We start from the raw sequence: 72,089 nt of genomic DNA on the forward strand, positions 1-72,089 counted from the left end.
TGGACACTTGAAAAAAGAGTTTGCCTATTTCAGATAGCGATGAGGCAAATTGTTTTCTTTCAGCAGGTCATGACTCTTTGGCACTCTCTTCATCAAAGAGCAGTTGAAGCAGAGGTGAAGAGATGCTTAATGATCCAAGGGGTGAAAGGTTACTATGGATAGATGTGAAGGCAGAGTTGAGGTTGTCATCAGCCATGATTTACTTAATTGGCAAAACAGGTTTGGGGGGTTGAGTGGCCTACTCCTAATTCTTATCCCTCGGTTTTCAAACCCACCGGGTTCTCTCTGTCCCACACTGCCCCTAAACTCACCGGGGTCTCTCTTGCACTGTCCCTAAGCCCACAGGGGTCTCTCTCACACACACACTGTCCCTAAACCCAGGACGGGTCTCTGTCTCCAAACTGTTCCTAAAAACATAGGCTCTCATGCTGTCTCTGGGCCCATGGAGTCTCTTTCTCCCACTTTGTCCATAAATTCACAGGGCCTCTGTCTCCTGCACCAATTTTAAACCCACAGGGCTTCTGCCTGAATTGCTGTCCCCAGACCTCAGAGCTCTCAAAAGCTGTAGAGACAGAAGCCCTGCAGTGTTTGGGCAATGCAAGAGACACAGCAGTCATGATGTGGTCCATAAATGCAAGGACTATTTCAATCACTTCAGAACTTTACATTAAAACATTGTGCAACAAACTCCACCTAGTGTTCAACACTGAAATACACCCAGCACAAGTCGTCTAATCAGATTTCTCTCACTCCAACAAAGCTTCAGTCTATAAATATAATAATGTGTAATTAACAACAAAAAATCAGATGTAGATTTAATCAAGAAACCTTCTTGTTGTGGCTTCCTGTGAGGGTGTCACAATCCTTCCTGGGCCAGCTCTTGCTGGCTATTGCCCATGGTTCTGATAGGAGCTGTCAGCTGTCACCATATTTAAACTGCATTAAGACCTGGATTTCTACACATGCTGTCAAATGCAGTCTGGTGGCAGAGCCCTGTCTGGCTGGGATTCCTCGGGATCGCACTTGGATGTCACCTCTTGGATTGTGCGCCGCCAGGTCTTTTGATTTCATTAGGGATTCTTGGGCGTAGGATTAATGGAAGGTAAATTACATTATTTCATTTTATTTTAATGACTTTGATTAGTGGTAGATGTTTTAGGTGTTTTTCGTTAAACTTATTTTTACAAGTTAAAAATTGTTATTTGCCTCTAATTATTTACTTTCAGTTTTAATTGTTTTTAAATGTCCTTCAATGGTAGAGACATTTAAAAACAAATTAAAAATCAATTATGGTCTTTACAGCTGGCAGACCTCCACCTCCGTCAGGAACAGGTTCTCCTCACTGCATCACCAAAGGCCCAGTCACTGCTGGGAACATAACATCGTATTCCAGGAGGTTGAAGGCCAGGAAAGTTGCTGCCAATTCCTGGCATGGGGTGCAGGGCCTGCAAGATCCGGCCCATTGTGTTCATGTTTCAAGCCTCTCTGAAGCTCTTTTAAGCATTTGATCGAAGCTAACACATAATTGCAATACTGAGGGATTGCTGTACTATTGGACTCCCTGTTTTTCAGATGAGATGTTATGCAGAAGCCCAATTACTACTTTAGATGAATGTAAAGATAGCAAGCCATTATCCGAAGAGCCTGAAAGTAGTCCGGATGTCTGGGCTATGAGTTTTTCATCAATTGATACTGCCTAACTCATTGCCTTTCTCTTTGCCCTTTGTGGGAACTGACTACAGTGCAGTATGAAATACAACAATCTGGCCTGGATTGCCAAGGTAATACTCCATATTATAACTCCCCTACTTCTAGTATTGCATTGCATGACACTATTTAACCTCAAACAATACGGACAAGAGGTGGGGCATGCAGGTAGAATTTTGCCAAACTCATTGGTGGGGGTGGGGAATAGCGTTCAAGTTTATCTATCAAACCAATCAGGTAACATGAAACAAAGAAAAGAGAAAAAACAAAACAAATTTGAATTTTTGTAAACTTTAATAACCAGGAATTTGGCCATGAGAGTTGCTTGAACACTTAACGATGCAGAACTGTACACATTTGCTGATATTTGAGGGTTGAGTTGTGCCAGTCACAATATCAGTCAAGAAGTCGTGTCTGTGCCACTAATGCCCACCAGAAATAGTCAGACTGTAATGTCCGTCATCATGCAATCAGATGATTTGATAGCTTCAGTGCCAAATTGAAGCTCAAAGCTTGTGTAACATCCTCTTTTAACCTTGCATAGCTGGAGGTACATTTAGCAGTGTGAAGGATGCTCAGCAGCACTGTTTAAAGATATAATCAACTACTTACATGCTACTTGTTGATTTCTATTGGCTGTTGTTAAGATGCTACAAGTGATTGGTGTTTTCTAAAGTTCTTTGAAGTTGTAAAAGTCTGCAGGACATGTTATGTTAAGTGTTGAGTGACTCTGTTTCGACCTTAGGGCTTTTGCACAAAACAGGCATTGCACCATGATAGGTGAATAAGCAGAGGACACCAAGGTGCCAGAACAAAGAGCACAGAGGAAAGAATTCATGGCAAGAAACTATATCTATCAAAATTTTCAGGACCCAGTTCTCCTACGTGAACTTCAGTGAGGAATAGTATGTGAGCTGTATATAAACAGTAACATTTTAATACAATTATATACCATTGCATCAACCAAAACTGTGATGTCAAAACAGGACAAGGAACATATTGCCAGAAGTTGTGAAGGTGATGATACACATAAACCTTTAGGCATGGGGATCTTCTTTAGAATGAAGCATCTCATGGTTTAGAACATAGAACATAGAACATTACAGCACAGTAAAGGCCCTTCGGCCCACAATGTTGTGCCAACATTTTATCCTGCTCTAAGATCTATGTAACCCTTCCCTACCATATAGCTCCCAATTTCTCTAACTGGCAGCCTCTATGCTGGCAGCCATTGAATAAATGCTGTTCTTCATTTAAAAACAGTTGACTGCAGTTCATTCTCTCGTGTTGGAGAGCAACAAACAGAGCAAGCATATAGTTTTGCACAGGAACTTCTTGCAGAAGGCAGTAAATCTCTGTAATTCTGTACTCCAGATGGTTGTGGAGGACAGATCATTGTAAACAGGAGGTAGGTAAGTTTTTGAAAGACTGGGGAACTAAAGGCTGTGGAGAACTGGCACAGAAGAGGAGATGAGGCCTGGGGTAGATTAACCATGATCAACTTTTATCGATGCACCATTGAAAGCATCCTATGTGGATGCATCATGGCTTGGTATGGCAACTGCTCTGCCCAGGAATGCAAGAAACTGCAGAGGATTGTGGACACAGGCCAGCGCATCACGGACATCAGCCTCCTCTCCTTGGACTCTTGCTGCCTTGGTGAAGCAGCCAGCATAATCAAAGACCCCACCCACCCAGGTCGTTCTCTCTTCTCTCCTCTTCCATCAGGCAGAAGATACAGGTGCCTGAGGGCATGTACCACCAGACTTAAGGACAGCTTCTACCCCACTGTGATAAGACCATTGAACAGTTCCCTTATATAATGAGATGGACTATGACCTATGACCTCATGTTCTACCTTGTTGTGACCTTGCACCTTATTGCACTGCACTTTCTCTGTAGCTGTGACACTATACTCTGTACTGTTGTTGTTTTTACCTGTACTAACGCAATGTAACTGCACTGTGTAATGAATTGACCTGTACAATCAGTATGCAAGACAAGTTTTTCACTGTACCTCGGTACAAGTGACAATAATAAACCAATACCAATACCAATTGACTGGTGGAGTGAGCTTGAGGGGCCAAGTAGCCTACTGATGCTCTTATTTTCTTATGTTGTTATGTTTTATGATGATTGCAGTGATCTCCATGTTGCAGGATATTATTAATTGTCTGCACGTCCCTTTGCTGGAACTGGGATTCTAAGATAAATCGAAATCAAAGGTTTTCTGCCCTCTTAACGTGCAGCTGTTGTGTGTGACAAAACGCAGAGCATCGTGTAAGTCAGTGCCAGGACAGCAGTTGCATTAATGTGACCACAACAAACGTGAGTGTACCTCTGGGTACCAAGATTTATTCACTAACGACACGACTCACGATTGCAGTTCACAGCCCATGTACGCATAGGTAACATGTATAGAGTGAGCAGTGTGTGCCATGTATAAGAGTGAAATGCCTGATCATTTGTGTACTGAAACAATGATTCAATGATTCCAGTGTATAATGTCCTCCCAAAGAGCCCACCAGCACTTAGCACAACAGATCTTAATGTTTGCGAAGGTCTGCTGCATGCAGCAGTAATTTGTCATCATTAGGACTACCTCAAGTCAAGTTTATTTCACCAACCGCACGAGAAAGTGAGTGATAGGAGAAAAGGCTGGATCGTCTATTAAAACCAAACAACAACTATAACTGCAAACCCCAGTTTCCCATTCACTAACAGCCCCACATCTTTCTTCCTTGCATCATGCACCATCATTACCTGCTCTTGGCCACAATGCAAAAATAAACAATAATGTAAAATAACCAGAAATGTATACTTCAAATTTACCAAACTGCAGAGAGAAATCAACTGATCACCCTTTCACATCCCCTTAATGGCTGTCTCTCAGACATCTTTATGTTTCTTTATTCATAGGATGCATGCACAGCAGACACAGTTAGCATTTGTTACCCATGATTGTCTTTGATCTGGGCAGCTTGGTCAGCCTTTTCTAAGGGCAGATGAGAGCCAACCTCATTACTGTGTATTTCAAGTCACAGACAAGCCAGAAGGGGCAAGGATGATTCACCCAAAGGGTATCAGTAAGTTAGATAGAGTTTTACATCAATCCAATGATTGGTCACTGTAGCAGTTTATTTAATTGACTTTAAACTTCTTCACCATGAAGGGACTTCAGCACAGTCTCAGGATCATTGCAACCTATCTCCAGATTATTTATTCAGTAACATAACCACTCCACTACTGTGCCCATGCCTCGATGGCCTGGCATGGGACTGCAACGTCTCAGCATGAACAGCAGCTGTCTGGGATGGCTGGCTGACAGGCAATGGTGAGAGCACGGTCAGAGTAGTTGTGTTGCATTAACAAGAGCTGTCACCTTGAGAGAAGACAATAGATTTGTGCTCCACTGAACCATTGCAATCATGTTAATCTGTTGGGGAAAGGTTGCTGGACCACTGACAAACTACAATCTCATGTACCTCGAGTCAGAAGGAGAGGAGTCTCTGCTGTTGTTCAAACATTGGTACTAATGGCAGAGGCTATTGCCGAAATTACTGTAGGTAGAGGGAACTCAGTATTTTGTTACTTACCCAAATGAACGGTTTGCAGAGAGAACTGGTCGACAGTGGAAATGTAGTCATTCTGAGAACCCTTTATAGTTAACTAGTTACAGCCGCTAAACACCTAATCACTTATGGATTCGTACAGCACTAAAGGAAGCCATTGAGTCCAGCTGGCCTTTGAGAAAAGCTTTCCTATCCATTCCACTCCTGCTTTATTGTAGAAAACATTGCCTTTTCAATTCCCTTTTTTAAAATTGCTTACGTATACTTCCTCTTAATGGAGAGAATTAATGATCAGACCCTCTGGTCCTTTTGTTCCTCGTCCTCAATCTGTGTCCACTGATGATTGACCCACCTGCCAGTAGAAAGAGTTTCTCCTGATTTAATTGCTTATGCCATTATTTCCTTTACATTGGAAAACAAAACAAAACATAACAGCAAACGTAATGCAGGCATGTGTCAGCCTTCCATGTAACATAGCACGGTGGGACAATACGAGTACAGTGGAGGTGAAGCATGGAAGATTCTGCTGCCACACTGTAGTTCAGAATCACAGCATAAGGCCCAGGTCAGTAGCATGCTTGGAAGAGGAATTCGGCTGGACAGCATGTGTGTTTGTACACAACAGCCGAGTTTCTGCAGGGTTAGGTTGATTGCTCCATGGCAAAAAAAAACCTGGCTCAATAATGCTACAAGATTATGAGTAGCAGGTAGAAATCGATCATTAGTCCCCTGTGCTGAACAGGCAGTGCAGTAGGAGCTATTACTATTTTTCCACAAGTCTGAATACCAGAAATGGAGTTTGCATCACAGATGTTGCTGAATTTCATGTTTAGCACTTACAGCCAAAGTCAAGTTTCCTGCTCTAGATGTTTCATGTATATGAGAAATGGATGATAGTTAAGCTTGAGATTTTATCTGTCAATGTCATTAATGTTGATTTCATTTCATTCCATTCTTGCATCTAGGGAAAAATATATTTCTTTCTGTCACTAATAATTAGAATCCATAAATAAATCAATCATTAGGCAAAACATTTAAAATGGAGCAGACACCCCAATAAAGTTGAATTTGTATTTTTCATTATTGTTTCTGAGAGATTCAATGTCCTCATTTAATGGTTACAATATTTTAAAACAAGAAAGATTAATATTTTTGATTTGTGCATACCTACTCCTTGTATTTGGCCAGGTTGATTATGTGACACTTTTAATGGTATACTGCCATTTATAAATTATCTGGCCTGATACATGCTAAAACTATTATCTGTCTAAATTATTAAAAAAAATATTTCTGGTAAATCTAATTACAAGTGGATGTTGGTAATCCTCATTCTATCCTACACTAAATGGGAAAGTAAAAGCTGCAGCCTCACTGCCCCATATTGTTAACTATATGAATAAACATGCTTTGGATTCAGTGACTGGATCACATCAACTACACTAAGTATTCAATATCAACTTTGTCACAAATAATGCTAATGCCAAAATAATTTTCTTTCAGCAATTCTACACTGAAATAATTGACAACAGATTGGAAATTCAATTCTAATGCTCCCACGTGACATTTCAACAGATGCTTAGTTTGACAGTAGACTAGCTGCCCTATGAGCAGGCCAGAGCCTTGACTTTCTCATCTGCTAAATCTTCCTATTCCTCCACCTGTGAATCTCAATCGATGCTGACTTTGCTTATGACACAATGAAGATTGTAAAGCCTGCTGCAGCATATGAACAGATGGAGGCCATAGAGTTCTTTCAGCCTGCTCCACTATTCATCAAGCTCATGACTGATCTTCTACAACTCCATTTTCCTGCTCTATCAAACTCTGTTTTGAACTAACTCAATGGCAGAGCTTCCCTGATCCTCTGGGTAGAGATTATATTTAAATTTCTCCTCATCTCAGTCGTAAACAGCCAACCCTTTATTCTGAAACTATGACCCCCTTGTTCTGGGCTCCTCAGTCAAGGGAACAATCCTCCTTGAATCCAACTCGTCAAGCCTTGTAAGAAAGAAATTGTAAGTTCCTGTAGGATTTCCTCTCATTCTTCAAAATTCTGGAGAATACAGGCCTAGCTCATACAACCTCTGTTCATACGGCAAACTCACCATCCTTTGAACCAGCCCCTCTGTTGGCTGTCGATGACTTGTGTACAAGCACACCCAGGTCCCTTTTGAATATCAACACTATCTGATCTCTCACCATTTAAAAAAATAGTCTGCTTCTCCACTTTGTGTGCCATAGTGAATCACCTTACGTTTTTTGACATCATATTCCATTTTTCATGCTCTTATCCACACACGTGGTTTGTCTATATCTCCATGAAGGGTTTTTTACGTTCTCCTTCATATTCACAATCCCATCTAGTATCATCAGCAAACTTGGAAAGTTGACATTTAGCCCTCTCAGCCATATTGTTGATACATATAGTGAATAGCTGGGGCCCATGTACTGATCCATGAGGTACCCTACTTGTCAAAGCCAGACAATTTAAGAATGACAGCAGCTTGCTGAAGTACTGGAGAATACCTGGGTCTTTTGGAACTACATGTGAATCCCTAGCTTCAGGTAAAGAGCAGAGATAAAAGCACAGGGACATTGCATTCAAGTATTTGAATGGAGCCCTCCTTGAACCTGCTTTGGAAAATTTCTGAGTAATTAGTTCAAAAATTAATGCATTATTAAGGCTGTTTCTTAGACCTTTGGACATTGTTAGTGTCAGGAGAAGCACACATTTTTTAGCTGGCTGATGAACTAATGTTTTTTTGGTCAATTAAATGTCAAGGTCAATCTGTCACAATGGCGTTTATAATCAGTATATTCAAATCTGCATTGCATTGAACATTCTGTTCACTGTGTGGTACTTTGGGAAAAGATTGCTGAGAAATAATGTTCCTTGTGCTCTTCTGATAATAACTAGAGCATGAGTTTTGGCAGCTAGAAATGTTAGATCAGTTTTTGATGAAATTAACAATTAAGGGGCAATATTGTTTAACTTTGCATTCCCTGTAGATAACATGGCAAAATGTTTCCAGATGCAAACTGCACACCTTGCGAGTGGAGACTTTGTGAAAGATCCCCGCTGTGCAAAATCCAGGCTCATGCTGCACAAGCTAAAACGTTGATCAAATTTATTTACAGTTAAAAGGTTGATGCAAAATTTTGTAAAGGTACAAGGGAATGAATGGTTTTAATTGATTTTTAGCAGCAAGAGTGTTACAGTATCCCCTAGGTTTGGAAGAGAAAGGTGGACTAAGTTTCCCTTTAATTGCATTTCTAGCTGCTGCATATTACAAATAAAACAGAACATGAGGAGCCAAATAACCTCTTTCCATGTCAGAATTTTTCAATGATTATTTGATTCTAAGATGAGGGCTTCTCCCATTGGATTTCTTGTGGACAGATGGTATTCTTTGGGCAGAAGTCCAAAAAACAAACTGAACATACTTAAAAATGTAAGCTGGACCGACTATCATCAGGCATTTCATTAGGCACTAATGTTTTACATGCAGAAAGCCCTGTCATATCAGGATAAGTTTTTAAAAAATTCAATAAAGATTGCAATTCCCTAAGTTGAAATGGGGGATGATTTTTCAGACTTGTTACAGAAGCGACAGAACTAGTGTAAAATGTGGACTTTCCCCAACAGAATATCCTGAAGCTGTTCCTAATAATTCTACGTTGAATGCTTCCACCATATGTTGGGCCAGGGAATCATAGCCCATTAAAGGTGGTGTCAGGAAAGTGCATGGGGTACTGTTCTTAAAAGACCAGAACTGAATGCAGAGACCTAGTCCCCAGAAATTCCCTTCAGGACTACTGAGCAAACATAGAGGAACTCCTGAACAGAGTATTTTATTTTAAATGGAGCAGAAATTGATATCATTGAGGTTCAACATTTGTAATTTAGAAATAGCCATTTTCTAATCCATAAGATTATGACTGGAAGGACTCAACAAATATAGCACATTGTTGCCTACTTGAATGAATGTAAGCCAAATTCTTCATAAAAAGTATTGAGATTTTATAACAGATCTTTAAAATTATGTTCTCTAATGAATTAATTAATCTATTTTAATATTTGCTCAACAGAAAATAAACATAGCATGGTCATAAAATAGAACCATTTTCATTTTCTTTGTCTTGGCTCACTTTAAAACTTCACATCCTTGTTTCCAAATCCACCTACAATCTCAGCCCTCCCTTTCCCTAATTTTTTTCCAAACTAATGCTCCTCCAAGTTATCTACATTCCTCTGTGCCATCCCCTTGTTTCCCTGATTTTCATCGCTCCACCATGAGCAGCTTAGTCATCAGGTGCCAAGATCCTCGGTTCCAAAATTCCATTCCCAAACCTCTGCACTTTTCTCCTTTAAGGTGCTCCTTAAACCTACCTCTTTGACCAAGGTTTTGGTTAATTGGCCTAAATTCTCCTGAGCTGTCTCATTGTCAGTGTTTTGTTTGATAACATTTTTGTGAAAAACCTAGGGATTTTTTGTTGCTACATTGAAGATGTTATACAAATGTTAACTGTTGTTGTTATGGTGCAGGTTGCTCATCTACCAGAGACATTTTCCCAACTTTAATACAATTGGGCTTCAATAGGAAGGAAATTAAGCCAATTCTCTAATGGGCAAAGGTTATCCACTGGCAGGTTCCTCCCCAGCAGTGAGGTGAAAATTTACCCATTATACCTAACTGTGTAACATGCTCTCATGGATATGTAACAGGTGTGCTTTTGTAATATTGTAAATCTATAATAAATAATATTCTAAATATTATACTGATTAATTGGTCCCAAGTCTGACTGACCAATCAGAACCTAACATTTCTCTAAACTAGCCATGTGATATCACAGAGCAATCAGATTCTCCCAATAAAATATAAGGCAGCTGTTAATTTATTTTTGGCTTTTCTTTTCCCTCAGTTTAAATAATGTCTTCCCACCTTTCACCAGAGATCTGACCTTCTCTGCCTAAGAAATACATAAATGGTGAACTTCTGATTTCAATACCTGATGTGAGTTCTCAATCTTCTGTTTGTAGATTTAACACCTTCCAGTTTAGCTGATCTAAGTGGCAAGTACTTTATCATAAACTGCCTTCCATCTTTCACACCCTGGGCAGCACACAGCCTTTGGCCCAGGCTCACTTATCGATGCCTCACTGTCTGTTGAGCACTATTATCATATAATGTCCAGAGAGTATGAGGTTCATATGGGAGTTCCTGCTTCAAATATGAATCAGTTTGTTGGTTGGATATATAAATGCATGTATGCATAAATTTTTGAAGATGGCAGGACAAGCTAACAGAGTTGTTAGTGAGCTGAATAGAAACCTAACTTCATGGAGGCACGGAGTATAATAGCAGGGAGGTTAAGTTGAACCTTTCCAACACACCAGTAAGGCCACAATTGAAGTATAGTTTCCAATCTGGGCACCACATTTCAGGAAGGATGTGAGGGTGCTACAGAGAGTACAGAAGAGTGGATCCAGGGTTGATGCATTGGAGCTGAAATATTAGATTGCAGTAGCTGGAGTTTATCTCTTTGGAACAAAGAAGTTTGAAAGGAAATTCTGGTTTAGAAAGGGCAAGTAACAGGAAACTGATGGTTGAAGGATGCACAGATAAAGTTATTGGCAGAAGACATGTCGGGGGGAAGAGACATGAGGAAGAACATGGTTATGTTCAGGAGCTTGCTGCATGTGAGAATGGTTGAAATCGAATCAAAAGGTAATTGGGGAGGCCCTCAAGGAAAAATGGTTTTCAGGGCTTCAGGGAAATGATGTGACTGACAAGATTACCCTGTGAGGTGATGGTGTGGATTCAGTAGGCCTCCTTCTATGCTGTAACAATTCCATAGATTCCTGAACACTCGTGTAGGAATGAGTATCAACATTGGATTGTGACCTCTGTACTTTCCCAATGACCAAACCTGTCTAGGCAGGAAAGCAAAACAAAATTAATGCAAGTCTGATTGTACAAGTTTTTGTGAGTTGAACATGTTTGTAAAACCCTCCAGCCACCTCCTCATCACGGATTTCGGGGTATTAAAATTATGTTAAATTACGAGCCCCAACTCAACATGGGCCCCATGTTCCCATTGACAATTACACTTAGTTATTGGTGAAGGAGCACCTACCAACAAAAAGAAGAAAGACTGAGGTCAGATTAGTGATATAATGCTTTTTCTTCCAATTACTCTTGCCTTTCTGCTATTATTGCTCGTGTGGGTTAGCAAGTCAAAATTCATAAGAAATTACGTGTAGAAAAGCCGGAAAATAAAAAGGAAGAAAGAAAAAGAGAAAGAAGCATGTGGAAAGAACTCAAAGACGTTCAGAAGGAAGTTTTGTGGGTGACATGGAAGGCAACGTGGGACAGCGCAGGAGAAAGAATAGGAAGGAATTTTCAGGTCTACTGAGTTAAAGCAATGAGAAAACATCAGGGTAGTTCCAATTTTAGGCAGGAATGTAATCCCTGTAACAATGGCCTCACTACCTGTTTAATTTTTACATTTATCCGTAATAGTTTAAATTAATTTGAGTATTTGAAAGCCTGAATGGAAAACATGAGCATAGACTGAAGTGGAAAGAGTTGCTGGAAAAGAAAAAAAAGCAAATCATGCTGTTAAAAACTCCATTTAAATTATTGATAACTATTGCAATATTTTGTAAATACCACAATTGTGCATTGATCTAATTTGGCAGTATTATCGTGGAACTCAAAATACTACAAAATTAGCAATGTACTCATGTCACTCAATTAATAAGCAATGATTGCTTAGAGATGTAAACTTAATTATTTCAAACCATCTTGACACCTTCAATGCTCTTTGGATGTGATGGTGTTTTTCTTGAATCAGAGCTTAATTCCTTTTACTATTATTATACAATCTCTATTTCAAAACCACTGGTGGTATTCGTTTGAGACTCATGAGTCAAAAATAAGTGGTGCAATGTCTTTTATTCACGCAGTTTACTAGGAACAGCTCTCACTGCATTAATAAGAAAGATCCAATTCATGTGTCAGAAGCATAAAATAACAATTAATATTTCTCTGCTCTCATATCATTATCGTAGTTTCTTATTCTGTATCAGATTGGTGAAGTAGAAAATAGAAATCTATTCCCAGTTCATGAATAAATAAGCATTTATTTAGAACTGGGCAAATAATGAACTGATTGCCATTTCTTTATTCACAGATCACAAATGCTTCCTTGAAAAGCAAGCATTACTGTTTGATTCTGGTGATTGCATTCCTTCAAGATGCGTCTAATCAATTAATCAGCATTAAATTACATGGCTTGGACAGTAAAAACCTTTTCCCGTATAATTCAATAGTGCTGAGTTGTGTGGGTCATGAGAAGGTTTGGCAAGGAGAAGCATCCCAATCACAGATCATGGGTTTAAAGTCCTGTCAGGAGCATTTCCCATTTTCCTAGGGAAGAAATAAGAGAATTGCAACAGTAAAGACCAGGAAGATGAGATGATACGTGCTGTTGATCATTATTTACACCATTTAAAGTAAATGCCACATTCACAAGTTATAATTATCCAGTTGTGGAGACTGCTAATAACTCTCCCATAATTTCATGAATCTCGACAATTAAATTCAGCTCTGCTTCTTGTCACCCAGGAGAATTAGGTCATCCTGCTCCTATATTGGCCTTTTGGAGCAAAATATGTACAAGAATTGTCGGCCATGGAGCACAATAAACTTAGCACAAGCATTTGGGTGAAATGTTGTTTGGAAATAAAACCTATGCTATTCAGTTAAATTGACAGAAGTTCTGTACTTTAATTGAAATGGCAAAAGGAGTTTTATTTCTGCATGTTAATTAATAATAGCTTTGAACTTTCGTGTCTTTTCCTTTCTATTATGTTCAGTGCTTACAGTTTATAGCAACTAGATTATTCCTCAGTTAATCACATCATCTCTCTAGACTAGAATTCCAAGATCACATTGAGATACCCGTGATGTAAAACTCGAGAGCTGAATAATGTGAAGAATACTAAAGTGCTGTTACATGCTGATAAAGCTCAGTGTTTAATGTTTGTAGCAACATTTAAATAAATTGAAAATGCAGCATAAACGGAAATATTTATCTTCACAAACTGCCAATTTCACACATGTAACTTTGTCACTCGTGAGCTTGTTTATCAGCTTAACCGTGCTACACATTAAATAATTCATGTCTTTAAGATTCTAACCAGAGTCCCAAGGGTCATTATGAAAGAGTGATTAGAAACATGGGGAAATGGAACATTAAGGGTCAGAAATTCCTTCTCATTGTGTAACATCTTCATGTCCTATACAAGTGAATTTTATACGAAATCCTATCTCTAAATGATCTTCTTTAAGTCGACACAATGTCAGTGGCATAGCACACATTCATAGATAAGCTGCTTATCTGTTAACTTTCACTAGTCTGACCAATGCCCTTGAGTCAGTTGACTTACAGATTGATGTTGATCATTATTTACACCATTTACACTGCACAAAATTATAATTATCTAGTTGTAGAGACTGCTAACAACACTCACATATGTCATCAATCTCCACAACCAAATTCGGGTAATCTTCATTACTTCTTCTGCATTACCAAAGATCCAAGCTTCTCAGATCTGTCCCACCATACACTTCCACTAACACCCAATGCCTCCTCACCCACTCTGCACCTTGATCATCATCTCATCTGCACAGACAACCACCACTCTCTTCCCAACCTCCCATCAACTCTTCAACTTACTCTCCCCACCATTCATCTCTCTGCCCTCCCCCCACCCCCAAACCCCAATCTTCAACACTGATTTTCAGCACCCCAACCCCTCAAACATTGAATCTGCTGCCCAACACTCCCTGTGAACTCCACCCTTTGCAATGGTGGGAGACCACAGAGGAAAAGTCATTGGATGGGATTGTAATTGTAAGACCAATTCAAATGTCATGTGTGGTAGAATATCAGAGTCTTGGGGTAACACAGGCCTTTTCCCTGTGTGAAAACACATACCAAAGAATTTCTATTCTCAATTATTTACACAATATCCTAAATTGAATTTGATCACTGGAAAATAAAAAAAACATAGTTGCATTAAAGAACATATTTTATAATTGCTTATAAGTAAAATTACTGATCAGAAGTAATGAATCAAGGCAGCAAATACCCACAAACAATGGATAAATTATTACCACCCAGGAGCCCTAATGCCCTGGCTACACAGAGTTCAATCTGTAAGTCAACTCACATGCAGACTATGGTCTGACTGGTGAAAGTTAGTAGATATGCTGCTTTCCTAGTGTGTGTCTTGCCACTGACATTGTGCCAACTTGTACAGTTGCACTGCAGGTCACAGCAGTGCATCGGTTTCAAGCTGCCTTCTGAGGTGGTCTTGCTAGAGCCAGCACAACCCATTGCCAGTGCAGTTTGGTTGCTCCGTACTGGGATTTTCCCATCAAGTTTTCTTTGTGTTCAGGGTAAATTTAGTACTGCAATCCTATTATAACAACAGCATCAATTAGTCCAGTTGTGTTTGAGTGGAAGTCTGGTGTAGGTCACTCAGGCTGAAGGAAGGATATTAAGGGTAGTGTGAGCTGAAACCATTGAAAGATTCCAGACACCAAAATTAAGCATAGAAACAGCAAAACAATTATTCACAGGCTTCAGTGTGATACTTGCTCTTAATTTTTTTATCCTGTTCAAAAATGACTTAATTTGATTTTGTCAATCACTGAAATAGATTAATTTCTTTGTTATGAGAACGTAGCACAATGGTTCTGTCACTGGGCTGGTAATCCTAAGACATAAGTCTAAATACCACCATGCCAGGTGAGGAATTTAAATTCAGTTAATTCAATAAATGTGGATTTAAAAGCTTCTTTCAATAGTGGTGGTCATAAAATTACCAGTTTATAGTGAAATGACTGTCTAGTTCAGAAATACTTATTAGAGAAGGAAATCTTCTGCTCTAACTATTTTGGTCCATACAGTATGTGATGCCTGATCTGTAACTGTTATTAACTGTTCTTTCAGGTGGCTTAGCAAACTATTCAGTTCAAGGGTAATTTGGATTATGTTAGATGGTCATCTTATCAACAATAGCAACATCATGTAAATATGTAAAAAGTAATTACAGCAAAAGGTTCTCATCCACAACACTTCCTTTTGCTGATACACAAGAGAGATTGCAGATGCTGGAATCTGGAGCAACACACACAAAATGTTGGAGGAACTCAGCAGGTCAGGCAGCATCTGTGGAGGAAATGAACAGTCAACATTTCAGCCCGAGACCCTTCATCAGGACTGGAAAGGAAGAGGGCAGCAGCCAGAATAAAAGGGGGGGAGGGGGAGGAGCACAAACTGGCAGGTGAGAGGCGAGTTCAGGTGAGAGGGGGAGGGTAGGTGGGTGGGGGAGAGGGAGTGAAGGGGAATGATGTAAGAAGCTGGGAGGTGATGGGTAGAAGAGGCAAAGGGCTGAAGAAGAAGGAATCTGATAGGAGAGGACAATAGACCATGGAGTAAAGGGAAGGAGGTGGGGAGGGGGAAAGAGAAGGGGTGGAGGGGCCACAGGAATGAGGGAAAACAAAGGGGAATAAAGGAAAACAGGGGAGTGGTTACCTAAAGTTAGAGAAATCAATGTTGAAGTCAGGTTGGAGACCACCAAAACAGTGTTCTACCTCCAACCTACATTTGGCCTCTTCTACTTTTTGACTTTTTTTTACTAATTTGCCTGGAGTAATTGGCAAAAAGTTTGCCTCATCCAAAGGCTGTAAAATGATGTACATTGCCTACTTTGTGTTGTTCTGCTGGCGCTTCTATGTGTGAGGCACACAAAACCGCAGAGCACTACTGGAAAACAAATCCTTACATGGAGCCTTCCTGCTGAAATTGTATCAGGTATATCTCATTGAGAAACAGTGTGGTGTTCCCACAGAAAAGCATATTTTGATGGTGTCACCTAGCCCTAATTACAGAGATAATCAACCACTTGCAAATTTATTGGAGAGCTAGGTGCAGATCAGCTCTGTTGTTTCCATTAGCCAAAAGAGTGGTGCTGCAAGTGCTCTCAGAAGTCTGGATGAACCCCCCAGCATCACTGTAAAAGTAACTGAGAATGTAAGGGTTAATGTTGTTCAGCTTGCTATGGCTTAAGCACGGCTGACTATAGTGGAGATGCATGATGTACCCAGGTGTCTTGTGTAAATCAAAGTAGTTAGGAGTACTGCTCTCTTTGTAAGTCTTTTTTGATAAGCAGTTATCCTTGGAGCCTGGAGCTGTCTGTGACTTCAGATTGTAACATGATGGACTGCTGCCAGGTTACAAAGTGCTTAAAGATAAGGAAATAGCAGATAATGAAGGAAGGGATAAATCAATTTAATTAAGAAAAAATAATTAGGTAACATAGTTTGGTATGTGAAACTTAGCACGTAGCCTTCTTTGTTTTAAGTATAAAAGAGGGACCCTAGCATTTGAATCTTTGAGTGAGGATTAGTATAGAGCTAGGGTTACATTGTTAACTCTTCCTTTGTATTCCCCCACTCCTGCTAGCGAAAGCTAATAAAGCATTTATCGTAAGTTCTTTAGTTCTGCTGTTGTCTGATTTATTACAGAAGCGCAGGTCGACAATAATGTCACTTTCGCCTTGGTACATGTTTGCCATGGGGGCTTCAGCGGTAATGGGATTGGTGGGCATCAAGGCAGGAGGAGATAACCTCGAGGTAAGGCAGAATTCTCAGAGCACCCTTATTGAGGTGGGAAAGGGAGGCTCTTCCTTCGATGATATACTTCCCCCAGAGTCTTTAGGAATCTGCTTTCCTTCTCCAGCTCTCCGAAGAACAGCACATTTGGAGGCGCACGCTTTCCAGGTCAGTAATGACAGAGGTCTGTGACCTTCTTCAGACAGAGCTCCAGCCATGCCTGAACTAATCTGTCCAGTGAAGTGGAAGGTCATGATCATCCTGAGCTTAAACCTGGGATCATTTAAGTCAGTGCTACTAATTTATCCCATACACCCAAAGATACTGCCCACTGCAATATTAAGGATCTTCATTTTCTTCATGAATTGAGACCAGCAGTCATCACTAGCACCAGACTGAACAGTATTGCAGGACTCCTCACTTTTACTCCCACCCCCATAAACCCAAAACAGTCCCTGAAGCTGCAGCTCCTCTGAGACCACATGAAATCCTTGATGGTCAATGCTATGTATCTGGGGAGCTCATGTGACTCCTTCATCCTCAGACCATCAGCTGTGTCTGTTGTAACAGACAGACAATTGGGTTCTGGGGTGCAGTGATAAATCCTTGGCTCTTGATTATGTTGCAGAACTAAATTATGGTTATACCTGTAATTGTACCTCTGCAAAACAAGATTCTTCGAGATTCATTTCTGATGCTTAGACATATCAAGGAGCATCCTGCACCGTGCTCCAGAGAGTCTTGTGCTTAAAGGCCATTATGACAGTAAAACCCTTGCCTACTTAACAGTAACAGGAGTAGCAGTAGAGAAAGGAGGAGGCTATATCTGAGGTGAGATGTTCGTAAGGATCCAGATCCACTTGCTCTGCCACCAGATTGTGCCACCATGTGGCCTTGAAATTTATGAGACAGGAGTAGAATTAGGCAATTCGGCCCATCGAGTCTGCTCCACCATCCAATGGCTGATTTCTTTTTCTCAACCCCATTCTCCTGCCTTCCCCCTGTAACCCTTAAAGCCCCCCACCCTTTACCAATCAAGAACCTATCAATCTCTGCCTTAAGTACACCCAATGACTTGGCCTCCACAGCCCTCCGTGGCAACGAATTCCACAGATTCACCACCCTCTGCCTGAAGAAATTCCTCCTCACCTCAGTTCTAAAGGGATGTCACTTTATTTCTGAGGTTGAGCCCTCAGAACCTAGACTGTCCTACTAATGGAAGCATCCACTCCATCCAGGCTTTTCAGTATTCAGTAGAAATTATATCAGAATAAGCAATGCAAAGAAGCAATATAAGAAGTTCCCATGGTAACACAGCAAAATCTGCTAATGACTGTCTACTTTAGCTTCACTTGAAACTCGGGTCCACGATCGATGGCCAAATGACACTTGTTCAGCAGCATGTGGAATTCTGTGAGATGATGGTGGCATCATGTTCTAATCTCACCCGTGCTGAGGTGGATCTCCAGAACGTAAGAGAAGACCAAGGACATATGGGTCAGGAAGTTGTGGGCGTGCTATGTTGGCGCCGGAAACATGATGACACTTGCGGGCTGCCCCCAGAACGCTCTACACAAAAGATGTATTTCACTGTGTGTTTCGATGTACGTGCGACTAATGAAGATATATAAAAAAAAATCTAAAAAGTCTTGATCACTTCAGTGGTGCTGAGAAAAGCTGAGCATGAGTCTGCATGGGTGCTGCCCTGATCAGAAACGCTCCTGCCGCACTTTTGTTGCTGTGAGTACTGCCTCTGCACAATGAACAACAGCCTACCTCCTTCGGCAAGGACCATCATTGTAATGCACCTTTGACTTCATTGACTGGACCTTGTGGAAAGAAAGGAAGTCAATCTGAGGGACAGTCTTCACTTGTTCCATGAAGAATGGGAGCAACAGAGGTCACCTGGGTATTGAATGTTGAATGAAAAACATGAACTCTAAATCATGCAGGCTCTTCATTTGGAAAACACATTTATCTATCTGCTGGTATTAACAGAAGGCCCAGAGCAGCTGTGGTTGGGATTTCCTTCCCCACAAGCACTCTAGTGGCTCTGGAAGTGGACTCCTCAGCAAGCCTGTGGGAAATTGGCCATTATCACCTCCCCGCAATGGTGACAGCCCAGTACTGCCAAAGAATAAAGATTCACTTCATTCCCCATTCCAATGCTGGCTTCTCCTTAACTCAGTGATGCAGATTGGTGCTGATGGCACCCCAAGTTGCAAAAGCAGAAGCAAATATGTCTTGTACATGAAATGAAAACATACACAATGCAAATGAATCACGGAAAAGCCCTCAATGGTATCATTAACGACTCACCCCAGTGCTTTCCTTTTGTCCCTGTCTAACAGGTGCCTTTGCCTGGCTCACTATTCTGTGCAGTGATGATAACCCCCCTCCCCCCCCCCCCCCCCCCCCCAGTGCAGCTGAGCTGATGGAGGAGGCAGCAAGTGGTGACAGAGGGCAGTTGAGGGCAGCTCTGAGCCTGGGTGTGACTTAAAACAGCACCATCCCACTGTGGCTGTCTGGGCTGGCTACAGGGGGGGACACTGAAAGGGCGTGGCTGGAGTGCTGATGATGAGAACATGAATCCTCTTGTCCTGAAAGGAGGCAGGTTGCTGCTCTGTGATCCCTCCAACAGACCTGGGTACCTGATAGCCTGGGAGGAGTGATCAGACCACTGGCGTCACAAGCTGGAGGACACTGTCAGCATTGGAATCCAGACCCAAGGTGGCAGCGATGTGCCCCTGGCTGACAGCAGGGTGAGCATGGAGGACATTGCTCTGGGATAATTCCTTGGTGACACACATGGAGGGGTTTTCTTATGTTCACGTGCACAAGGAATTATGTAAGAGAGTGAGGCAAACCCTGTCCCATCAGCATAGTGCAGAAGGCCCAGAGGCTTTCCTCACCAAATAAGTGCATTTCATTGTTGTGGCAGGGGTGTAAGTGTGCAATGCAGTCACTGCTGCATACCCAACAGTGGGCACATCACTTGGTTGGGGAACTGTAATATACTTACAGTGTGAATGTAATTGATCCTTCAATCTCAACTCTATCACATCATCCATAACAGTCATGCCTCCCCTCCACGGACTCTGCCTATACCTCTCGCAGCCTCAGTAAAGCAGCCAGCATAATCAAAGCCCCCACCCACCCCAGACACTCTTCTCCCCTCTCCCATCGGGCAGAAGATAAAAAAGCCTGAAAGCATGTACCACCAGGCTCAATGACAGCTTCTATTCTGCTGTTATAAGACTATTGAACGCTTCCCTAGTACTATAAGATGGACTCTTGACCTCACAATCTATCCCATTATGACTTTGCACCTTATTGTCTACCTGCACTGCCCTTTCTCTGTAGCTGTTACACTTTATTCTGCATTCTGTATTTTACCTTGTACTACCTCAATGCACTGTGTAATGAATTGATCTGTATGAACGGTAAGCAAGGCAAGTTTTTCACTGTACCAAGGTACATGTGACAATAATAAACCAATTCCAATGCATATGAATTTATATAGCCATTACTGCTGTTGGTAAGAGAAAGCAGGAGGTGTAATAATAGAAATCATGGGAGATATATGGGAGGATGTGGGAATAATGAAGATGATGTTCGGAAATCAAACAGTGAAAAACTAGTAGCACAACCAATGATCCAATGGAGCTGAAGTTGGGAAAAGGCTGAGTAATGCCAGGAGTGCAGAATACCCAACTAGCCCATTGTTTCAACCTCAACTCCCTGTCACCAGCCACCTGAAATGCACACCCACTCCTATTTTGAATGTGGCCTTCTGACCTGTTTCAAGATCACACCAATTCACTCATGTTTCTATTGACGTTACTCAGTATGTTGAGCAGTCAATACAACGTGATACATTTAGTATTTTAGATCTTGGCTCAACCTTAATCAGTTTTAGCTTAATGCCTGCTACATCCTCTAGATGGTGTCAAAACACTGCAATGACATTTCCAGAATGCACCTGGGAATAATCCAGATTCTTGCAGTTTGATCAGTTACTGGTCAATCACACAATATACTGCACAAAAAGAACTACTAATTAGCCAATCCAATTGTCATGATAACACAAAATGCTGAAGGTACTCAGTAGGTCAGGCAGCATACATGGATTAAAGAAGCTTGTCAATTTTTGAAATTATTTTAGTTTAATAGCTTTGAAGTGTTTTTGTGTTTATAATGAACTTCATTTAAATTGATTAATGATTTTTATTTTTTAATCAGCTACAGCAATTTTAATGGATTTTAAATGTCTCTGAAAGTCAGAGACTTCTAAAGAAACTTAGTTTCTTTGACAGCTTTGATACAAGACAAAGTTCCATCCCCAGCCCTTCAGTTTGGATCCTTTTAGAGAACCGTCAGGGTGTTCCAGGACAGAGCCTTGCTGCAATGCCTTGAACCTGCTCACCACTAAGAGCTCACCATGCCTCCCCATTTCCCAGCACACAGAGGCCCAGTGTGATTCCATTGATTCCACCCACATATCTGTACCAGATTAGTATGAAGAGAATATGGGGCGGGGGGGGGGGGGAGGGGTGGTGTGGGGTGATGAAGTGCAGGGAAGGGGAGAGGTGGGCAAGTCTGGGCATAGAGTCCGGACAGAAGACTGAATTCTGCACAACTTGGCCCATCCATTTGGGTCCTAACACCTGTTGAAGTAGAGCTGAGTCTTTCACCCAGTGCATAGACCATGATTTCTGCTTATAGATCTCCTTTGCCCTAAAAGACCTAATTGTATGTGCATGGTGTATAATTCTGTAAAATAATGATTCAAAATTAAGAAGGGTTTTGATATGTTGATGATATGGAAACTAAAATAAGGGCTTCTATCTACTCTTCCTCAGCAACCTTTGAAGGGTTGAGGATGTGTGAAAGTTGGTGCTTAACACTGTATACACGTAATTAAACCAAGTCCTTTTTATCCACAAACTAGATTGCCAAAAGCAGACCAAGAGGGGAACTGTGTTTGTAAGTAATGGGTAAAACAGGAGGGGAGATGGGATCCATACTTCCAAATATAGCTCCAGAATAAAGGTTAATGAATGAATTAGTAACATACAGGTTGTCTGTTACTACTCATGATTTTATTCCTCTAAATTGCAGCAAGCTTAATAAACTGCGGCTGCATTAACATGGCAGGAATTTTACAATTTGTTTGAAGAACATAACGAAACACACTGCCAAAGACCTAGTGATCTATGTGGTGTGGACTGCCCCTTTTCTAATGTCAGTTCAAGGCAATGCCTGGTGTCCTTGTCTTCAAACAAATCTGGTAGCCAATCAGATCAAAGAATTATCAAGGGCAGCAAATTAGGAAAGAGAATGCACAATTTGAATTAACTTTTTAAACACTTTGAGAAGCACTAAATATGTGTTTCAACAGACACACCTAAATAGTGCTGGAGTAAGTTACAAACAGCATGGTCTGTTGCCTTGGCTTGCATCACTGATGTCAGCTTTGGAATTTCCACATTAAATTTCAAAGTTGTCGTCAGTTTTATCATATAATGATGGCAATTGCTGAAATGTCTTATAATTTAAGAAGCATGATCACACTTGCCTTATGCACAATGAAGCTGAAATTTGGAGGCCATAAATAAAGTTTTAAAAAGAAGTTTAAAAAAGACGTTGCCACCTTCTCTTCCTCCAGTATGTTCAGTGCCACCAATTGGGGTGAATTTCTTGGCATATGAATATTTCTGATGCTCAAAAAGTACAAAAATATTCCAATACAATTAAAAAATAATTAAACTTTTAAAACATTAGAAAAACTACTAAAATGTAAAACCATTTAAATTCCAACAATTTTTTAAAAATCTTTAAACGAAAAGGAATACCTTAATCCCTTGCAGCTGTTCTTTTCTATAGAAATCAATGGAGAAGAACTTAGTGATCAACCATAGTTTTGTTGAATGTACTCCCCAGTGTAGGCACTAGAGTATTGTTGCAACACCATGCTCTCCATGAGGAGTCCGATGTTTGAGTGCAGTTGGGAAAACATCAGTGAACAGCTGCCAGCAAAGACTGGACTTCCACAATGATGCACCCACATGTGGAGATCCCGGAATTGCTGGCACTCGTGGGGACCACTGGCAGTTCCAAGCAAAACTGATGGAATTTCTCTGCAGATCCTGCAGGACAGTTTCACCATTGTCACCACCAGAAAAGCTGAGGCTATCATTCTGGCCTTTTACCTCTGCCAATAGTTCAATGTGTATTTGAAGCTTAACCTCCAACAAGTGGACTTGTGTGGCTAGCATCACACTGGGTGTTATCAGTTATTACAATTTGCAATGTGTTGGCACTTAAACCTGTTAAGCAGATGCTATATATTTCTATCAGTGCACTATAGGTATTGGAGCTCTGGGCCAAGTATTTGTGTCAGCTTCTTAAAAATTCACACTATTTGCCCTTTCTGCCCGAGTCTAATTTTATTTCATCCTGCAACACTTTCTATATGGCTTCCTCCTGAATCTCACTTTAAAATCCATTCCAAGGGACCTGGAATCCATTAAAGGTTAAAGCTGGCTGTAGAGTAGCAAAATTTGATGATGTTTGCTGAATAATATTTTTAGAAGTTGTGAAAAAGTGCTGGCGATTCGGGAAGAGATTCTGGCTTTCAGTCAAGTTTTAAGGTACAAATCAATTAAACGTTGCTTCTTTGTCCATGCAAGGCACTCTGGTTGATCCCAGTCCATTCTAACATGTCTTTAAATGTAAAAGAAAAACTTAAAGCACAAAGTACATGGGAGAATGGCTCAAATTTTGTGAATATCCATGCTCATAAGTCAACAACGCACCAATCCTGAGTGCATCTATTAGCAAGAACCGGCTGAATAAAGCCTGCTGCAATGTCATTGAAGAGCATCAATGTTTTGCAGAGCCTTCTGAACATAATTCCCACAGAAATGCTTAGACAGCTTGTTAAATCACATTCATAGACTGATTGGGCTACCCAAGCTGTCAAATAGTATAAAAGGTCCAAAATTCCTAAAACTATTAAAAATTAAATTTACTCCTTAAATTATTTTAAGTCTTTCAAAATGTTTTACATTTAATAGAATTGAAGCATTAAAGCATTGGAAAACACAAAAGCAATTAAACAAATATAAATTAATTCAATTAAGTCAAATAATTGTAAATTACTCAAACCTAACTCTCTCCCTTGCAGCCATTCCTCTCCATTGAAATGAATAGGGTGGTCGACCCTGCGCCAGTTAGCAAATTTCCCAGTGTACTTGCTAGAAACTGGAAAAAAAAGTTGGAACATCATTTCCAGACTTTATTATGAAGACAACACCAGAGTGCAGTCGGATTGGTATGGCAAGCGTCGGTAAGAAAGTTCAGGACTTTCACATTCAAAAACACTTGAGAGTCGTAACTTTCCTGAGATTGTGTCAGGAAACATTACGTGCAGAAATGTTGACATTTCTCAGTAAAGTACAGCCCATTAAATAAGGGGACCAAATTATTCAACTCTTCATAATCTTGTGTTATATATTATTGGTCTTTTAACACCCATATTTAGCTTACACATTGCTCACTACCTTGACAAAATATGAAGCAAAATACTTGCTTAATAGCCAGGTAATCTTTTTTGTGATTGTTTATTCCAGCATCTCTAATCTCCATCACAAACTCTATTTCTTGATAGTTAACTCTAATCCTCTTGTTTGCAATTGCCTGAAACTAAACCAGACTGTGAGCAACATATAACTTGCACTGTTGAGCTTTGGACTATGTTTCCATGACATGACTAAGAATGCCTATTTTTACCCTGTGCTCTGCTAAGTTGCTGCTGCAACCTTTGTGTGTGCCTTTGTTGGCTCCAGACTTTACTATTCCAAAGAGATTCAGGCCAGTTTCCTGTATACCATGAACTTGACATCATCTAAAAGTGTTACTCATGTGCAAATTCGCCCATTTGCCCATTAGTGACAAACGAGGTCCTTAGTGACTAAATCTTGCTCCCCATTAAGCAATGGCTTGATTTTGAAATTTTCACTCTTGTTTTCAAATCCCAATGTGGTCTTGCCCTCACTGAATCTGCAATCTCCTCCAGTTGTTTCACCTCCGAAATACTTGCTCTCTTCAAATTCTGGCTTCTGGATCAAACCCAAATTTAATCACTCGACCATCGATAGCCCTGTTTTCAGCTGCTACGCCCTGAGCTCTAGAACTCCCTTCCTAAAGCCCTCTGCCACTTCATTTCTCTTTTCTCCTTTAATGCACCCACTAAAGCCTTCCACTTCCACCAAGGTTTTGCTCATTTGACATCATTTGATGTATGACCCAACCACAATCTTTGTTTGGTAACATTCCTGGGAAGTGCTGTGGGACAAATTGCTACGGCAGACTTTCCACATTGTTATCATTGGAATTTATCAAGCTCATTAAAGAATGAAATCATAATGCATTTTTATCTGTTTATCTGATCGCAACAGTTAAAAAGTTATATTTTATGTAACATCTTGGTCTACCATACAACAATGCTTTAATAATTTGGTCACTCTCTAGTTTTCATAAGTAAAACAATAAATCACATAGAGCACATTGGAGCAGGGCTGTTTCTTTTGGTTTAACACTCAAAACTGTCAAAAAAAACAATTATTTTGGTCAATTAAACATGTAAATGCTGCAATACTCCCAGCACCATAAGTATCATGCTTCACAAAAGCAGAACTTGGCTCCACCCACTAACTTACGAATAGTTGTTTTGCTCATATTAATATTTTATTTTCCAATCATCCACACTAAGCAATAGGAGGCAGAGATTTTTCTTTGGCCTAGAAAGTTTCCAGAAAACAGGAAGTTAATCAAAATTTGAAAAGTTTATTCCTTATACTTTGTCTTATAATAAAAATATACATTATCTCCAAAAACTATTTGGGTCCTGGATTTCCATCATGTCGCAGCCTGATGTTGAAAGAACTCATTTTGCTAGTCAACAAATTGCTGGGCAATTTCCACTAGTTTCCACCTCTCCTTAGGGAGAACCATCCACTTAGCTCTATATTTGACGGATTATTTTATTTGCTGCATCTTTGTGCTTATGGATTTCTCCTGACCACCCAGTTAGAGTAAGGTCCATAGGACAAGAAACACCACAGGTCATGTTCCCCTCCCACAGCTGCGACATCGTCATAATTGCAGAGGTCACCCTGTTAAAAGGTGTATAGAGGGTTTTCACCAGGATTCCAGAGAAGGAAAAATGATGCTGTGGGGCTGCCCACATGGAATCTCCTGTTGCTGGGTCAGTTGAGATTGGTGAAAATGAGGAATATTTAACATCAAAAGTGCTGCATTTAAGTAGCAACTATTTCATCTTTGAATGACTTTCTTCTGGCAATGTTTTGTTGGGTACTGAGTTTAGACAGCTTGAATTTAATTCTAATTATCTAATGGAATGTGAGACAACTGGAGATTTTGATCTCCCACCAACAAGCCAATGCAGTATTTCCTTATGCATTTAGTACATTATGATAAAGGCGAAGAGAGGATGGAGAAAAGTGAGGCAACAGTTAAGCAGAAAGCACTCCTCAGATTCAACCCCCTTCCTCACCCCATCTTGAATATACAGGGAATAAAGATCAGAAGACCCTAATGAGATCTGCATTTAGATAGAATGCACTTCATTAATCTACGAGCTCCAGGAAACCAAAGACTGCATGTTGAGAAGTGTCTGTCCTCTAACCAGAGCTGCTGTTGGTGTTCCAATGGAGAAGAGATCAGTACTAGGTCCCAGCCACTACCTAGGTGAGGCAGAAAGTTTCAGATCCCAACAAGGCTAATGCACATTTCATTAAGGCAGTTTCCCGATGTTGCAAGAAGCCAGAGCTACAGACTCACGAGCCTGCTGACTTGTATCCCCTGATATCTTGTTGAACAAACCAAGCCACTCAAATGCTTTCGATAAAAGCATTCCTTTGCTGAAATCCTATTCCCAGATTTTTGCCTTTGAAGTTGGAAAAGAAGCAGGGAATCTGCCTGCTACAATATAGATCACTCCTAACTCTTACCTATTTTCTGGAGAGAGCTCAGAATCCCCCCCCCCCCCCACCCCCGTGTTGACAGGGGAATACAAAAGTTTATCAATCAATGTGCACCCAGTTTTATTACTTAACATTTGTGTTCTTTTCAACCTCTGATGCACTGTGAACAAATTCAATAGAAATCTGCTAATGTACTGAAAATCTGTGCATAATGCACACTATCTGAAACATTTTTCATGCCACAGTTTTTCCATCATGAATTTCTATTGCACTTTAGCGTTCTTGAGTATTGTACTAGCCTCTGATCTTTTCCCTTCCCCAGATGAATCCATAAACTAAATGGCATAATGGCTCTAAGAGTTCGATCATGCTTATTCCTGATTTTCTGAGTGCATCATACAATCAGCTCCATCTTGGCCCTCCTGTTTCTTTCAGAAGTCAATTGCTAAATGTTCTGTTCAGATACATTTTACATCCCTGTCAATGTCTGCAAACATCTTTGTTCTTTGAAGGTGTTGACTGTTCCCTATCGAGCAGTATTCTATTGGACAATATTTACTTTCTAGCTCTCTTTCCAGGTACACTGTTTAACTGTCCCATTTGGTTTGTTATTGGAAATGCCCTATTGAGGTTCATTTTCCCTTCCCTCAGCTGTTTCCAAATAACACCATTGCTTGTTTAATAGAATCAATGTGTGTTACATTCTTTTTGTCTCCTCTCTTGTCGGGTCATGTGCCTTAATAACCATTTCTATGATGAGACTTTTTGTTTCCTCCTTATTTTTAATGTTCTGTTCTTGAGAAACTCAAATCCCTGCAACAGGGGTGCACAGAAGCCCTGTGTGATCAGCAGTAGGAGCGCACCACCTCGTCAACTGCCTGCCCACTCATCTACCCCGTAAACCACCTCCTGCCCCATCTGTCGAAAATTCTGTAGTTCCTGCATTGGCTTCAATAGCCACTCCAAAACTGGAGAGCAAGCAAGCTGCCATCATTGCTGAGGAAAGAAAAGGAAGAAGGTTCTATTACAGTGTATTTTTTTAGGCTCCAGTTCTTTGGGTGCATAATCTCTCTCTTAAAATGGTTGTTCTCTCTATATATTTTGAATACCTGTCTTATTTTCTTGTGAATTACCTTGCCTTTTTTTTTACTAGCTTCCTATTATGCAATGTTCCTTTATTTTTCTCTGTCTATTCTGTTTCTTCTCTCTGTTCACCAACACAAACTCCAGGAATCCCATTGCATCCCAACTCCACACAATTCCAACTTATCCAATAACCTCTTGCTTATTTCACACCTTCACCTGCTCAGTGGTCCTCCCTTCCTCTTCACTACTAAATCCCAGCTCCTAACTTTCTGCCTCACCCATTATAAGCGCTATAACAATACTGCACTTCCTTATCAAATAGAGTAGGGAACACTTCCACCTTCATTGTTTGGGTGGAGAACTGTTCTATTGCAGCCAGGTTATGATTTCCATAGTTATGAAAAAATACTTGAGTTCCAAATGGACAAAGAGTCTACTTTATCAATTTACCACCTCAGAAATGACGATAAAAACTGTTGTTCCACAATGAACCACTCACCCACTTCCTTGAACTGTCATAATCAATACCACAGGCACTTATCTTGTAATAATGAAGAATGAGAAACGTTTGTCTATATGGATGTATTTCCATTATAATTGTTTACATATACATTTTCCAATGTGACACACTGACATCTAGAGATGGCCATTCAACATACATTTTGTCATCAGCATCCAAAAGGTTAAATAAGTTCTCCAAAGCTACTTGCATATATTTGTGTAAAACTACACTTACCATCATTGTGCAATGATAAATTTCTGCTTGTTGAAGGCAATGAAAGGTTTAAAAATATCCTGCAATGCAAGATATGAAATAACAACCTGCCATCTGCTATTGGCAGACTAATCTCTGCCAGTCACAGGTAGAATTTAAAAGCTGGCCAAATTTTTTTTAAATGTCCAAACAGTCAGATGTATCACAGTCCCAGAAATAAACCAGCAATTTAAATAATGTTTTAAAAATCATTTTGGCATCTCTAGCTGGAATTTTAGTTAGCATAGATAGCAGGACCATTAGAATTTCACAGTGTAAGTGCTGAATGCAAATATGAGTTGCAATCATCACAGAGGTCAATTTGATTATGCAGATTTAACATTCAAAAGGAATTGATAAATTTACAGTTTAAAGGAATGCTAAATGTATATTACAAAATGTATGAGTTTATGTCCTACTAAACAAATTTCATTTAATATCCTTAATATAAAAATGAAATTATCAGCTCTATGTAAGGTGCTAATTGTGAAGATGAATTCCCACAATGTGTTGGTATATATGGATTCATGATTCTGTGAGCAAGAAAAAATGAAAATAAGTACCATCATGGTCTGTGGAACAGAAAGATGCACACTGTGCATGTTTGCACTAGGTTATAGAAGAAGATTCTAATGGCCCCTCTAAACACATTCTTCAGTTATATGAGGTAGTGCAGGCAATGGACCAGTTATAGATTGAGAAAACTTCAACCAGAACTGGCAGATCAAAGTGTCGGATAGACTGGAGTTGAAGAACCATCTGTGTGGTGAAATGAACATACCTATCAACCACCACCTAAATGTCAGGAGAATTTTAATGGCCAGATTCAAATTGAGGTGATAATACATTGTAATCAACCTTACTCCTAATAGGTTTGTATAATGGCACCCACTTACGCATTTGAAATCTCAATGTTCTGCTTGGAGTTACAGGGAGAAATCGAACTGCACACGATACAAGCTGCTTTGAAACTTATGCTATTGTCTGTCATTGTTAACTTGTTGATTTGCTTTTTTTTCCTCTTAATTTTTTTAAAATTAGCTAAACATGGGTTCATGGGAGAATGTTGAACCTCCTTTTATAAGCTAAGATGATAGACACCTAAATCTATAGTGAGGGGCTAAGACTAATTCATTTGTAAGTACACATTTTAAGTTATTTAAAAAGAGTGTGCACAGGACAAAAACATTCATAGCTTGAAGCCTAAACATGTATTACAGCAAATTACTTGCAACTTTCCAGATTTGTGGAAATAGTAATATTCACTCAAAATCTCCTTTATCATATATTTGAGCCATGTGTAATGTAAAACTTTCTTTCCATCTAGACCTTGTTTTCATTAGTTTCTTGAGGAGATTAATAGCCCCAAAAACTTCACTAACTTAACAAAAAGTTCATTAATTCTCTTCAATCTATGATATTCCCATCAGTATGTCTTAGGAATAAGAGAACGTCTTTTCACTTGTGGTCATTCCACTGAAGTGCTGACATTCATGGTGCTGTGACAGATGTAGAAATCGGACAATTGCACAGAGGACAATATAACAAGGAATCAAACTCCGTTGTTTGCTTGGTTCTTTCTCTCTGCTTGGCTAACTAGCTTTCACAATTGCTGCAAAGGTCAAAGCCACAGCATGACAGGTTGCAGTAGATGGACCATAGAATATGTCCCTGTCTTAAGATGGTCCTTAAATTGTTGGTAGATATTAAAACTGCATTATAATGGCATTGCTGATGATTTGTACTATACCACTGCATGCAGGGTAGTTTGCTCAGGTAGGAGTCAATATATAGGCAGGCATTGAGAGCACAAACTGCAACTTGTTACATCAGCTGCTGCTTAAATCATGAAGCACAACATCTGTTAAGGGATCCAGTATAACATGAGGTGCCAGATAAAAAGCACAGTGTGATAGAGGATGCGAGTAAGAGGACAGTAGGAAAGGGGCATGAATGAAAATGCTGCAGTTTCATCTGAAAGAGCCGTCAATCTGTTAGTCATATTCAATGATAATTAACTGTCCTTTCATTTGATTGAAAAACTGAATGGCAAACAGGATTTTTCAAAACACAAATCAAGAATGAAATAAACAACAAAAGTGTATGAATGGAGGAAAGGGATTGAACACCAGAGACATTACATGGGAGCATATTTAGTGGTAGTTTCAAGTGTTTATAACTAAAAGATTTTTAACATAATTTTGAACTTTCAAAGTAGAATGATGACGGTGACTTCATCCATTTTCTGATATTATAATTTTCCAACAGTCTTTCTAATTGGAGTTACAGATGGGGCCCTACCTAAGCTGTGAGATGAACCTTAAAAATTGCAGTTCAGTTGTGTACAAAATTATAAAAAGTAATTATTTTTATTGAGTTAATTTCAGTGGCACATCAGTATTATATTCTTTTCTGAGGCTAACAGCTTAAATTATATTTGTAAAGAGTTATACTTTTCAAATGCTTAAGTGGGTGCCATCACACAAACCTATTAGGAGAAAAGGTGATTACAATATATGATCACCTCAGTTTGAATCTGGCCATTAAAACTTTCCTGACATTTAGGTGGTGGTTGATAGGTATGTTCATTTCACCACACAGCTGGTTCTTCAACTCCAGTCTATCCAACACTTTGACCTGCCAGTTCTGGTTGAAGTTTTCTCAATCTATAACTGGTCCACTGCCTGCACTACCTCATACAACTGAAGATTTTGAAAATTTGCCTTCAAATCACATCTGTATCATGTTTTACCTTCGTAGTTATTGTCTTTTACTCCTGCCTTCAGGGTGGAGGATGAGTTGTTCTGTGGGTTTTGAGGTGGCTGATGAGGCCAGTATGGGAATTACAAACTCACCCACAGGTGAAGCAGCTGTCTGATGGGTGGGCAGGGGGATAGTTTGGAAGACAGTCCACTCTTTGTTGATGCATATTATAGAATCATAGAGAGTGAATCCTACAATAATCTTGCATTCTCATCAACTCCCCCTAAATTCTACCACTCACCTATATTAGGGACAATTTTCAGTGGCCAATTAACTCTTTGATATGGAAGGAAACTGGTGTACCGGGAGGAAACCTGTACCATCAAAGGGACAATGTGTAAACAGACAGACCCAAGTTCAGGATTGAACTCAGGTCTCTGATGCTGTGTGGCAGCAGCTGTGCCACTGTGCTACCCTTTGCGTGCTTCTGATGCATGTCTTCTTTGTGCAACTGATGCATGAACTCAAGGTTCTCAACACCATGCCACGTCCTTCTCTTCTACTTTGAGCAGTCATGGGCCATGATTCCCAAATGTCCTCGGGGACGTTTCATTTTTTCAAGGAGGCTTGTACCTTTTGTCGAGCTGGTAATCTTTTCCCATGAAAGGAAGAAAGGGAACAGTTTTTGGAATCTGGTGTCAGGCATGCGAATAATGTGGCCTGCCCTAAGGAGCAAAGTGAGTAGAATTAGGGCTGGGGTATTGGCCTAAGAGGGGACACTAACATTGCTTCACTTATCCTTCCAGTGAACCTGGAGGATTTTGAGGAGAAAGCGTTGCTTGTACCTTTCCAGTGTCTGAGGTCCCTGCTGTCTGTAATCTAAGTCTCAGAAGCATTTAGGAGGGCAGGGATCACTGATGCCTGATAGTCCATGAGCTTTGTACCAAGTTTGAGATTTTATTCTTCTAACACCTTTTTTCCTCAATTTTGACAGCGGTGGTAAATTTCATCATTGATGTCTGCATGCATGGAGAGCTGGCTCTCGAGAAAAGGGAAGTGGTCTTCATTTTCCAGCATTTCACAGTGAACATTTATTGTCATTGGGCAGTGGTTGGCAGGGGACATTTATCTTGCGAGTGATCAATGTAGGCTTATTTTGTCATGCCCTTCAGTGAACAAGATAGTAATGGCTTAGAGCTTGCCCTCCAAGCGCCTGCAAATGCAAATGTCACCCGTATACTTCACCTCAATTACTGAAGTTCAGGTGACCTTGGTTCTGGGCGTGGGTTGAACAATTTCCTGATGCATTCACTTCTATTGAAGGTTTGTTGGAGATGAGGTGCAGAATGTGGTAAAAAAAATTATAATAAGTGTCGATGCCCCAACACTTTTATTCAACACACTTCCTTTAGTGCAATGTTATGCATTATGCTAAGGCATGGTTCTGTTGAAATCAGCAATATAACAATTCAGACACTGTCTTTTAGAGCTTTGGTGAGACCACCTCAAAGAACCATGTGGTTTTTCTTTGTCTTCTTACATAAGGAAGGATTTATCTTTAAAGGAGGTTCATGATTGATTCCTGGCATTTTTTTAATGGGGAGATTTTCTGACACCAAAACCCTCATCCGTGAATTTGCTGCCTCCAAGCGTGATGGTCACAAAGGACTCCTGGCCAATACCCTACATTTTACTCTCCAGAAACCAGACCAGCCAACACAACAAGAAGTGCTGGAAGCACTGAGCAAGTCAGGCAGCATCTGTGGAGAGAGGACCAAAGTTAACATTTCAGATCGATGACCTTTGATCAGGATCTCCAACAGTTTCAATTTTGATTTCAAATTTACAGCATCTACACTACTTTATTCTTGGATCATCTAAAGCTCTCGTGCTATGTCCTAATGCCATGCCATGTGCCAGGTCCTACAGCAACTTCCAGCTACCCCTCAAGCCCTCTGGTTAATGAAAGGCAATGCAGGTCAGCAATCAATGTCTCAGTTTTAGAAGTCCTGTCTTTTTTTTTCAAACCTCTCCATGGTCTGAGCCCTCCCTGCCTACATAACCCAGCCCCATAGACCTCGGAAATATCAGCAATCAAATTCTGCCCTTTTGAACAGCAAATGCTACAGCTGCCAAAGGCCCTAAGATCTGGAATTCCCTCTCTTTCCTCTCCACCTCTTCACTTAGTTTTCCTCCTTTAAGACTCTCTATAAACCCTACTTCTTTGACATGTGCTGTAATATCTCCATATGAAGCTTGGCGTAAATTTCTATTTGATAATGGTCCACTGACAAACCCTAAGACAGCACGATACTAAGTAGGTGTATGTTGCTGTTGAGAGTTTTACATTACTTGTATCCTTTTTTGCATTTAGAGAATTTAGAGATGATCTCAATGAAATTTGTCACATTATTTAGATGACTTGATGGTTTAGATGCTGAAATGTCGAGGGAGGCTGTTTACTCTGACTGAAGTGTCTAGAACTAGTTGGGGGTGAACCCTCACGGGCTGAGATGAAGAGAAATTTCTTCACTCAGAAGGTTGTGAATATTTGGGATTCTCTATCCTAGGGGGTTGAGAAGACATTGACAGATGTTTGGGAATAAAGGAATCAAGGCAGGAAAGTGGCAAAGACCCAAAAAAATCAGCCTATATTTAATTGAATGATCAACAGGTTCAAGGGGTCACTCTTATTTTGGTCTTGGTGGTAGAGGTATAAAATAATGTGAGTTATCAAAACTAAATCTAGTTTTATGTTTCCTTAATGTATCATTTCAAGTTGAAAGAGATATTAGACTAGAGAGAGTGAATTATCTGTTGGAAGTTTTTTGATAGGCTGATTGAGTGATAAATATCACAATTTATATAACATGAAGTTATATTGTTCCTCCAAAGAGAAATATTTTGGTTCTCTATTTAAAGTTGCATATTATAGTTCAATGATATTCTTGCTCAAACCAATATTGCCTCAATAAATATAATATGCATTAATTGCTCAAAATTTCAGCTTTGCAAAATTTAGTTAACCCCTGGCGGAGAGCTGTCAAATTTCACTCGGCTGGAAATTATAAAGAGATTAAGTCTTTAGTGACACGATTCAAAGTTTTCAAATTAAGCTTTAGCAAATCTGAAAGTCAAATTAAATGCTGGTCAGGCGAGGCTGCATCTGCGGACATCGAGTTGACATTTCCGACTAAAGGTCCTTCATTAGGACGTTACCTCTGTTTCTTTTTCCAAAGATCATTCCTGACCTGCTAAGTGTTCCAGAATTTCCTGCTTTTTATTTCAGATTTGCAGCATCTACAGTTTTTGTTTTCAATTCTGAAAGATGAATGCGCTGAAGGACCAAAGCACTTCGTTCCATGTATATTCAAAGCACTTGTTCCTGGGCAACTAATTCTTGATGCGTGGAAGCAGACGGATACACCTGCTCTCTCTAAACTACATTGTAAATGTAAAATGTTCTCAGGAAACCAATGAGCGATGTGAGGACTTTTATAATATGGACCCATATTAGTTATAGTCCAGAACCAAGGTGATGTGAGATTATTTGCCCCATGGCTTCAGCCGTGTTTGGAACGAAGATTAAAAGTTAGCACTCACGATGTAGGTCCTGGTCTGTGGCATATTAGCATCTGTTTTTTATTGTCATAAAAGTAAGGTAATTGAAAGCACCGGCTTGAGTAAGATTAATTTCCGTGCACATAAATGTACGAAGGAAGAATGAAAACTGATGAAAGCATTCAGTGGCCAGGCAGCATCTGTGGTGAGATAAACCAGCAGTTTCTCCATGCAGCAATTTGCCACCTGACGTGCCGAGTGTTTCCGGTATTGTGTGTGTGTGTTTTTTTCACAGATTCCAAACAGGCACAGCATTTTACTTTTGTTCACAGTGAACGAAGTTTATTTGGGAATGAAACGGAACAGTCGTACGCACAGAGCAAGATCGCTCGGTCAGCAAGGCTGTCTCAAGAATGTCGGTTGAATGATAATTACTGGCCAAGAAACCAATAGAGCCGTGAGACCTTTTTCTTTACATCCAGCGCCCTGATTTAACAGCTCATCCAAAACAACACTGCAGCATTCCCTGCAATGATGCACTGAAGTGCCAGTCTGGATTACATGTTCAGATCTCGAGTGGGCTGTGTGAATGTTGGCTACCCGCCGATTTATTCAAAATAAGTGGTTGGAATAGTTAAAGTACCAGGAAAACAATCTCAGGCACCACTTTATGAATTCATATCTAAATATAGTACAACATAACTTACAATAGATAAAATATTCAACTCATTACATTTATCTTTGTAAAATTTCTATGTTATTTTTCTATCTTGACTCAATCTGCCCAATTAATTTCCTCGGAAAGTTTCCCAGTCTGATTGCCCCATTAAATCTTCCATCCGATATTTGCATCTCACTGGCAAGGGAGCAATTATGCCACTCGCTGCATTTGGTAAAAAATCTATTTGTCTTGGCCTGATAATCCCCATTTCCATTCCCAACCAAATATCAGCCAGTTACCTTTTAAAAGGTGTTAATTAAACGATCAGTAGTTGTTCTATTTCGGAGCCTTCTCCATAACCCCGTCGATCTCTAACCTTGTTTAAAAGATGTGGTAATTTTCCATTTGCAAATCACTCCAGCACTTAAGGTCCGAAAATAAATAACTTTCTTTTTATATTCTCTCGGCACTTGAAGGAATTGAGTGGCGAAACAGAGTTTTAAAATATTGAAAGATTAAACATGCATTGTTGAATGAGGTTGCTGGTAATATCAGGGCTACACATTAAATGAAGCGAATACCATGTAACATTTTGACATTTCAGGACAGGACGCTGCAGGTGAAAAGCGGAGGTATTTGAAATATGTAGCTGATGACAACGGAGAATGGTAATTGCAGTTTTGGTTGTGATTTTGACATGACAATATTTCAGTGACTATGAGAGTGACCTTGCATGTTTTAGTTTTGTTATTCTAAGTACGGCGCTTGTTCCAGGTTGGTTGCATTTATGGCGTTAAAATACATCAAAATTGTTCTGCCAAGATCATATATTGTCCCGTAGTGTTAATGGTTCGTGTGCCCACTCGTACAAAGCGTGGATTGATTAATGTTGAGATTGGATTCTTAAGTTTAACAACAGGGGCTATACGTTCAGTGGGTTTTGGTATCAACACTAAACTTCGTAAATATTAAGAAATCGCGATTGATCTGTCACGAGTTGAGTTCATAGAGCAACACATGATTGCATGTGAATTGCGCAGGAACACTTGTAAATGTTGTTTCTGGGAAGAGTGGCTGTTTAAACACTGACCATTGAAACCAATCTTCTGGCTCACACTACAGATTCCAACTTCGAGTTAGACTGTTGGCGACAGATTGCGGGAAATCGGTGGCAGAGGAGCATCGGCAAGCAAGTTTCGGCTACGTATGGAGCCGTGTTCTCTTCCACCAGTCTCGAATGTTTCCTGAAAACGGCGGGGAGGCTGCACGGCGAGAGAGGTAAACTTTCGACAAGGCTCCCACTACAACCAGCTGACGAGCAGGGACAAACTTGTGTCAAGTGTAAAACCCAGCTACGGCCATTGCAACTCCGTGCATGTCACACCGCTACCAGATGGGACAGGGTTCTGTTGCTAAGTTTAGTAGAGCTGACCCGTACACGGCTTCTGTGTTTAGACTTTTGCACGGGGCCCCATCTTACAAAGATTGCTTCAGTGTCACTGGGGCGTGTATGCGTGTGTGTGTTGGGAGTGGGATCTATCCCTATTTTTAAAATTTATATATTAAAATAGTTCAATGGACAACGGGGGTGAGGTGAACATATATTGAACAATTTATATTGAGGTTAAACCAAACATTATAATGTGCTTTACTGTCGGATGATTATTTTTAATATCACGGATACATGGTGGAATTTCTGGCGTTTACTCTGACTTGATAACCGCACACACAAAAAAAAAGTGAATTGCAAACTTGACAGTGGATTCAAGGCCGCCTTTCGGAACAAGTTCTGCGTCAGGTTGGAGTTGTCCTGCTGTTGATTCATCTCCACTCGGCTCGAACTTTCTGGCCCATTCTGCTCAGTAATGCCTCAAATAGCCGCGGAAGTGCGGAGTGCAATTACATTTGTAATTGCAGTTGGAAGTGGCCCAGGTTCCCGCTGAAAACCGGAAACCTACCTGGGAGGTGCTGTGGCCCAGAGTGTCAACACTGTCGCTCAGGCAGATTCCGTCAAGACTGACGAGTTTTATCTCTTTGTGTGACAGGTGCTCATCGGGGAACGAACTGAAGGACTAAACACGCAAGCAGATTTTCAAAAAAGGTTTTTTTTGTCGATATAAAAATTGTACAAAGAACCATGAATACAAATATAATTCTGGTAAAGGTGCAATGGGGAAATTGAAATTAAGATGAACAGATTGCAATTGAAGTATTACAAGTAAGATTTTAAGTAATTGGATAATAATTGTACATATAATGAGAAGTCAGAGTATTCCCCTCAGTTTGTGGACATTGTAAAGAACGGAGACACTGTCAGGGTCGGGGATATCACCAAAAGAATGGGTAGAATAGATTTTTTTAACTTTCTGTAAGAAAAATGAAATTATATTCTGTCCGCCCTTTATATTTAATATAAAATCGCCAAGCAGCACGCATTCTCAATGTGTTGTGCTCACTGTCCCTTTTCTCTAACGCCGACGTTATAAACTCGATGCCTGAGATTTTCTGCAATTTTATCTCTGACGAAGTTGGTCGCATTTCTTGCAGTGAGTTGAGCAAAGACACGATCTGCCACTTGGTGACACTAAAGTGGCGCGGAACAAAGGCTTCCGCCTTTACAAAGATCACAAGATCCAAGCGTTGTGATAAGGATCGACTCAAGCCGCAAAACAGATCGAAAATTATCCCGTTTGAAAATACGAACTTATCTGATATTTGTACCCTATTTTAATCACTTCTTGTGCTCTTGGTCTCCCGAAAACGTGATCGACGGTGTTTTAATCTCACCCCGAATGTGCAAAGCATCCATGTCCTCCCTCTCAGTGAGAAATGTTTCACATTCCAGAACAGCAAACTGCAAACCTCATCCTATGTTGTTGCTGGGTGCCGGCTCTTTCCCGCAAACGAATGACGTGCGGCAGAGTCCCAAATTTCACACGAACACGAAACAACCAGCGCTTACGGTGTAACATTTTGAACTGTTTAGCTGCATGTTTTTTGATTTAGATTTTAAAATGTTATGTATGTAAGACTATATCTGAAAACTATCCTTAAAAACTGCATTACGTGGATACTTCTTGGGGTTTCTAGTCTTGGAACATTTTGCCCAATGTACTTATTTCGGGAGTTGTAAAGTACATGGAAAGATAAAGTTCATTGCTCAATTATCAACTACCTCTGACAGATCTGTTGTCTAAATAAAACACATTACAATTTTAAAAAGTAAGGCCTGCTGGCAGATTTCGGGTGTTCATTGTTGCTATCATATAGGGCACAAATATTGTTCATGATGATGACCGTGGTAAATGCGGCGTCTTCTCGACTGTTGAGTTCATTCGCCATCCTTTGCAAGAAGCAAAGACCTTTCAGTAGTAACATTGTTGTGGAGAACGCGAGCAGATTATTATCACACTGGGAAAGGCTTTGGTGTCTTTGCAACCCCATCACAAATAAGGCCTGCCAGAACCGGGCAGGTTAGATGAGTGTTGCCCACTTCCTGACTGGTAAAATATCGCAAATTGAAATCCCACCTGGATGGGAGCAGGACTCCGAGTCACCTCCACTCCAACCACTGCTGTCCAACCCAAAGACAAACTAAATATTCCCGAAATGGATAGTTTACCACGGGGCGGAGGCGGGGGGTGGAATCTTGCAGATATAAACATGCATGATAACATGGCTCATTTATCCAACAAACCAATTGGTTATCAATGGGAATCTGATGATGCTGCCTTGCCGGCCCTGACTGCGAGTGGATGCAAAGCTTCTGTGAAGGGGATCACAACATATGATTTAATCCATATTTCCCCCAAAGAATGAATATATATTTCCTATCCCGCAGCAGAGCTTTCAAGACAACCCGTTGCGTCAGGTTAAGTCAATATACCGTTAATTCAGAAGCGCATTTGAATGAATTTGTAAAGAAGTCGCTCGCTCTTCAAACGACCATCGTTTCTTTCGGACTCGAGCTGAAAGCATCATTTTATGTTGATCCGCTGATCGCTCTCACAGAACGCAACACAAACAAAAAAGAAGTTCCAGACACAAAGCGCTGCAAACGCAAGGATTGCACGGCACAGATCGGAGATTGTGTTATCATTCGAGTGATAGGCGCGCCCTAATTCATCAGCGGAAAATACGGGTCGATTTTGAGTTTACTGAACAGTATTGAGCAAATGCAGGATTTTTACAGTTGGCAACAGTCGGATCCAGAAAGTAGCTTACTTTGTGTTCATTTGTTTCCACTATGCTGACAAGGAAATCTGAAATGAGTTCCCATCAACCTTGGGAGTCGAAACTAAATTAATAACACATCAACCCCCATAGTGTAATCTACTTATTGCACTTGGAGAGGTTTCCAACTGAAAATGAACGGAGTCTGGTTGTTTTTCTTTTTCAGCCAAAGAAAATCCAGGGAAACCGCCTCATCTTGTTATCACACAAACGGGAGCGTGTTGTTTGTTTCGAACTACTGGCTCTCCTGAAACAAATGCTTAAAGGATCCCAAGATTGTAATTTTATTCCGACAATGCTCGTTTTACAGTTGACAGCGTCGGCCACGGGTCGCAATGAAATTACAAGCCTGAATCTGCTGCCCGAGTTCTCAGCGCTTCTGAACATACAGTGGAGTTTGGGGGGAGGGGGCGGCCGATTCATTTAACATTTGGGTCGATATTTTGGAGAGGGGCAAGAATTCTGGTAGGGGCCAAGAGTCCTGGGATGAACTCTATGACTGGTGCAATGACATCAACGCCACCAGTGTATCCAGTGAGAATAAACAGTGAAAATAACGACAGCCCTATAACCGGGACTTGTTGTCCCGCCATTGCCCCGACCTCACCTCCAGAGTTTATACAATGAGGTGGGGAAATGGGACCAATGGTAGATTCAACCAACGCAAATTTGGGCACTAAATTTCATCGGCCCGCCCCACAACAACAAACGCTGATAAGGGAAGATGTTAACAAATGGAACGAGATTGCGACTTTCTGAATCCAATACATGTATTTAGAGTACAGCCCCGAAAAAAGAAATCCGATAATTGCCACTCGCTACCCATGGGTCTGAGTAGTGGACCTTTCATTGTTCTCCACCCCACCCCCTCACACCACCCCCTCCCCGGGCGAGCTTGCTCTGCTTTGCAGTCCCACGGCTACCCAAAGACTACGAATACCCAACAATAATTATTCGCCTTCTGAACCCAACACGTCGGCAAGCGAACTCCCGAGGGAGTTACCTCCACCTCAGCAAATCAACTCCCAATCCCATATTCACACCAACGTCCTTTACTGATCAACGACCAGGTAGAAGAAGCCTGTCTAATTTTGCCGTGATGCACAGAACACGAGTGTAGACCGGGGGTGGTGGGACCTTATTACTCTACACAAAAGTGTAAAAAAAAGTAATTTGGAAGGAACTCGCATTTATGCAGCACTGCTCAGAATTAGCCACGTCTCAACAAGTTGCATGCATCACACAGCGCAGTGCCTCCTTCATCGCAGTGCTTTCGGGAATTTGGGTCCAATTATTTAAAACTTTATTTTCAATTAATTCAATAATTTACTAAGCTCATCGTTTTTTTAAAGCACAATTTCGATTCTGGCGCTGCTCAGTTCGTTCAGATTACTTGAGGCACCACATATATCCGGGCTCATAATACTCAGTGAGTGCAACTCTCATTAACATTATCCAATCTTTACTAACTATATGTACCTGATTGCTTTTAAATCAATGATGTAGAATGGAGTGTCGACTATTAACTGAGCAAAGGTACCAGCATGAGAACGAAAATGAGTGTGATGTAAGGCAGAAAGATACATTTAACAGTACAAATGCACCGACGGATATCTAATGTCCCGAATAAGGACTGAGGGAGCAAAGTATTGGGGAACGTTGTTCCGCCTGTCTTCAAGCCATAATAACTCCACTTCTGAGAATGTGGTCAATCAATACGCACTAGTGATTTACTCGTTAGTGAGCAGCGCCGTCTCCGCCGTTAATGGGATTAAAGTGATATTCATGGTTATCCCCTCTTTCATCCTCTTCTGCCAGCGTTTTGTTGTAACTGTTTTGTGTGTTTTCTTACTTCGAAATAGAAATTTAAAATGAAACAACTGTGCGACATTTTGCATTTTTACATGCGTGGTGATATACAAGTGAATATCAACCCTCCTACAAATGTTTATTTTCCATTATTTACCAATCAACGCTGGAGTTTTTTTCTGGGTTACTGAAGGCGAAAGGAGCTGTATTGGCATATTCTATGCTTTCCTGCTGATTCTGGAAACGATTTATTTTCCGTGGGCTTTAATGAACAATTTTCATGCTGTGGTTGCTAAGTAATGAACTGGCTCATCACAAATTTCAATACGACTGTTTAAATATTTTTGTTTCATATACACCGTCTACTTTTGCAAACTGTAAATATTTATGAAGCATCAAAGCTAATGTTATTACATATTAGCGGTATTTGGTATTTATCTCATATACAATACATTAGAGTTGAGACGCCAACCAGTGGAAACTCCAACTTGCGGCGAATAAATGTGAGGGCTTCCACTAGATGGCGTGCCTGTATTGTTTGCGAGCCGGATTTGGAGCTGTACCGCATCCTATTGAACCTGACTTCGCGACTAATTAAATACTCTTTGTTTCCATCGTTGAATCTTGGAGCGCTGTGCTAAAATCAAACATTGTTTTGCTAAAATGTTATACAACGCTTACAACGATCTCAGTCAACGCCACATATTGTCAAGAAGACATAGTTTAGCTACAATTACTGCATCAGCGTCCAATTTCGTCACTCTAAACCTCCATTTGACGGGTTTGGTAGCCCGTATAACGTTAAACTATTACATAATTACACCACAGCAGATGATCAATATTGAAATTTCGTTATTGATATAAACAAACTCCAACTCGCTGTAAATAGTTACAAGGCAAATTTAAGTTTTATCTTTTAGCATATCGAATAATAAGCAAGTTCCTAGTTGCTATGTTTCATAGAATCCTGGTTTTTCATCCTAAATGACTCCGCCGATGATGCATGATGAGGTTGATTCATAGATTACGGGAACGCAAACGTTTACATGCCACTTGGGAATAATAAAGGATATGAATTTGTTGAAAATGATGCGACATTGTCTATTGTAGCATTCGTGGGATGAACTGTTTTGGCGAAAGGCAATAGCGGCAGTAATCTGTAGTTAGTTGCAGTGCTTTGTTTATGTTGTGTACTCTCAGCACAGACTGTAACCTTAGCGTGTCGAGACAAGCAGCTCATTTAGAAAATGTGCTGAGAACTGCCATAGGTAGGTACAACAGAAAGCATTGTCACCGCCGCTCCGACAGTCATTGCGCTGCTGATAGAATTCACTTTAATATTGATAATTATTCATCCCGGTCTTGTGAAAATTACATCAATACGAACGAATCGCAAATGAGAAAATTATCAAAATTACCTATAAATAAAATACTAAACTAACATGATGCTAATATTGCTACAAAATTTCATTTCTTTATCTGTATGTTAAAATTGAAGCTTCGATTTCGGGGACAATAACTCATTTTACAAAGCTGAACGGCTAAAAGGATATAGAAGTGTTCTATTCAGGCAATCTGTTTTGTGCCTCATTCCCGACTGATACTATTGAGTACTCATAAACAGCAAAGAAACAGAAAGCTGCTACGATGGGACACAGGGAGCCACGGGAGACGAGAACTGCGAGCTTGTGATCACAATTAATTTTCACACTTGATCGGCCAAGATATTGAAGTCATAACCATACAAAAATATTAAAGCATTCCCCTTCCCCTTTTAAAAGATCGATTTTCACAACTGTTACTTCGAACAGTGGTATCAATTAAGTTCCACGAGAATTTGAAGAAGTAAGAATGGTTCAGTCAATACAACTGAAATAGTATTGTTTACATGCGGATTGATTTTTGTACCTAGTTTCTTTGTGCGGTCCTAGTGCCGTTTAAAATGCATGTAATATTGCGCTAGACAAGATGTTAAACAAGTAATATTTAATATAGATTGGAAATATTTTGAGCTATATCAGAGTAATAGCAGTTTCCACATGTTTTATTGAAACTTTTTCTTTTGATCATAGTTTCCACGCAAGGAGATATTTTGCAGATTCCTCCTCAAAAGATTGCAGCGTTTTATTTTAAAAGTATAAACGTGAATAAACCGAATCATCTATTTCGTACAATTACATCGGGATTTTGTAGTAAATGGATTAGCGATTTTTCTTCATGTGAAGCCCAATTGCATCATGTTGGGAAACGTCAAAGATATTTTTACCCGTTTAAATCCGATGCGTCACGCCAATTGCGATGGAAGTCAATATTTGAAATCATTTTGTTAACACGGCGCCTGCATAAGATCACCGGCTCATCATCGCTCTATGTGCTGACGATATCATCCGTGGCAGGAAACAGCAAATTGCAATGTTGCATTTGTCTTCGAGATGCAAACGCTGAGTTCCCGTTAGAGCAAATTGAAACAAAAGATACGGATAAATGATAACCAAAATATTTGGCACATTACGCCTTTATTTGAACACTTCGTAACATAAATCAATTTATGTGTGTGTATATATATATTCCCCACTTAAAGATGAAAACAGAAGTCTCATCAGTCGCGTATATTTCGCATTGGATTCGGGTAAACAATGCACAATACGGCATATTTAGAGAAACAATTTAACTCCGAGCCTAACGTCGTTAGCCTGAACGCACGGGTCAATAATATTATTAATTATAGTTTATTTCCCTGTGAGACGGATTTCTTAGTTAATATTTCGCAGCCACTGGAATAAATGTTTAAAAGAACATGATAAAGGAAAATTGAAAATCAACCACTTCGCCCAGTTGCGAAATGAGTGCAGGCTAACGGTGGAAATGAATGTGTTCAGGTGAAAAAAACGGCCCCATATTGGAATCTTCCAATTTCCTAAATGCCATATGTAAAAGATTTTTTTTCCAAATCTCCATATTCTTCGAAACGTTTAACATTTAATTGATAATTGAGATAAAAATGTAATTCTTGCAAGACGGTGACGACCGGCTGCAAATTTCAAGACCTTAAATCAGTATTAACAGCAGTGAATTGTTTCGATATTTGATCCTTTCGTGTAATCTTAGAAAAATACCACGATGCAGGCTAATTAGTAAATTATTCACCTGCATTACTTATTTTCCGAATCAGGCCCATATTACTTGTTTGACATCGCCAGATTCAGCACATTGCAAATAAGTTTCTCTCTTTCATCATTCACTTATATTTTTTTCAGTGCCAAGACCTTGTGCAGTGCAAATGCGTGATATACTGAATAACAAGCTCCGACTAAGAGTTACTCAACACCCCCACAATAAACGATTCAGTCTGATGAGGCGCGTTTATAGGGATTTAGAGATGTAAGGTCTATGCACCAAGTAAATTCGGTGGTTCACAGCGATCGTTCGTCACCGACTAAATGCAGTGGTGCGATTTCGATCTATGCACCTCGGAACGTGATACACTAAAGAGAAACACTTAAATTTTATGGACCACAATGTTACCATGCAAGCAATGTTTCGGCGATTTGTCGCATTCCGGCGATATTGAAATCAATTCACCCAAATGCCGATTCCTTTGTTTAAGACGCCCCGCCGAAATTGCTTAAATATTGTCTCGATTTTAATTTTATTTTTGAATACATTCAGCGATACCGGATTGCGACAGCTACAGTAACTATTTACGCGGCATCTTTGTTTGCGCGGGGGAACATTGGGAATCAAAGGTTCGCTTCTTGCTTTGAGTGCTAGTGTGTGTGTGTGTGTGTGTGTGTGTGTGTGTTTCCCTGCAGTTTTCAAGAGAATTTCCCAGTGACACAATGTTATGATGGAAAGATGTTGCAAATGACAGCACCGGTAAACGTTCATCTTAATCATCGGGCTCTTAATTTAGTTTGGTGCTGGTTTTTTTTGTGCTGAGCAGCCGCTGACAACCTACAGGGAGTTAATGAGTGACGAGGCATGGCTGCTGTACCAAATAACACTTTCCTGGTGCGAAGACCACTAACTGGGAAGTTTAGTTAACTACTGTTCTCGCAAACCTAATAATATAACCTGTAACAAAAACCCCAAGAAACATAAAGCACGCTAAATACAGAAACTTTCAATCACTAATTATTAGCGCTTACAGTCAGTTAAGTGTGTGGTTAAGTTACTCTGATAGGAATTGAATCGCCCATGCCTCCAAAGCTCTCCCAACCAAAGGCCCGTTTCGATCACTTGCAGATAAAATGACAGACATTTGCCCGGGCCTCATTCTCACAACTGTATTTTTGATCGGATTAAGAATATGTATATTTTTTACTTGTGAAATGAATAACCCTCACAACATTTAAGCGCAGTTCCCAAGTATTCCAAATCAAAGGTATCTTGATATTACCGCATTCATAATCATCAATTCTACTGTCCCGATACTTTATTCGGGTCGTGCATGCTTCACTATTGAAATAATTCCAGGAGTGTCAGCTCTTAGCCTAAATACAAATTCTTGTATTTTTCCAGAACAGGCCAGGCCAGTAAAGCTAATAATTACGAATCTTGATTGTAAATCGTGGGGTTGACTTTCCAAGTTTATTTGACCATATTTACAAAACTAACATTTATTATACTAGCATTAAATGCATGCAACAAATCTCCAGCATTTTGAATATGTATCATTAAAAAAAGTCAGATCGTGTTTCAAGAAGTGCTTGCGGATACTGGAATGTCCAATGACGGCTGTGTTCCTGGGTTCCCCACCACACTGGGGGAAATGAAATACCCTGGAGTCCGCTTCCACGTCAAGATCTCTTTTCATTGAAGGTCAAAGGTAAAATTCTGCAGCAGACACAAAAACAACATTAATTTAAAATAAACTTTATTTCCAAAACGTCAAAGCTTCATAAGAGAGACAAATAATTACGGTTAAGATAAAGGCGTTTCTATAAATGTACAGTTTATTAAAAATGCTGTGCTAAACTTCCTTTTCTTATTTGAGGGTCAAAGGGTGGGGGGAGGCGCTTGGACTTTGAATGCAATAGTCATGCTTAAAGGCAGCTCTCGTTATTTTTCTGTTTTGTTGCAAATGTTTGTTAACATTTACGTTATTAGCTCTTGTTAATAATTATTAATGTTCTCCTTTAAAGTCTGTTATTTTTCATGGTAACTTCCATACGGTTATTTCGGCCTATACAGTGGAATTTGAATGAATTGCTTATTCATTCTTCTAATTATCACATAATTTTTAAAAAGTTTATTAGATGCAAGTTTGTGATCCATTAAAACTGTAACAGCCATTTCCAAATGTGTTACAACTGGAGCAGTTGGGAATCCCCAGAATAGCTGATACCCGCTTTTTTTCTTGGGCAAACTTTTGAATGTTAAACAAACAAAATTGAAATATTGTAACACATCAGAACAAGCACAACGTGCTTCATTCTCTCATTGCTCCAAAATCAGTGTGGAATACACATTTGTAAACGCCTCAAAATTGTTACACAGAAACGCTGATTTAAGTACTGCTAAATCACAGCAACAACAGAGGTTCAATGCAAACAACAGCTGTGTCTATTTTTTTAAAAACAATTCTATGACGACTTGTGCATATGAGCATGCAATCAACTAATCTCGTTTCTTTCGTGTTAATCAACACTTTCCTTCCTGCGTATCATAGTACAAGGACTGTAGTTACCCCACATCAGTAAATGTTTATGTAACCTGTCCTTTCCCAGGAATCCAGTTACGCAAAATCATTTCATGCTACACTGAATAAGAAAACGAGCAGGGGTCAGATTAGACTTTAAATATATACGGAGAAAATAAGACAAGTTCACAATTTGCTTTATTTGAATACGTGCGCGCACCCACACATACACAACGTAGGGAACAATCTACGACCTCGCACAGATTTTACAGGTGACCTTTTGGCCTCAGATTGTGTTAAAAAATTCACATCGTGTTAAAATTGTGAAACCCGCTAGCCAACCTGTAAAATACAGTAACGCATCAAAAGGATCCATATATTTAATTCATCTTAAGTGATCTTAGGTTCTCCTCAAAGGTTTTGACCAAAAAAAACGAATATATATATAAATATAAAATGATATATTACAGATATTTCCATATACAATTTACCATGCAGCCCAAAAGCTCAAAGTAAAGATATTATTTTCATGATTATGCTCTTCATTGTTTTGAATTGATGTTTAACATTATGTTACAGGAATTCAAATAAAATGCACCGCTTTCTCTGTGAAAGCGTACCAACGGCATCACCATGCGATATGGAGAAACAGTGAGAGAATGCATGTTTTGATTTTACTCCTGGTATATAACTGGGCTAGAATCCGAACTGCCTTTTATTTATCACATGTTTTACCACCAGAATGTAATCCGAAGACCCTGGCCGGCCGCTTGGTTCAGGAGTTCAGCGCACACAATGTCAGGCGATCTTCGTGTTGTTCTATCCAGCCGTTTGTGTAGTTAGCGGCTAACGTCTTGGCTTCCCTTGTCGTGTCCCTGTCGAAGGAAAGACCCCGACCCCAAATCAACCAGTAAAAACACAATGTAAATGTCAATACTTCGTTAGGTCTTGCACCTGTAACAGTGAGCTAGCTTGCAGCTCTGCGGCCGGGACAACTGCAAGGATTTGCACAATGACAAGCAAGTTTTTTTTTTGCAAATGTCCTAATCAACTCATAACTAATATTTAAGACATGGAACAAAGGATTATACAAGGTCAGGATGTTTTAAAGACACGCTCATGAAACCAGTGCCACTCTTCTACAGCCCAGCACCCGGACCCGCCATTTAGACGCTCATTATTTGCAGTAAGTGCAGAATTTGGATCTGGGATTTTATTGAATTTGAAGGATTTTAACATCAGGATCAGCCCACAGCAGTCTGTCAGGATGCACCATCCGCCATCATGTCTCCAAGATGAGAATCGGGGTGGGGGGGGGGGGTGGAATCAGAGCAGGTGGCGGAGATGTCAGCCCCCAACCTAACGGGTGTCGGGGGTGGGACCCCCGCTGACCAGCACTGGGGGATCGGCCCAGGTCGGGCCTCGCCCCAATCCCAGCCCGCCTCCCGGGACTTGCCCCAACCTCTGTTCCCGCCAGCACCCTCCGATCCACGGGGCCTTGGCATTTGGTTCGGTTCCTGACCCCAACTTGGCCCGGTCTTGGCCCGGGGGTCCTGCCCCAACCCGCTTGGGCCGGACCCGTGGCCCGGGACCTGTGTCCCTGGCCCGGGACGGTCAGAGCCTCCGCCGAGCGCCGTCCCAGAGCTCGCCATGAGCCATGGGGGCAACTCCAGGCTCGAGGACACCAATCGCCGTCCCACCACAGGCTGAAGCGCACTGAAGCCGGCAAATTGACCGATGTCGACAAAACGAGGCGGCGGCATCGATCGGCCCGGAGCCCGGAGCCCGGAGCAGCCTCAGGGATTTGTTTTTTGTTTTGGGAACTGGGATCTCGCCCTCGGAGTTATAAAGTAGTACCGCGCCTCTCCCCAGCCCTCCTCTATTTTAATTCCCTTCCTTGAAAGTATAAACAAACTTCCAGCAAAAACATAAAATATTGACGTACCGAACGCTATTATCCGGGCGGATGGTGAATGCGATGCATTTGTAGGAAGGGAGTGGAAGAGAAGATGGAGAGCATGGGCCAAGACGCGGGGTGAGGCACCCTCCCCTTCCTCCTCGCTTCTCCCGCCCTTTCGCCGTATCCCTCCGCGGGACGCCGCGCTGATTGGCTGCGGGCCGTGCCGACGCACTGGCGCGGCGCGGGCTGTGATTGGGCAGCGAGTGAAAAGGTTGCGGCGAGGCTTTGGAGCGGAGCGCCCAGGGGCCGCGATGAATTGCAGCAAGCTGGCTCCGCTCGACGTGTTTTTTAAGAACATGAAGTAGTGGCTCTTTTTTTTTATTGCTACATGAGTTGCCAGCGCTGGCGATTGCGGTCCAACTGTGCTGCTGCAATTTTACCTGTGTGTGATGTTGGACATGGGAGATAAGAAAGAAGTGAAAATGATTCCCAAATCATCGTTCAGCATAAACAGCCTGGTGCCCGAAGCGGTTCAGAGTGACACCCGTCACCGAGCTGCCCCCGAAGACGAGGACAAAAACATCCTGCCAGCCGTGGAGTCCAAGTCTGAAAACCTGCTCGGCAAAAGTGACGGCACCTCGGCCGAGCCGCCCTGCGCCGAAGACAAGGACAAGCAGGAGGAGAAGAAGGCCGAGGGCAAGGAAGGCGACGGCGCGAAGGAAGGGGAGAAGAAAAATGGCAAATACGAGAAGCCACCGTTCAGTTATAACGCCCTGATCATGATGGCAATCCGGCAGAGCCCGGAGAAGCGGCTGACGCTGAATGGCATCTACGAGTTCATCATGAAGAATTTCCCCTACTACAGGGAGAACAAGCAAGGCTGGCAGAACTCGATCAGGCACAACTTGAGCCTCAACAAATGTTTCGTGAAAGTTCCTCGGCACTACGATGATCCCGGGAAGGGAAACTACTGGATGCTGGATCCGTCTAGTGACGACGTCTTTATAGGTGGCACCACGGGCAAACTTCGCAGGAGATCCACCACATCAAGAGCAAAGTTGGCTTTCAAGCGGGGAGCGCGCCTCACCTCGACCGGACTGACATTTATGGATCGGGCAGGTTCCTTATATTGGCCTGTTTCACCATTCCTGTCCCTCCATCACCCCCGAGCCAGCAGTACACTAAGCTATAATGGAACCACCTCACCTTACCCCAGCCACCCGATGTCCTACAGCTCGGTGTTAACTCAGAACTCTCTGGCAAACAATCACTCATTTCCAACATCCAATGGGTTAAGTGTAGACAGACTTGTGAACGGAGAGATCCCTTATGCCACTCATCACCTCACGGCCGCGGCCGCCTTGGCTGCCTCGGTGCCGTGTGGTCTGTCAGTTCCGTGCTCGGGTACTTACTCGTTAAACCCCTGCTCGGTGAATCTGCTGGCAGGACAGACAAGTTACTTTTTCCCTCATGTTCCTCACCCTTCAATGACTTCTCAAAGCAGCACTTCAATGACGGCCAGGACAGCGTCCTCGACGTCTCCACAGGCGCCTTCAACTCTCCCCTGTGAATCTCTAAGACCTTCTTTGCCAAGTTTCTCCACGGGACTTTCAGGAGGACTTTCTGATTACTTCACGCATCAAAACCAGGGGCCCTCTTCAAACCCTCTAATACACTAACAAATCCCTTCGAAAAGACTGTAAGTTAACATTTTACACACATTTGCGTTGTAAATAATTCTCAAAATAAGAAGCCCAGGTATTTTTATTCAAGTCCCCATTTTTTTGTCTGCATTTTGTCAAATCCCGTAGGGTTGTTTGTTTATTCAATTTCAGCAATGTGCAATTTGAGGCGGTTTAGATAGGAAGCCACTAGTTAAATTAATGTAGACTGTGTATTTAAAATGACTGCATTCCAACTAAGTTTAAATTAGGCAGGTCTGTTTCAATTGTTCCAACAAATTCTATGTTTGCAGTATTATAAGTTACCATGGCTTTGTTGCTGGCTGCTGATTTCAATATTAGCGGTAACACTTTTTTTTTACGAAAATGATGAGTATAGTTTAATTTGTTTTTCATACATAACCTGACTTAAAACATGCCTAACCTTTCGGTCATTTTTTTCCCATTTGGTTACAAAATGGTTCATGTTTACTTTTAGACCAAAGACGGGGCTAGAAATGCACTCCTTGTTTAAAAGAACAAGTACTTTGAAAATAATTCCTATTTCCAGTTTACAACACTGCCTGCAAAGAATCAGAAGGGGACAAAATTGATGAATGCCTTTAGTTTGTGTTGTGCATAATTCGATGTATGTGGTCACTAACAGGTCCCTTTTCATTTCTTTATGTAAATGTAGTGAAATGTGTAAACCTATTGTACTACAAAGATAAAATTTTGCGGACGTGTAACCTGTGTTGCTTAAATGCCTCATGAATTCCTTGAGTGATTGTTAATGTCGTCTCTAAATTTCATGATTGTGATATTGTGATCATATGCCCGTGTTGTCACTTAAAATGTTTACTATACAGAAGGCACCGAAATAAAAAAATAGGTTACATTCAGAAACATTGACATCTTGTCCTTTTCTTTGTCATGACGAAATGCAATAGTTATCCACTGTAGTATTTTAAATGCATTCCTGATCCCAGTCTGCAAGGGACGAGAATCTGCCAAAGCGACAAAGAATGGAAGCCAATTTTATCTAGGCCTAAATGATGCTGTTATAGTGATTCAAGTTTAACTTGAATGGTTGGTACAGTATTTAAGCTAAGCTCCAATTCAGTCCTTGCAGTCAAATTTGTTGTAACTGGAGAAAATAGTTGTTGCATATCCTGATATATAAATATGTTAATTATTAGAAAAAATATATATATCTTCAGGACAGTCTAATTTCCATCCAGTTCCACATAATATCCTTTAAATTGAATGAGACGGCTATTTGTAAAACAAATAGCCCTTTCCAAATGTACTTCACTGTTGTGTAATTATTTAAATAATTTGACCATTATGTATTTATATGTATAATACATATAAATATAAAATTTAAGTCACCCAAGTCACCCAGAAGTATATATATTCCAACCAAAAGGGCGATTTTGTTGTTTGGTATATTTTTTTGGTTTGAGCGCCTAATTTGGTTTCAGTGAGCACATAGGCCTGTCGTTTCACAACAACACTTAAGAATTTATGTATCTTTTAAACACTCCACAGACATCGAAAAATATATCAACAACCAAAACATCTCACAATATAGATTGTAAACATTTTAAAATTAAAACTGATTAAAAGAAATGCTCCATAGGTTGACAGTACGTTAATGTTTGTTGTCAGTTATTCCTATGACCATGTTGTAATACAAAATGCCAAATAATTTTCAAAACTGCATTGGCCGGTGAAACCAAATGAACGTTTAGACCGCTGAATGCTGTGTATATTACTTGAACATTGAGAAATACAACAAATTCTAAATCGCTCCATTTATGATAACCTCGTAAATGTGTACATCTATAATTTACTTTAAGATTAAATTAATCTGTGCAATTATTGTCAACTACTAATTTCCGTTTTGGTATAGTTATTTGAAACCAGAACAGTCAAAGGACGATTATGGCAAGAGGGGAGATCTCGGAATATGCCATATTGCAAGAAAACTTGTGCTAACACATTTCCTGCAAATCCGATCCGCCTGTAGGCCTGCCTTATTTGTTCTTCTTGTACCGCATTAAAGATGCCCACAAGTAATACAATAAGGCCAGCGCCTCTTACAATAGGCCCGAAGGAAAACGAATCACTGCTCAAGATGTTATCGCTCCAATGTTAAGCGGGGTTATATGAAAGAAGGAAGTGTGTCTCCTGAATTAAATACAAGCAAATTTATATGGAAAGGAAAACGATAGTTTACGAGGGGTTGTAGAAGGGATCTATTATAATAAGAGCCATTACAACTACTAAAGAAACGTGAAGGTTCATTTACATAGTGGCAAGACGCAGTGACGTTGACTGTTATCTCTGCCTCTGACTAGTCGGAGAAACTCTATCCCTCTTTCTCTCCTCAAAACCTGGGGCCCGAGCCCAGTAAATAAAGTTAATCTAACTGTTGATTATACGTTGTGTACAGCCTGTTTTGGAAAATGCATAGCTTCTTTATCCAGTGGTTGTTATTTTACCATATCGCAGGTTAAAGGCCCCCGTGCATTTCAGATCTATGGTCCGATTAGAAATTTAACAAGTGTAACTTCGGAAAGAATTTGGATAAAAATTTACAGGTTTTTGTTCATAGTATGTAACTCTGCCGTTCTACGCAAAGAAAATCGGAATATTCTTCTGCATTTTGGAGGCGGGACGAAGAACTGAGGGCATTATCTTACATTTGGTAAGTGCACGGTTTATCTTTTGTTTTACTGAAATAATTCGGCGTGGGTTGCTAGTTTAGTTTGAAACGTTAGTATGTGTGAATTGTGACGCACAATCTTTATTTCAATGCTTTACTGGAAATGTGGTTTAATTAGTCATTCGCGTTATTATAACATCATAATTATCTCCATGACCAAAAAATTGTTGTTTGAGAGATTAATTTTATAAGATAATGTCATACCCGTATTAAAAATTGCGTGGGTACACGTAGTATAAATTATGCGAATAAGCACCAAAATACTTTCATGATTACTCCAAAGCGACCAGAAATTCTCAAGTTTTTACCAATATAGAGTAACTTTGATTTATGATTAACAGAAGGCCCGATACAGCAAACAAAGGTGCTTTAGATATCGCAATTGTGTTACTAATCTATTGTCTGGTCGCTTTGGGTGTCGGCGGATAGGGAGGGGGAACGGATCGCGAGAGTGTTGCTGTTCTCGAAAATGCTGGGCTGTGATTGAGCGGATACACGACATCAGATCTCCAATTACCCTTACACTAAAGCATTTAGATCCGCCAACAGCGAAGTTTGGAGGATTACAGTCCATTTTAAAAACGAGGCAGACGGTTCTATGACACTTACTTATAAGTGTTAAAAATCAAATATTCCCCAATAACACACGTCAAATGATCGATTCAAAATGAAATAGTTCAGTATTTCAAATGCATTCATTTCTTTTCCAAAGTCTCTACTTTGAAACAATTGGGCCATTCCAAGAAAAAAAAGTATTTATATTATTGATACATTGTATCTGTAACCAGAAGTATATCTAGGGTGAAGTTGTGATTTTCACAGTCAAATTGCATGCCGGACACCTTAATTTCAAAAACATCTCAAGTTTGTCGTTCCTTTAAACTTTTATTTGGTTCTGCTAAATCAGTTTCCAGTCGTTTGGAAAATCTCAGACTGACCTTCTGGCAATATTTTGCGTGCCAACTGCTATCATGTCTTACAGAATGAGGCGACTCTGCAACGTTACTTGAAAGTATTGTGGACAGCTAATTATATCTGTTCAAATAATTCTACATTGAATCTGAATGATCTCAAAATGCAACCTGTACGACTGAGAAAATAATCTTTTTTTTTGCCCACTTCATGTTCTCCTTGAAAATGCAGTTTTCAATAGTATACGTTTCGCTGGTTTGCTTTTAACTGCGTTTTCTCGCTCAACAAAAACGTTCTAAGTACAAACCAGAAAGATTTGACTACTCAAAAAGGTTTTTGTTTGTTTGTCCGCTTATTTAATGAGATATGGTAGGAATTGACTTCGATAAATCGGGGTGGAAATTTCAGTTCGGCATGTTTAGGTCAAACGTGGTGTTTCCCGGGTTAGACGAGGGTGAAGGTGAAGATCATTCGACGTTTAAAGGATGTGTGAATGGTGCCTAGGGTTCGCAGTTCTCATGCACTGTAAACCTTACTGGCCAAGCCTCACCGCAATTGCCTCGAAACAGATGGCACAGACACAGAAACCAGACCAAGAGTTGAGGCTCATTCCATAGTAGGTAGGTAACTAGTGATGAACAGTGGAATACCTGAAATAAATCAACAAGAAGAATCAACCTTTTATTTATTCTGCCACAGCTAACGCGCTAAGCGAACAACCAATGACAAAAAAAACGGATCATTGTATTTCAAGTTGTATAATTCTTTTTACAAACAGCATGCAATTATTTATTTAAAATTTGAAGTTTTAAACTAACTTTAGCTGTGGCGACGGCCATCGTTAAGGCATGTTTATACTCTATTAATTAATATAAAGCGATTAAGAGCGACTAAATGCACTTAATTTGTGATCCATATATTGTCGAATAACGTTTTAACGCTGTCTTCCTATTTATGTCTTGGTAATAATCGTTAAATTGTTTATTATTATTAAATGTCGATGCAAGTATTTTAGAGAACATTCGCGTTACAGGTTTCGGTGCGAGACAGTTGTTGTTACACCAAAGAAAAACAAATCGAAAATATAGAATTGTTGACAAATTGAGTGGATCTGCGTAATTACCAAAACTGGCACATGCACTTGTTTCATTTCCCCAGCATACTGTTAAAATTGCATTACAGAAAAAAAAACAATTACCTTGATTTTTTGAAATCTAATATCTGTGTATAAACTGTTTCTTCTTTACTGAGTCTTGTATATAATCGTGTTGTAGAGACAAACCCCGCGTGTTGCATTTAAATTTTCTTTATTGAAAATAAATCGTCTTGAATTTTAAAAGTTCTTACGATTTTAGTTGAAATACGAATTCTCAATTCATTGAAATTGTGTGGCCGTGCATGTTGAAGTTACTGCACCGCTGTAGAAAGCGAAAACCTGTGAGTGTGCATCATGAATAATGTAAAATGTATCACCTAGAATTAATTTCAAACGCTATTTTGGTGCAATAAAAACGTTCTGTATGTTAGCTGCAATTAAAATGTGGGTATTGCAATTTTTATCTCGTGGGATGGATGTTGAAGCTTTTGGTGCACTGTGGACTGCGCTTATACTATAGACGTACAATACTTCTCACTTAACAATCTCGCCGTGAAGTTGAATTATTTGCTGCTTTGGGCGATTCCGTTAGGATACGCCATAAGTTCTAGTTTTGCATACTTTGTTTACAGCTGATTAACGGCAAAGTATAAAATATTGGATACACTATTATATTGAAATAACGCAACGTTTATCGTAATATTTAATGCTTTGTTTTCAGACTGCAAAAAGGATTCGTTTTTCAAATTACTGCTTATATCTACATAAAATATACAAACATTTTTATTTCTGATCATCTATACATACATATTTTGCGAAATTATAACTGGCCGTGTGTATATTATTGTAACTACAAATTAAAGTGGATAGACAGTAATCATCTTGAAGATAACATTTTAACTCACATATAAAACATCAGCGGTTACCTTAACGAAATGAAGAAATGCATGAGCCCAAAGTGGTATATCCGCCCGTCTACTAAAACTAAAGTATTTTGCATGTAATCTTACAAATGAGATATGTTTGAAAACGCATTTATTTGCACACATACAGTCCTAACAGTTAAATACTCCGTGTGATTATACCTAGACCGGACTTCGCGTGAGTGCCAGGACTTCAACCTTATTGACTGTGACAGCACAATTTGTTTGCGGTGCTTAATGTTGTTAGCTCAATATATATGCAGTGTATTTTCATTGTGTGCAAAATACTTATGTCATAGATATATTCGCATTTCCCCTGTTTTAAAATACGAGGTGTTTTCACAAAAGAGTAAAATTGGTATTTTCGGTATCACACGAGAGTTAGCATGATCTCAAGCCTTCCAAGTCTTCACGTTGCACGATTAGCAGGAATAATCATGAATGCAATTTGTAATGTAACGTACACTAGATCTTTAAAAAAAAGGGATTATGCCGTTAGGAGACAGATAAGTTTAGTTTCTTTGCTGTTTTGATCTTATCTTTGACAACTGCTAACCTTTTCAAAAATAGATTATGACCACAGTCAATGGTAGCATGGGGGCGCTGTTGATAAAGCAATGAGACGCTAACAACAGGTCTCTTTCAATATCTCTTTTTTCTTCCTCTCGCTTTCCTTCACAGCTTGTGTCTGTGTTTCAAAAACATAATGCATGTATTCGATTGTCTTTTCAACATTACGCATTTACACCACTATCGGCACCAAGCCGTCTCGCTTCTCACGGACTCCAACGTTGTGGTATAAATTCGAACTCAGGAGTTCGACTTGACTCCAAAGCTAGGACTAGACGCAATTCCACTCGTCTAGAAGTAGATTCAGGTTTCAGACGTGCACTGATAAACTTTAGCGCCGGTGGGAATGGAATCCATCCCGCAGTATCGCTGCTATTCTAACAAGGCAGTGATGGGTCGACACTCAGGAACCATTACACAGTTTGAACAACAGTTCAATATTACTCAAAAGAAGAATTCACATAAGTCACATGTCCAATTTTTCAACCAAAAATGTTCCTGGGATTCCCTCCAAATTTATTTAAATAAAACATATAAGTGTTATTTGGACAGCTGGTAGAATGCGAATATACAAATCTTTCTGAACAAACGTTTTGCTTTAGAGAAATAGTGTTCAAAACTAATTTCTACGCTTTGTATATATTTATTATTCATTTGAAACTATCCGAGTTTTTGTTTATTTAATAGCAATAAAGATTTATATATCATTTGAGAGTGTAAGTATGTTTTCGGCTATAATTTAAACGCTTATCGGTACATATTTAATATCGTTATATTTAATAATTTCAATTTTTGCATTTTCATTGACACTTAATATTTTGACATCTGGAATATCATATGTCGTTCAGGCAATCGCATTTTCATCGTTTAAATATAATCATGCTGTTATTTTTCAACAATCCATTGTTCTTTTTTATGGATAAATTCTACTGAAAGCTCCATTTATATTCTTAACGAAGAGTTTTAAACGTTCACTAAATAGATTTTAAAGGTCGAATAACACTTAAGATAAAATACTGTGTGGTGTCACATGAAAATGTGCTTTAACGGTACTTCATAACTCAGACCGTCCCTAAATATTCAATGTTAGATTTCCTAAAATGGTGGCCATAGGCGCATGAAACAAATACATTTATTTTTTAAAAAGAATACTTAGTAGAAAACAATGGTTTTCAACATAGGAATCTGGTTCTTTAAAAAAAAGTATGAATGTAGGATTTGTCGAATCTCAGTGCACTGTCATACTTTAAATACAAAATTACAGATATTAATTTATAAATGGAATTCAGCGTTTATGAATAAATTTAGTGAGGATTCACCCATTAAATGTGAAAGATTTTTTTAAAGAATTAATCGTTCATCAGTCAGCTTTGCCAATGCCTAATTTTATTTCACCCAGGAATCCGCACTTTTATTGAACATGAAACGAGATTTCCGTGTGACTACAGTTGTACGCGACTTTTAAAACAAAAGAAAGAAGTCGAAGCAACACCACATGTCAGTATAGGAATATTCACACGCGGAGTCCATTTGGATAACCTTATACCAAAGGACACGCGCACAAATATTCTGACCGTTTTAGGAAACAAGTAGGAAAGTGGCTTATGTCGGTGGAGTGCACACTCCCTATATATACACTGTTTGTCATAATTGCGTATTTCAGGCATTAGGTGGGAAGTAAATGGAAGTTTACTTCTCTATAATATGACATCAACAATTGCCAGTTTCATTTAACATTATTTTGTTTTGATGAATATCTGCGAGATACTTGAAGGTCAAGCGCTGAAGACTCAAGTGTAAGTGTGTACGTTACATCACTAATATTCCGAAGAGAAAGTATCCAAACTAATAAAAACATTTTACTTCATCAAATTAAATATTCAAGAAGAACAATGAGACGTTTACAAGAATCTGTCCTGCAAAAGAAACAATGTCCTGAATGTTCCCATTGAAATGTCAAAACCGGTCATATATGTCGTGGCTGCTGTTGAAGCTACGCGAAGTTCACACTTCAATATTTAATATAAAATGCTGGTAATTGCTTTAATAATTAGACTACACCTTGTCTTTCTGCATTAATAGTTGCTGCGTCATGCAATTTTCTGCAATAATTTTCTCTAATGACCCACCAATTCTCCTCTCAGTAAAATTAGTTTCTGATTATGTATAACCAATTTTATTTTTCTTGGGAACATTACATTTTCCGTTTCTTTTAAAAGAAGTTCAAATGTATTTCCATGCTCATACGTTCCATAGTATGGAGCAAAACAAAAGCTTTGTATTTTGCCATGAAGGTTAACTTATGATCCAAACGAGAGAAACAAAATTACACAAATACTCATAAGAGCTTCCCACGTTTTGAGTAATAGCAGCATTAAACATTATTGACATAGCGTAAATAAGAATTTACTACTCTGATTAGTTTATATGTTCAGGAAATGGAGAATGCACTCCTATGTAATTACATTCTATAAGTCATTTGGGACTCGGTGGGGATTTATTTGCGGAAGCATGCAAGAAGGTTCGATTCTGAGTGGAAACTTAATGTGCATAAACCTCGGACTGCTGCACACAAATAACGTCGTTGAAAACACATTCTACTTGCTCCAATCAAACAGATATTAAAAGATATACGGCTAAAAATCATCGTTGAAAGTAGAATTATTTTGAGCACATTCATTTTAAACAAATACCTAATTTAAATACCCCCATGCGAGCTAACAATTTGAATTTGTAACTCGTGATACTTAAAATTATTATTGCAATGCAAACCGCAAAAGAATTACATGCTCATTAAGTAGTGATCGCATAGCCAAAAATAATAATAATAGTTTTCTATTAAGCTTATACTAAGTTACTCATTCAGGTTGCGTAAAATATACGACTACTGAAACCGACTCATTTAAACTATGTGCGTAGTGCGATAAAACGACTGTTTCTAACAATAAGTAAACAAGTCAACCACACATTTAAAATGAATCATTTATCAGGAACTGGTCACAAATTACACAGGCTTTGGTTTGTATTGATTTGTATGTTTATCTATTTTTGAAATATTTTACGTAATTACTTCCATAGTCATTGGCTTGTGTTAATACTACCGTATTGTTTTGAAACAAGCCTCTTATAATCGAAGGACCATGTCATAAATGTGTTTTAACTACTAATTATATTGGTAGCAGCACTGTTAAATATGACTGCGTTTAAAATATGAACAATATCGCTTGATTCTGGACGTACGATTTTAAAGCAGACCATTGAAATGTTAAGCATTTCATATGAACTTTCTATAAGTGAATAATAAGAAACGCCGCTTTAAAGTATACCCATCGTCTAAATCCAGAAACAATTAAAAAAGAGTACTTCTACTTGGAAAACTCGCAATTGTGCCAGTTGATAGTAAAATTGATGCCGTTTTCTGTGCTGTATTTGATGTTTGATCAGCAATTGGAAATCAGCATCATTTAAATTTAGTTCTGTTACTTTAAATACTTTGATTTTAGTGTTTAATTTAAACGCCAGTTAGTAATCTTTACCAAAATTTTGCTGATTTATAAATCGTTATTGTGATCATATTTTTTTCACCGGAACATTTATAAATAACTCTGGTGTCCTCCTGTAACATACTGAAGTAAAAAAAAGTTTAACATCGACTAGCTTAAATTTTAAATATCCAGTAATTAGCTCTGATATTTGTTCAGATCAAAATCAGAATATATAATTAAGAATATTCGACTGATAGCATGTTGGAAGTATTGCGGATTTTGTGATGATATCTTTTATGGTAATTTATTCATAATAGGATCTATGCACCCAGTCAGATGTACTGGGCACCGCAGATGCGCGCACACGCGCGCGCGTGATTCTCCTGGGCCGGTCCGACCTGAACAGTCCGAGCCCGCATGGGCAGCGCTGGTTGGAAGTACTGATATTTTCTTTCTGCTGACTCGCCGGCCCAATAGCCTGAGCTAATGCTGAGGGCGTCGTGTGAATGAACTAGAAAACACTCGACAGGTCGTGAATAATCGTTTTAATGAGTGTGTAAAGCATGCGACGGGGTGCAGAGAGCTGTCGGGTTAAACAAACAACTTGTACCCTGATGTAATCCGATTGTTAAAGTGCAAAGTGGTGTCATTCCAGTTTTCCGTTCCGTTGGTTAAAACCAAGGCTCCAACACGCGGGAGTCCAATTGTCCCAATTAAAGAAAAATAACAATATTTTCTTAACTTGAGTGTGATCTTGTTTAATGTTAGTCTGTGGTTTAGCCAAGCATCAAGTCAGACAAAAAGGTGATTTGTGATCGCACTACGGTCTTTAATCAAAGTCCAAATTAACACATAGTACACTTCCAATCCATAGACGGCAAGAAATTGATATTGTTTTAATCAAAAGAATGCGTATATTTAGTGTATTTTCTTTATCAAAGCAGTTGAGAGGGCTGTACAATGAAGATCCTCTGGCACCGGTGAAAAGCTTCAATAGGTATATTTGATATTTTATACCCAGACGAAGTACGCGGTGAGAGGTTTTCAAACATTCACAATAAGGAAAACCTTGCTTTGGAGGCTGACGGAGACACACTTCCACACAAATAAGTGCTTAAGTTCCACATAATCACGTGCTTCCAAAATGTAGCCCATGTGTGAAACTTCCGCAAAATTCCGGAGGTTTTGTTCACCATGATGTGGTTCATTTCGAGACAATAAGATCGAAATAAATACTTTCAATTAATTACAAGGATATACTCCCTAAATAAAATTAACCGATGCTTTTAAGCAATCCCTTTCGACACCACGTGTTTGTTGTAAATTGCCTTATGAGATATTGGTCAACTTTAAACTTTAAGATTGAAGAGAGGCGTGGCAGCCTTAGCGAGATTGTATACATGTTTTAGAACGTCATGTAACTATTAGAGAATTACGTTTAATGTTGGGAAAGGGGTAGTCTTTGCAAAGCATTTAATAATCTGTCGGCATCAGCGTTGAAACATTAGCGGTCTAAAACGTAACATGTTAAAAAAAACAAGTTTGCAGGACACTGGCTTGTGTAGATATTAAAAGAGTAATAGCAGTTATTATTATTTCACTATTTTTCATACTTCTTAACATTCTTTAGGAAGCAATCTGCATGCTTAGATATTCACGTACACTCAGTTAATTGCTATTAAATATATTTATTTTGACATACATAATTCAAAAATAATACAAATATTATATTGCCGAGTGAACAGATCAGACAGAATTCCAGTAATTATACAGTACCGTAAAATCAGTCCCAGGAAATTGAAGATTTACGCGGTGTAGACAGTCAGTGTTATGTAACTTGTTTGTTCTGACGTTTCCGAAAGGAAAGTATGAGTAAAGTGGTATAATTATAAGGGCTGATATTTCGGAATTATTTCAGTTCACATATCAAGATTACGGCGAGAAAAAAGGTAATATGCCTGCAAAGGCCAAAATCACGCTCATTTTTTAACAACACTCCCACCCAATATTGCGTATTAATCTGGCTGTTTGTTTTCTCTGGTTTGCCGTGTAAGTAAAATGCACTAACATATGTTTACGACAATACAGCTGTGCTTTAAGAAACGTTTGTCTTGCTGAAGTGAAAACAGGTTACAGAAACAAAAACATTTACAACGTCAGAAGCAGGCGGTGACAATTCTTAACACGTCAACAGCAACCCGCGAGTTTCAGAGGCAAAAGGAAAATGGAAGTGTTCCCGTCAGATTTCTGTGTGACTACAGGTTATGTAATTGAAAAGTGTTTCTCAAATCTAAACTTTAGAGGTAGGTCTCACGCCTGTTTACGGCATTAGAACAGCCGAATATTTAGACAACGGATTGCAGTACAAATACGCGACTCATGTTACCACCACCCCCGCCTTTATTGCTTTAAAATGAAGCCATTATTCGAATTCCAACAATTTGCAAATAACACCTCCATCCATGTAAACTTTAATGCTCTCTCATATTGTACGCGGATTAGCAAAAACAAATACAAGTGCTTAAGACCACATCAGGCTGCAGGAAATTACAAGTAAAAAGAAACGAAGGTGGTTATTCCTGGTGTCGGATGGGTGCGCCGGGAGTATCCAGCCACACAATTAGAGGACGTGAGGCGGCAGCCGAGCTCCGTTGCCGGGTTTGATGAATCCAACACTTATACTTCATCCGGCAGTCACAGCAGACGAATCTGTGAATCTAGGATCTTTCTAAAGTCATTGTACACGCCCAGAGGTATCTTCGCTCTCCCAGCAAAATTAAATATGTCCTTATACCTACACTGGCGCTGTGATGATTAGGTGCAATGCTTTCGCTTGAAGGATATGGAAGTCATTGTCCGAGATGGTGTCATAGAAGCGAACTTAAGACAACAAGAAATGTTGTCCATAGAAAGGGTGAATGTGATGAATGAAATGCTGGTCATAGTGCACGGAGAAAATGTGACATCTATAGCATAGAGTGCTCTCTTATACAATAAAAGCATGGTTCGGCGCCGTTACTTGTGGACGGTAAATAGCACCTCTCTGCCGGAGTAGGAATTGCTATTGTTAAACACGCTAAAGCAATTTTGTGTAAGATAAAGGAGAAAGGCCAGAGACATTCTTGAGATTGAATTTCTTTAAGTATTCCTTCTCGCAACAGTTCACTAGTTTTTGAAAATTACTGTATTAAAAGGAAACATTTTATCTAAAGTTCACAAGAGCAGCAGCTGAGGGTTTGCTGTCTCTTCGGTCCCATTTTTCCAGACTTTACTGTGTACAAGATGTATTAAGTGCCTTCCATATTTTTGATCTCGTTGTATAATAGCGAACTTTAACCTGAACTGAAGTAAAGATTGGATCCCGTTATCGAATTGACATAATCAATCTTATACACAAAAATACAAACGTCGATATCCATTTACTCACTTTTTTTCAGTGAGGAGTATTGTCAGTTCTTTTTTACCATTTAAAAAAATGTCGAAAATGTTTTAAGATAGTTTGCTACCAGCTCTGGGGGTAATCCGGCGATCTTCGAAGTACTGTTACAGTTTTGTGTAGCAGTTGCATTAACACATTTTGCATTAACTGCATTTTTTAAAAAATAACATATTCCTTGATAAAATATGCATTGCATCCCCATTTAAATTTGCTGAAATTAATCTTGCATTGTTAGGCGTTTCTTCAGATTTCTTTGTTGCTTCACCTAAAACAAGTGTAGCAATAATAACGTGATAATACAGTGTGTATCATATTTATTATTCGATAAACTGTAATTGTGTTACGCTAGTAGAAGTTGCCACCGAAAGTATTTTGGCTGGTAACAGTGTAAATTATTTAGCTCATCTTTTGAGATAGGAACACAGTATGGAAACAGGTCATTCGGCCCAACTCGTTCACGCCGACTCGCGATTCTCGTTCAAGTTAAAATTCTGCATTAGCACAGCCACTTTTTGTTAATAATTTCCATTTACTTACTTTACTATAAACAACGTGGTAACATTTTTGGAGTACGTTTCACGTAGGCAATATTTTAATTTCGGTAAACTGATGTGGATCAGTCACACTTTTCTCCCCGACTTAAAAAAAACACTTTGGGGGAACAAAACAAACTTTGTGAATGAAGTAATATGCTCTTCGACAACATGAATTTTCAATTGCACATAACGCTCTCGAAGTAGCCGTCGCTTATCTTTTTTAACACTATTGTTGACATTGATTGGATTGAGGTCTTTACCGCTTTTGGCATACCTCGGTTAACATAATCTTCACGACTGCTTCAATTTTTTTTTCACACAGAACATCAGCATACTAATATTTTAGCACATTTCATTGAGAGTCTTTCAAATTTATAATTTTACTTATCAAAACACAGTTTCTTGACGTTTGCTTTGAAATTAACTGGCATATAATAGTCCCCAATTAACTGAGAATGTAAAATAGAGGTCTTTCACCTCACTTCCCAATTGGTATGAAGGAAGCGTTCCACGACTCTTACCGTTAAGTTTGGCATTCATACAAAACACCTAATAACATTATAAAATATGTCACCTTGGTTGACGTTTCATTGCCCACACGTGATCAGTAATTGCTTTCAGGGATATTTTTAATCTGATTCTTCCGATGTAAACGTCAAAACCATTATATATTTATGTATATATGTTGTGTGAGTTTGTGAACACTGCATTTCTAGCTTAATGAACAAAATGTTTTTAAAAAGCCTTTGCGTGTTTGAACAAGAGGGGGCAAGACCTGGACATCATCAAGGTTCCCAAGTAAATACACTTACATCCAAATTTACTTTATATAATTAATTGTACAGTCTTCGCTGCATCTTGATATTTTCTAGTTGCAAGTGTTTTTCCCCCCAGGAACAAATAGAACAACAGGTACATTTACTGTCAGGCGATGGTGTTAACGCAGCTCAGCAGATCAAACAATAGCAAACTGTTGTTGGAAGTCTCCCCGTTGCTAACAAGTAGTGGAATAAGGGTAGGATTGTTTTTGTACTGAAACTCTATGACCATTATTTGAAGCATATTTACTGCAGTAGTTGAATCTATTTGGTGAAAAAAGCCTAATTTTGCAGTAATACTTTCAAAAAGCTTTCTTGAAAAATAATATTTTAAAATATGTCCTTACTTATGAGATGTTAAAATTCTTTGTTTTGCTCTAGGCACTTCAGTACAAAAAATCTAGACTGACACTCAGTGCAGCATGGTAGGAATACAGCACTGTTGGAAGTGCTATATTTCAGATCAGATGATAAATCACATTGACGTAGCAACAATTTTGAAGAAGAGCAAGGGAATTATCCCTGATGTCCTGGCCAATACCTATTGCTCAATTAACACTACTAAAATACATTATACAGACATTTTCACTTTGCTGCCTAGCATGTCCAAATTGGCTACCAGGTTTCCTACATTACAAGGTGACTACATTCCAAGAAGTACTTTATTAGCTATAAAGGATTTTGATGTGTCCTGAGATTGTGAAAGATATATCTTTGTTTTTCTTAATCAGGTTAAGGTAACATAATTAAATCTGACCAACATAACAAGACATTACTGCTCAGTCCTTGTTTAATAAAATAAGTGAATGCTTCATTCAAATGTAACATTGAGTCAGAATAGTAAAAGGCTAACCTTATGGCAGCACTCTAAAAAAAGTTTCCTTGTTAAATTTAAGAACACTTTTAAATCTGAGATAATTTTAAACCTCTTTCTCTGGCACGGATTTTGGATGAGTTAGAATAGTGCTCTTTTACCTTAGGAATCTGGGGTCTGATAAAGCTTAGACAGATGGGATGATTCATCTCCACAATTTGCTGCTTCTTCAAGGGTGTAACTGAAACAACTTTGAGCTGTATTAACCCGTTTTTTATTAGATTTAAGTTGACTGCACAAAACTGTCTGTAATTTGGCACCAATTGCAGCTGATTGAGCAGTCTCACTCACATTGGCCACGTAGATGATTTGATCTGTGGCAAATGAAAATGTCAGTGAAATACTCAGTAGGACAAGAAATACTTGGAGCCAGGCACAGAACATACAACGGTTCCTATTCCTCCAGAAATATAAGGTATCCAACAAAATGCTTCTCATTCTTCTTAATTTGAAATTTCAGTGGTTTTAAAATTAATAATATAAAGCAAAATTACTCATAGTTCAGTGACATAACAATATAGTATGAGTTGAACAGGCAATTTTTGTTTTATTTTCAATGCACATTTCTGCTCTGAAATACTGAACACTACATGGTATTCCATAATATATAAAGCAAACAAAATATTACTTAATTTAGATAGTACAAATAAAGAGGATGAGAAAGTCAATTTCATTTAAAAATGCACATTTTCTATACACAAGAAGGAAACTCTTTCCAATTTTATCAATGCACCTCTTTTTTCAAATACACACAAGATATAAAAAATTAATGGACGTATTTTCTTTTAATATGGATGATTACTAAATTCATAGTTTGAAACAAAATAATTTTCCAATCTTGTAATTTTTAAAGTAGCATTCTTGATGCTGAGAGATATCATAATGCAAAAACACAATGTTTAGTGCATTATTTTGACATGCATTATTATTTTATACCTCCACTACTGTTTTTAAGCATGCAGATTGACAAACAATGTTGTTTCAGATGTAATTGTGGTACCTGCAGAAGATATGGCACTCAATGTACAAAGTCAGGTGCTGTTGGGAGTTTCTAAAAAGCATATGAAATTGAAGTGCAGGTAAGGACAAGAACCAAAAGGTCTGTATTTTAGTCTTTTTTGATCAAATGATAGATTTGGTTATTCTGCCAAACAACTTGATTGTTTGGCCAATAAATGCTCATTGCTACATCAATATAATTTCATATTTTATATAAAAAGCTGGTATGGGTTTCAAAAGCAACACCACGCACGGTAATTTAAGTATATATTGTAGTGTTTGCTAATTACTTATGCGAGAATGTGTAGGCATCATTGAAAGATAGAGGATATTGAGTAAGTCAAAACCAACAATTACCTCATGCTTTAATTAACAATTTACTCCTTTTTTCTAGCACTGTGTCTTTGCATTCATACAATAAAACAATACCCTAGACCTATATTTACTAAAAATTGCATATTCACATTCTCCCTGCTTTGTGAATAAAGTGTGAGATCACACAAGCAAAGCTTTTAATGTGATTTATTAACATTGATCTAGAGTGTGATTAATTAAGAACACATGCACATTCAAGAATCTGCACATGCATAAAACTGCATGTACAATGCAAACAGATTAAGTATTCCCATTCAGACATCTGTAGTATTTGACCTGATTAACTTTTTTTTACCTATTGTTCTCGTGTTATTACAGTTGCAAAGTGCTTCAGGTACTGTTGAGTAAATCCATGTGAACAACTTACATTGTATAAGAGGGATATCCAACAATAATTACATATATGCTTTAGAAGTCATGCTTTTCAACATTTAGGGAATGGTGATTGTGATTTTTTTTAAAGGTAAAATTAAACAGTTGTTCTCATACTCAGTTTACACTGACACTGTATTGGCACAAACCTGTATAGAGAAATTGTCTAGCAAGGTCAATTTTTAAATGATGAGAGAATGAAAATGGGATGCATTTCCCTGTGTTTTGTTTGCTTTTTCTGTGCCTTATATTCCAACAACAGCCTGCATTTGAATAGTTCCTTCAATAGTTCCTTCAAGTGGCCAAAGGCATTTTATCAATCTAACAAAGAGAAAACACAGATTATATATTTATAATCCTTAACTAATTCTTAATACTCTGAGCAACCAGGAAGAATTGCATCAGATGCCATGTTATCTTCTGATTTTCCTCATTCTTTTGGGAGAACTATTTATTTAGGTCTTTAAATCAAAATACCCTTCATAAGAACATTGTGCTCCTCTGGAATAATCTTGAGGTTGGAACTCTCTAGCATGTAGAATTAAACCTTGATTACAATTCAACCATTGCACAAGACATATGTTAAATACATATGGAAAACGCTGGAGATAATTGCTAAGTGAGGCAGCATCTATGGAGATAGAAACAGAGTTGATGCTTTAAGTCTATGACCTTTCATCAGAACTGAGAAAACTTAGAAATCAAAGACTTGGTTTGGAGAAGCAAGGCTTTATGATATTTTTCCATGCTGTTTCTTCAAGTTTAAACATTACACTCGGTTTATCCTGTGCCCAGTGCAAATTCTGTTTAATTAATGCATAGCTATTTGATCAATTGAATTGCTCTTATCAGAATAGCATATATGGCATTGTAAATGATGACCTGAGGCATTTTATTGTGGCAGAAATAATCTTCATTGAAATAAACTTATCAATGGAGTTTATTCTGATGAAAGATTAGGGGCCTGAAAAGATAATTGTTTTTCTTTCCATAGATGCTGCCTGACCTACTGAGTGTCTCCAGACATCCTTGTTTTATTTCAGATTTCCAGCATCTACATTTTTTTGATTTAAAGAAGAACTGCTTGTGGAGTTCAAATGCATATCAGCACTTGGAATTTTACATTTTTGCTGAATCTTTATTAATTACTTGCTATCCAGTAATTACTGTTGGTAATTATTATTGGATGTGAAAGATAATCTTTCAACTAAAACTTTTCTTTAAGTATCTCATCATTATGAAGTTTTAATGAACTGTTATATATACGTAGTTGTTTCTTTTAACAGAATTATCATTTCCCTTCATGAAAATAAATGTTGATATCATTATATACCACTCTACCTTAATGTTTATTTTTCAAGCTACAAGGGAGTACTGTGCAGTACTTTAACAGGTTACATCATTTCTTTTTTTGCAACAAAGGTTCCAGCTAACAGAGAAGGAGACATTTATTTTCTATGGTACACTGCCTGCATATTATGATAGCGTTATGGCAGAAACCTCTCTAGCATTGTATAGATTTAAATAAATTGTCAGTCTCTTGGAAGTAATCTGATGAATTGTTGCAAAAGAAATAGCATTAAGTTTTCCAGTTGATCCCCCAATGAATTCCTCACCAATTCTCAAAATGCGAGTTGCCAAGACCAGAATTCCGAACACAGCAAATTTTGTGAAAAGGACGAACTTCAATGGTAGGAACAAAAACACAGGCAATTTGTATGAAAACATAAGATTAGTAAAAATGAAGCAAGACAAGTAATAAAAAGGCGAAAAGGAAAGGTAGACCTACTGCCTCATAGCTTCTGCCCCTGGGTTTGAACCTTGGGTGTTGTCTGTGTCAGGTTTGTACATTCTCGCTGTGACTGCATGGATTTCCCCTGGGTGCTCCAGTTTCCTCTCACATCCCAAGATATGTGGGTTGGTAGGTTAATTGGCTGTTGTAAATTCCCCCTAGTGTAGATGGCTGATAAGAGAATTGGTGTGTGTGTGTGTGTGTGTGTGTGTGTGTGTGTGTGTGTGTGTGTGTGTGTGTGTGTGTGTGTGTGTGTGTGTGTGTGTGTGGTGGGTGGAGCTAATGGTCATGTGAGAGAGAATATGTTAAAGAGTAATTGATGTGTTTGCTCTGAGAATTGGCATCAATTCTACGGGCTGAATGAGCTCCTTCTGCATTGAAATGGAACATCTGAGAAATATCTTCACCAAGTATACCTATGTAGATAGTGCCTGTGGTTGGCTATGATTCCATGTGCCCAGTTAGGCCTGACTGTAACATAAAGAGCTGGGAAGAAACATTGTTTAAGAGAGAGACCATCACTCAGAAGGAAGAAAGGGATAGATCAATTGAACACAGCTCATTCAAACCTGTCCAGTGCAAACTGTGTTTACTTCATAAGTAGTTGTTTAAATGACAGGGTTGGTCAAATTATTGGAAAGAATTCTGAATGACAGTACTAATGCTCATTTTGAAAGGCATAGATGAATGAAACACAACATGGAAAGATCTAATGATTAGATGTAGTACATTAGATGTCATCTAGATGGATTTTAGCAAGGTTTTGACACATACACGGCTGGAGGACTGGTCAGAAAAACAAAGGCCTCTGGATTTGAAGGAAACTGGAAAGGTCAATCCAAAATTTGCCCAGCGGCAAGTGCAAAGTGTAATGGTAGCTGAGTGTTTTTGTGACTGAACCGCAGTTCTGCCAGGCTCAGTGATAGGTCCTATTCTTTTCGTGGTTGTTGTAACTGAGTTAGACTTAAGTATTGGCATTAAGAGGAAGTTTATAAGGGAAAGAAAGTTGAAGATTGCACAGAGGTATCAATGGTCTGGTCAGATAGGTATTAAAGTGGCAGTCAAGGGAAGCAAAAAGACCAAGGTAATACCATTTTAATTTATTCATTTTTTGGGGTTTAAGGAGTCAGTAGCAAGGCTTGTGTTTAATGTCCATCCCCAATACATCTGGAGAAAGTGGTGGTGAGCAGTTGCCTTGAATTGCAGCAGTCCTACTGGTGAAGGTGCTCCCACAGGGCTCTTGGGCAAGAAGTTCCAGGATTCAGACCCAGTGACAATGATATATTTCCAGGTCAGGATGGTATGTGATTGGAGGGGAACCTGCAGATGGTGGTGTTACCTGCTGCCTTTACCCATCTTTGTGGTACAGTTGTGAATTTGGGAAATGGTTAGAGTAGCTAGGCAAGTGACAACAGTGCATTCTACAGCTAACACACATTGCAGGTGGTGGACGGAATAATGTTCAGGATTTTGAATGGGGTGCCAATCAGGCAGGCTGCTTTGTTCTAAATGGTATTGAGTTTCTCAAGTCTTATTGGAGCTGACCATATCCATGTAAGTACAAGGTATTCCATTACCCTCCTGACAGGCCTTGTAGATAATGGAAAGGCTTTGGGCTGTCATGAAGTGAGTCACCTATCACACCACAGGAAGAATATGACCTGCTCCTATAGCCACCTTATTTATGTGGCTGTTCCAATTGACTCTCCTATAGTGGGATATTGATGCTGGGGGAGCTCAGTTATGATCATGCCATTGAATGTCAAGGGCAGGTGGTTAGAGTTTTTCTTGTAAGAGATGGGTCACCACCTGTCATTACTGTTCTGCACATGTTAATCACGTGATACATTGTATAAGCAGTGCAGAGGGAAAGGAGGATCTTAGTGCAAATATCCACAGATCCATGAAGTTACTGGGACATGTAGATAAGATAGTCACTAAGGCAAGTGGGATTAGACCAGATATCCCCTCTTTAGCTGGAATTAACTCAATGGTCCAAGTAGCCTCCATCTGTGCTATAAATGTCTATGATCCTTTGAAGACATTAAGTTGCAACCAATCTGAACAAATTAGTGCGAGGTATCCAGTAGAGAAGCAGGCATCCAGAATTAAACAATGGTGTAGAAAAATAACTTCAAAGGAAGAGATAAATGGGTAACCATCAGGTTCTAAGAAGAAT

The 72,089-nt window shown here is 39.3% G+C and overlaps 1 protein-coding gene and 1 long non-coding RNA gene across 2 annotated transcripts; both read left to right on the top strand.

The window, feature by feature from the left end:
* The first annotated feature begins 36,843 nt into the window (after window positions 1-36,843).
* On the top strand, window positions 36,844-38,674 carry LOC127576313 (uncharacterized). Its single transcript, XR_007957219.1, has 3 exons — window positions 36,844-37,022; window positions 37,790-37,845; window positions 38,292-38,674. It is a non-coding gene; the product is annotated as an uncharacterized LOC127576313 (long non-coding RNA).
* Window positions 38,675-49,776: 11,102 nt separating this feature from the next.
* Window positions 49,777-51,006, top strand: foxg1a (forkhead box G1a). The gene has a single exon (XM_052024964.1). It carries the CDS (start codon window positions 49,777-49,779, stop codon window positions 51,004-51,006), a length of 1,230 nt encoding a protein of 409 aa, XP_051880924.1.
* Window positions 51,007-72,089: the final 21,083 nt, after the last annotated feature.

Source organism: Pristis pectinata, chromosome 1 (genome assembly GCF_009764475.1).
Source record: "Pristis pectinata isolate sPriPec2 chromosome 1, sPriPec2.1.pri, whole genome shotgun sequence".
Taxonomy (NCBI): Eukaryota; Metazoa; Chordata; class Chondrichthyes; order Rhinopristiformes; family Pristidae; genus Pristis; species Pristis pectinata.

Excerpts from the sequence above, each read along its gene's own strand:
- foxg1a (XM_052024964.1), top strand. The coding sequence starts at position 49,777 with ATGTTGGACATGGGAGATAAGAAAGAAGTGAAAATGATTCCCAAATCA.